Raw genomic sequence first — 72,089 nt, 5'->3', positions numbered from 1 at the left:
CTTCACTGACAGGGGGCACTGCTTATTGACCCCGGGCATTCGCCATTGACGGGGGGCACTCCTCATTGTCAGGGGGCACTCCTCAAGGTCAGGGGGCACTCCTAATTGACGGTGGGGCACTCCTCATTTACAGAGTTACTCCTCATTGACAGGGGACTCTCGTCATTGACAGGGGGCACTCCGCATTGACGGGGGCACTGGTCATTGACAGCGGGCACTCCTCGTTGACAGGGGACACCCCTCATTGACAGGGGGTAGTCCACATTGACGGGGGCACTCATAGTTGACAGCGCGCACTCCTCATTGTCAGGGGGCACTCCGCATTGACAGGGGGCGAAACCCATTGACAGGGGGCACTCCTCATTGACAGTGGGCACTCCTCATTGACAGGGGGGTCTCCTTATAGACAGGGGGCACTCCTCATTGACAGGGGGCACTCCTCATTGACGGCGTGGGGCACTCCTTATTGACGGGGTCACTCCTCATTGACCGGGGTCACACTTCAGAGACGGGGGGCGGGGATTCCTCATTGACAGGGGGCATTCCTCATTGACAGCGGGCACTTCTCGTTAACAGGGGGACTACTCATTGACCGTAGAAGGGGAAATCCTTATTGACGGGGTGCACTCCTCATTGACAGGGGGCACTTCTCATTGACAGGGGGCACTCCTCATTGAAGGGGGACACTCCTCATTGACCGGGGGCTCTCCTGATTGACAGTGGGCACTTCTCACTAAGAGGAGGCACTCCTCATTGAAGGGGGGGCACTCCTTATTAACGGGGGGCACTCCTCATTGACAGGGGGCACTCTTCAGAGACGGGGGGCACTTCACATTGATAGGGGGCCCTTCTCATTGACAGGTGGCTCTCCTCTTTGACGGGGTGGTTCACCCCTTATTGACGTGGGGGTCACTCCTCATTGACGGGAGGCACTCATCATTGACAGGGGGCACTCCTCATTGACAGCGGGCACTTCTCATTGACAGGGGGCATTCCTCATTGACAGCGGGCACTTCTCGTTAACAGGGGGACTACTCATTGACCGTAGAAGGGGAAATCCTTATTGACGGGGTGCACTCCTCATTGACAGGTGGGCACTCCTCATTGAAGGGGGACACTCCTCATTGACCGGGGGCTCTCCTGATTGACAGCGGGCACTTCTCACTGACAGGAGGCACTCCTCATTGACGGGGGGGGGGGGAACACTCCTTACTGACGGGGGGCACTCCTCATTGACAGGGGGCACTCTTCAGAGACGGGGGGGGGCACTCCTCATTGATAGGGGGCACTCTTCAGAGACGGGGGGCACTCCTGATTGACAGGGGGTACTCCTCATTGACAGCGGGCACTTCCCATTAACAGGGAGCACTGCTCATTGACGGGGGGGGGGGGGCGTTGTGCATCCTTCTTGACGGGGGGTACTCCTCCTTGACAGGGGCCATTCCTCATTGATAGGGGGCACTCCTCATTGACAGGGGGCACTTCTCATTGACAGGGGGCAATCCTCATTGACGGGGCAGGCATTCCAAATTTACAGGGGTCCCTCCTAATTGACAGGGTCAGTCCTAATTGAGAGTGGGCTCTTCTCATTGACAAGGGGCACTCCTCATTAACGGGGGCACTCCTTATTGACAAAGGGCACTCCTAGTTGACAGCGGGCACTCCTCATTGACGGGGGCACTCCTCATTGACAGGGGGTACACCTCATTGACAGGGGGCACTCCTCATTGACAGAGGGCACTCCTCATTGACAGAGGGCACTCCTCATTGACAGCGGGGAATCCTCGTTGACAGCGGGCCCTCCTCGTTGACAGGGGACAACCCTCATTGACAGGGGGCAGTCCACATTGACGGGGGCACTCATAGTTGACAGCGCGCTCTCCTCATTGTCAGGGGGCACTCCGCATTGACAGGGGGCGAAACCCATTGACAGGGGGCACTCCTCATTGACAGTGGGCACTCCTCATTGACAGGGGGCACTCTTCAGAGACGGGGGGGGCACTCCACATTGACAGGGGGCCCTTCTCATTGACAGGTGGCACTCCTCTTTGACGGGGTGGTTCACCCCTTATTGACGGGGTGGTCACTCCTCATTGACGGGGGGCACTCATCATTGACAAGGGGCAATCCTCATTGAAATGGGCACTCCTCATTGACCGGGGGCTCTCCTGATTGACAGCGGGCACTTCTCACTGACAGGAGGCACTCCTCATTGACGGGGGGGGGGGGGGCACTCCTTATTGACGGGGGGCACTCCTCATTGACAGGGGGCACTCTTCAGAGACGGGGGTGCACTTCACATTGACAGGGGGCCCTTCTCATTGACAGGTGGCACTCCTCTTTGACGGGGTGGTTCACCCCTTATTGACGGGGGGGTCTCTCCTCATTGACGGGAGGCACTCATCATTGACAGGGGGCACTCCTCACTGACAGCGGGCACTTCTCATTGACAGGGGGCACTCCTCATTGAAGGGGGACACTCCTCATTGACCGGGGGCACTCCTGAAGTACAGGGGGCACTCCCAATTGACACGGGACACAAGTCATTGACGGGGGGGGGGGGGGCGGGGGGCATCACTAATTGAAAGGGGTCACTCCTAAATGACCGGGGCCACTCCTCATTGACAGAGGGAGCTCCTATTTGACAGGGGAAGCCCCTAATTGAAACGGGGCACCCGAAATTTACAGGGGAGACTCTTAATTGACAGGGGCCACTCTTCACGGACAGCGGGCACTCCTCATTGACAGGGGGCAGTCCTCATTGACAGGGGGCACTCCACATTGACAGGGGCACTCCTAATTGCCATGGGGCACTCCTAATTGAAATGGGGTACTATTCATTTACAGGGGGCATTCCTCATTGACGGGGGGTACTCCTGATTGACGGGGAGCACTCCAAATTAAAAGGATTCACTCCTATTTCACAGTGCCCACTAATAATTGACAGGGGGGCTCCAAATTGTGAAGGGACACTCCTAATTGAAAGGGGGCACTCCTAACAGAGAGGGGAGACTCCTAATTGCCAGGGGGCACTCCACATTGACAGTGGGCATTCCTCATTCACAGGGGGCACTCCTCATTGACAGGGGGCACTCCTCATTGACAGGGGGCACTCCTAATTGCTATGGGGCACTCCTAAATGAAATGGGGTATTATTCATTTACAGGGGGCATTCCTCATTGACGGGCGGCACTCCTGATTGACAGGGAGCACTCCAAATTAAAAGGGTTCACTTCTATTTCACAGTGCCCACTAATAATTGACAGGGGGGCTACAAATTGTGAAGGGACACTCCTAATTGAAAGGGGGCACTCCTAACAGAGAGGGGAGACTCCTAATTGCCAGGGGGCACACCACATTGACAGTGGGCATTCCTCATTCACAGGGGGCACTCCTCATTGACAGGGGGAAGTCCTCATTGAAGGGGGACACTCCTCATTGACCGGGGGCTCTCCTGATTGACAGCGGGCACTTCTCACTGACGGGGGGCACTCCTCATTGACAGGGGGCACTCTTCAGAGACGGGGGGGGCACTCCTCATTGATAGGGGGCACTCTTCAGAGACGGGGGGCACTCCTGATTGACAGCGGGCACTCCTCATTGACAGCGGGCACTTCCCATTAACAGGGAGCACTACTCATTGACGGGGGGGGGCCGTTGTGCATCCTTCTTGACGGGGGGTACTCCTCATTGACAGGGGCCACTCCTCATTGATAGGGGGCACTCCTCATTGACAGGGGGCACTTCTCATTGACAGGGGGCAATCCTCATTGACGGGGCAGGCATTCCAAATTGACAGGGGTCCCTCCTAATTGACAGGGTCAGTCCTAATTGAGAGTGGGCTCTTCTCATTGACAAGGGGCACTCCTCATTAACGGGGGCACTCCGCATTGACAAACGGCACTCCTAGTTGACAGCGGGCACTCCTCATTGACAGGGGGCACTCCTCATTGACAGGGGGCACTCCTCATTGACAGAGGGCACTCCTCATTGACAGAGGGCACTCCTCATTGACAGCTGGGAATCCTCATTGACATCGGGCACTCCTCGTTGACAGGGGGCACCCCTCATTGACAGGGGGCAGTCCGCATTGACGGGGGCACTCATAGTTGACAGCGCGCGCTCCTCATTGTCAGGGGGCACTCCGCATTGACAGGGGGCGAAACCCATTGACAGGGGGCACTCCTCATTGATAGTGGGCACTCCTCATTGACAGGGGGCACTCCTTATAAACAGTGGGCACTCCTCATTGACAGGGGGCCCTCCTCATTGACGGCGTAGGGCACTCCTTATTGACGGGGTCACTCCTCATTGACCGGGGTCACACTTCAGAGACGGGGGGGGGGGGGATTCCTCATTGACAGGGGGCATTCCTCATTGACAGCGGGCACTTCTCGTTAACAGGGGGACGACTCATTGACCGTAGAAGGGGAAATCCTTATTGACGGGGAGCACTCCTCATAGACAGAGTGCACTCTTCAGAGACGGGGGGGGGGGGGAACTCCACATTGACAAGGGGCCCTTCTCATTGACGGGTGGCACTCCTCTTTGACGGGGTGGTTCACCCCTTATTGACGGGGGGTTACTCCTCATTGACGGGGGGCACTGATCATTGACAGGGGGCACTCCTCATTGACAGCGGGAACTTCTCACTGACAGGAGGCACTCCTCATTGACGGGGGGGCACTCCTTATTGACGGGGGGCACTCCTCATTGACAGGGGGCACTCTTCCGAGACGGGGGGGGGGGCACTCCTCATTGATAGGGGGCACTCTTCAGAGACGGGGGGCACTCCTGATTGACAGGGGGCACTCCTCATTGATAGGGGGCACTCCTCATTGACAGGGGGCACTTCTCATTGACAGGGGGCAATCCTCATTGACGGGGCAGGCATTCCAAATTTACAGGGGTCCCTCCTAATTGACAGGGTCAGTCCTAATTGAGAGGGGGCTCTTCTCATTGACACGGGGCACTCATCATTGACTGGGGACACTCATCATTGACAGGGTCACTCCTCATTGGCAGGGGGCACACTTCATTGACAGGAGGCACTCCTTATTGACAAGGGGCACTCCTCATTGACAGGGGGCACGCCTCATTGACAGCGGGCACATTTCATTGGCAGGGGGCACTCCTCATTGACGGTGGGGGAACTCCTTATTGACGGGGCACTCCTCATTGACAGGGGGCACTCTTCAGAGATGGGGGGGGAACTCCACATTGACAGGGCGCACTCCTCATTGAAAGCGGGCACTTCTCATTAACAGGGGGCGCTACTCATTGACGGGCGGGTGTGCATCCTTATTGACGGGGGGCACTCCTCATTGACAGGGCGTACTCTTCAAAGATTGGGGGGCCCTCCTGATTGACAGGGGTCACTCCGCATTGACAGGGGGCATTTCTCATTGACAGGGGGCACTCCTCATTGACGGGGGGGGGGTCACACCTTATTGACGGGGTGGGGCACTCCTCATTAACGGGGGGCACTGGTCATTGACAGGGGGCTCACCTCATTGACAGGAGGCACTCCTCATTGGAGTGGGCACTCTTCATTGACAGGGGGCACTGCTCATTGACCGGGAGCATTCGTCATTTACGGGGGGCACTCCTCATTGACAGAAGGCACTCATCATTTACAGAGGGCACTCATCATTGACAGGGGTCACTCCTCATTGACAGAGGCCACTCCTCATTGTCAGCGGGCACTCCTCATTGTCAGGGAGCACTTCTCATTGACAGCGGGCACTTCTCATTGACAGGGGGCACTCCTCATTGATAGCGGGCACTTCTCATTGACAGGGGGCACTCCTCATTGACGGTAGGGGGGCACTCTTTATTGACGGGGGGCACTCCTCATTGACAGGGGGCACTCTTCATAGACGGGGGGGAACGCCTCATTGACAGTGGGCACTTCTCATTGAAAGGAGGCACTTCTCATTGACGGGGAGGGGGGACACTCCTTATTGAAGTGGGTCACACCTCATTAATGGGGGGCACTGATCAATGACAGTGGCTCTCCTCATTGACAGGGGGCACGGTTCATTGGCGTGGGCACTCTTCACTGACAGGGGGCACTGCTTATTGACCCGGGGCATTCGTCATTGACGGGGGGCACTCCTCATTGTCAGGGGGCACTCCTCAAGGTCAGGGGGCACTCCTAATTGACGGTGGGGCACTCCTCATTTACAGAGTTACTCCTCATTGACAGGGGGCTCTCGTCATTGACAGGGGGCACTCCGCATTGACGGGGGCACTGGTCATTGACAGCGGGCACTCACCGTTGACAGGGGACACCCCCTCATTGACAGGGGGTAGTCCACATTGACGGGGGCACTCATAGTTGACAGCGCGCACTCCTCATTGTCAGGGGGCACTCCGCATTGACAGGGGGCGAAACCCATTGACAGGGGGCACTCCTCATTGACAGGGGGCACTCCTCATTGAAGGGGGACACTCCTCATTGACCGGGGGCTCTCCTGATTGACAGCGGGCACTTCTCACTGAGAGGAGGCACTCCTCATTGACGGGGGGGGGCACTCCTTATTGACGGGGGGCACTCCACATTGACAGGGGGCACTCTTCAGAGACGGGGGTGCACTTCACATTGACAGGGGGCCCTTCTCATTGACAGGTGGCACTCCTCTTTGACGGGGTGGTTCACCCCTTATTGACGGGTGGTCACTCCTCATTGACGGGGGGCACTCATCATTGACAGGGGGCAACCCTCATTGAAGGGGGCACTCCTCATTGACCGGGGGCTCTCCTTATTGACAGCGGGCACTTCTCACTGACAGGAGGCACTCCTCATTGACGGGGGGGGGGGGGGCACTCCTTATTGACGGGGGGCACTCCTCATTGACAGGGGGCACTCTTCAGAGACGGGGGTGCACTTCACATTGACAGGGGGCCCTTCTCATTGACAGGTGGCACTCCTCTTTGACGGGGTGGTTCACCCCTTATTGACGGGGGGGTCTCTCCTCATTGACGGGAGGCACTCATCATTGACAGGGGGCACTCCTCACTGACAGCGGGCACTTCTCATTGACAGGTGGGCACTCCTCATTGAAGGGGGACACTCCTCATTGACCGGGGGCTCTCCTGATTGACAGCGGGCACTTCTCACTGACAGGAGGCACTCCTCATTGACGGGGCGGGGGCACTCCTTATTGACGGGGGGCACTCCTCATTGACAGGGGGCACTCTTCAGAGACGGGGGGGGCACCCCTCATTGATAGGGGGCACTCTTCAGAGACGGGGGGCACTCCTGATTGACAGGGGGCACTCCTCATTGACAGCGGGCACTTCCCATTAACAGGGAGCACTACTCATTGAGGGGGGGGGGGGGCGTTGTGCATCCTTCTTGACGGGTGGTACTCCTCATTGACAGGGGCCACTCCTCATTGATAGGGGGCACTCCTCATTGACAGGGGGCACTTCTCATTGACAGGGGGCAATCCTCATTGACGGGGCATGCATTCCAAATTGACAGGGGTCCCTCCTAATTGACAGGGTCAGTCCTAATTGAGAGTGGGCTCTTCTCATTGACAAGGGGCACTCCTCATTAACGGGGGCACTCCTCATTGACAAAGGGCACTCCTAGTTGACAGCGGGCACTCCTCATTGACAGGGGGCACTCCTCATTGACAGGGGGTACTCCTCATTGACAGGGGGCACTCCTCATAGACAGAGGGCACTCCTCATTGACAGAGGGCACTCCTCATTGACAGCGGGGATTCCTCTTTGACGGCGGGCACTCCTCGTTGACAGGGGACACCCCTCATTGACAGGGGGCAGTCCACATTGACGGGGGCACTCATAGTTGACAGCGCGCGCTCCTCATTGTCAGGGGGCACTCCGCATTGACAGGGGGCGAAACCCATTGACAGGGGGCACTCCTCATTGACATTGGGCACTCCTCATTGACAGGGGGCACTCCTGATAGACAGTGGGCACTCCTCATTGACAGGGGGCACTCTTCAGAGACGGGGGGGCACTCCACATTGACAGGGGGCCCTTCTCATTGACAGGTGGCGCTCCTTTTTGACGGAGTGGTTCACCCCTTATTGACGGGGGGGTTACTCCTCATTGACGGGGGGCACTCATCATTGACAGGGGGCACTCCTCATTGAAGGGGGACACTCCTCATTGACCGGGGGCTCTCCTCATTGACAGCGGGCACTTCTCACTGACAGGAGGCACTCCTCATTGACGGGGTGGGGGGCACTCCTTATTGACACGGGGCACTCATCATTGACTGGGGACACTCATCATTGACAGGGTCACTCCTCATTGGCAGGGGGCACACTTCATTGACAGGGGGCACTCCTTATTGACAGGGGGCACTCCTCATTGACGGGGGGCACACCTCATTGACAGCGGGAGCATTTCATTGGCAGGGGGCACTCCTCATTGACGGTGGGGGAAATCCTTATTGACGGGGCACTCCTCATTGACAGGGGGCACTCTTCAGAGACGGGGGGGCACTCCTCATTGATAGGGGGCACTCTTCAGAGACGGGGGGCACTCCTGATTGACAGGGGGCACTCCTCATTGTAAGGGGGCACTCCTCATTGACAGGGGGCACTTCTCATTGACAGGGGGCAATCCTCATTGACGGGGCAGGCATTCCAAATTTACAGGGGTCCCTCCTAATTGACAGGGTCAGTCCTAATTGAGAGGGGGCTCTTCTCATTGACACGGGGCACTCATCATTGACTGGGGACACTCATCATTGACAGGGTCACTCCTCATTGGCAGGGGGCACACTTCATTGACAGGGGGCACTCCTTATTGACAGGGGGCACTCCTCATTGACGGGTGGCACGCCTCATTGACAGCGGGCACATTTTATTGGCAGGGGGCACTCCTCATTGACGGTGGGGGAACTCCTTATTGACGGGGCACTCCTCATTGACAGGGGGCACTCTTCAGAGATGGAGGGGGGAACTCATCATTGAGAGGGCGCACTCCTCATTGAAAGCGGGCACTTCTCATTAACAGGGGGCGCTACTCGTTGACGGGCGGGTGTGCATCCTTATTGACGGGGGGCACTCCTCATTGACAGGGAGTACTCTTCAGAGATTGGGGGGCCCTCCTGATTGACAGGGGTCACTCCGCATTGACAGGGGGCACTTCTCATTGACAGGGGGCACTCTTCATTGACGGGGGGGGGGGTCACACCTTATTGACGGGGTGGGGCACTCCTCATTAACGGGGGGCACTGGTCATTGACAGGGGGCTCACCTCATTGACAGGGGGCACTCCTCATTGGAGTGGGCACTCTTCATTGACAGGGGGCACTGCTCATTGACCGGGAGCATTCGTCATTGACGGGGGGCACTCCTCATTGACAGAAGGCACTCATTGTTTACAGAGGGCACTCATCATTGACAGGGGGCACTTCTCATTGACAGCGGGCACTTCTCACTGACAGGAGGCACTCCTCATTGACAGCGGGCACTTCTCATTGACAGGGGGCACTCCTCATTGACGGTAGGGGGGCACTCCTTATTGGCGGGGGGCACTCCTCATTGACAGGGGGCACTCTTCAGAGACGGGGGGGCACTCCTTATTGACAGGGGGCACTCCTCATTGACAGCGGGCACTTCTCATTAACAGGGGGCGCTACTCATTGACGGAGGGTGCATCCTTATTGACGGGAGGCACTCCTCATTGACAGGGGGCACTCTTCATAGTCGGGGGGGGGGGGGGGGAACGTCTCATTGACAGTGGGCACTTCTCATTGACAGGAGGCACATCTCATTGACGGGGAGGGGGGACACTCCTTATTGGAGGGGGGGCACACCTCATTAATGGGGGGCACTGTTCAATGACAGGCGCTCTCCTCATTGACAGGGGGCACGCCTCATTGGCAGGGGGCACTTCTCATTGACAGCGGGCACTTCTCATTGACAGGGGGCACTCCTCATTGATAGCGGGCACTTCTCATTGACAGGGGGCACTCCTCATTGACGGTAGGGGGGCACTCTTTATTGACGGGGGGCACTCCTCATTGACAGGGGGCACTCTTCATAGACGGGGGGGGGAACGCCTCATTGACAGTGGGCACTTCTCATTGAAAGGAGGCACTTCTCATTGACGGGGAGGGGGGACACTCCTTATTGAAGGGGGTCACACCTCATTAATGGGGGGCACTGATCAATGACAGTGGCTCTCCTCATTGACAGGGGGCACGGTTCATTGGCGTGGGCACTCTTCACTGACAGGGGGCACTGCTTATTGACCCGGGGCATTCGTCATTGACGGGGGGCACTCCTCATTGTCAGGGGGCACTCCTCAAGGTCAGGGGGCACTCCTAATTGACGGTGGGGCACTCCTCATTTACAGAGTTACTCCTCATTGACAGGGGGCTCTCGTCATTGACAGGGGGCACTCCGCATTGACGGGGGCACTGGTCATTGACAGCGGGCACTCATCGTTGACAGCGGACATCCCCTCATTGACAGGGGGTAGTCCACATTGACGGGGGCACTCATAGTTGACAGCGCCCACTCCTCATTGTCAGGGGGCACTCCGCATTGACAGGGGGCGAAACCCATTGACAGGGGGCACTCCTCATTGACAGGGGGCACTCCTCATTGAAGGGGGACACTCCTCATTGACCGGGGGCTCTCCTGATTGACAGCGGGCACTTCTCACTGAGAGGAGGCACTCCTCATTGACGGGGGGGGGGCACTCCTTATTGACGGGGGGCACTCCTCATTGACAGGGGGCACTCTTCAGAGACGGGGGTGCACTTCACATTGACAGGGGGCCCTTCTCATTGACAGGTGGCACTCCTCTTTGACGGGGTGGTTCACCCCTTATTGACGGGTGGTCACTCCTCATTGACGGGGGGCACTCATCATTGACAGGGGGCAACCCTCATTGAAGGGGGCACTCCTCATTGACCGTGGGCTCTCCTTATTGACAGCGGGCACTTCTCACTGACAGGAGGCACTCCTCATTGACGGGGGGGGGGCACTCCTTATTGACGGGGGGCACTCCTCATTGACAGGGGGCACTCTTCAGAGACGGGGGTGCACTTCACACTGACAGGGGGCCCTTCTCATTGACAGGTGGCACTCCTCTTTGACGGGGTGGTTCAACCCTTATTGACGGGGGGGTCTCTCCTCATTGACGGGAGGCACTCATCATTGACAGGGGGCACTCCTCACTGACAGCGGGCACTTCTCATTGACAGGTGGGCACTCCTCATTGAAGGGGGACACTCCTCATTGACCGGGGGCTCTCCTGATTGACAGCGGGCACTTCTCACTGACAGGAGGCACTCCTCATTGACGGGGGGGGGGGTGCACTCCTTATTGACGGGGGGCACTCCTCATTGACAGGGGGCACTCTTCAGAGACGGGGGGGGGCACCCCTCATTGATAGGGGGCACTCTTCAGAGACGGGGGCACTCCTGATTGACAGGGGGCACTCCTCATTGACAGCGGGCACTTCCCATTAACAGGGAGCACTACTCATTGAGGGGGGGGGCGTTGTGCATCCTTCTTGACGGGTGGTACTCCTCATTGACAGGGGCCACTCCTCATTGATAGGGGGCACTCCTCATTGACAGGGGGCACTTCTCATTGACAGGGGGCAATCCTCATTGACGGGGCATGCATTCCAAATTGACAGGGGTCCCTCCTAATTGACAGGGTCAGTCCTAATTGAGAGTGGGCTCTTCTCATTGACAAGGGGCACTCCTCATTAACGGGGGCACTCCTCATTGGCAAAGGGCACTCCTAGTTGACAGCGGGCACTCCTCATTGACAGGGGGCACTCCTCATTGACAGGGGGTACTCCTCATTGACAGGGGGCACTCCTCATAGACAGAGGGCACTCCTCATTGACAGAGGGCACTCCTCATTGACAGCGGGGATTCCTCTTTGACAGCGGGCACTCCTCGTTGACAGGGGACACCCCTCATTGACAGGGGGCAGTCCACATTGACGGGGGCACTCATAGTTGACAGCGCGCGCTCCTCATTGTCAGGGGGCACTCCGCATTGACAGGGGGCGAAACCCATTGACGGGGGGCACTCCTCATTGACATTGGGCACTCCTCATTGACAGGGGGCACTCCTGATAGACAGTGGGCACTCCTCATTGACAGGGGGCACTCTTCAGAGACGGGGGGGCACTCCACATTGACAGGGGGCCCTTCTCATTGACAGGTGGCGCTCCTTTTTGACGGAGTGGTTCACCCCTTATTGACGGGGGGGTTACTCCTCATTGACGGGGGGCACTCATCATTGACAGGGGGCACTCCTCATTGAAGGGGGACACTCCTCATTGACCGGGGGCTCTCCTCATTGACAGCGGGCACTTCTCACTGACAGGAGGCACTCCTCATTGACGGGGTGGGGGGCACTCCTTATTGACGGGGGGCACTCCTCATTGACAGGGGGCACTCTTCAGAGACGGGGGGGCACTCCTCATTGATAGGGGGCACTCTTCAGAGACGGGGGGCACTCCTGATTGACAGGGGGCACTCCTCATTGATAGGGGGCACTCCTCATTGACAGGGGGCACTTCCCATTGACAGGGGGCAATCCTCATTGACGGGGCAGGCATTCCAAATTTACAGGGGTCCCTCCTAATTGACAGGGTCAGTCCTAATTGAGAGGGGGCTCTTCTCATTGACACGGGGCACTCATCATTGAGTGGGGACACTCATCATTGACAGGGTCACTCCTCATTGGCAGGGGGCACACTTCATTGACAGGGGGCACTCCTTATTGACAGGGGGCACTCCTCATTGACGGGGGGCACGCCTCATTGACAGCGGGAACATTTCATTGGCAGGGGGCACTCCTCATTGACGGTGGGGGAACTCCTTATTGACGGGGCACTCCTCATTGACAGGGGGCACTCTTCAGAGACGGGGGGGCACTCCTCATTGATAGGGGGCACTCTTCAGAGACGGGGGGCACTCCTGATTGACAGGGGGCACTCCTCATTGTAAGGGGGCACTCCTCATTGACAGGGGGCACTTCTCATTGACAGGGGGCAATCCTCATTGACGGGGCAGGCATTCCAAATTTACAGGGGTCCCTCCTAATTGACAGGGTCAGTCCTAATTGAGAGGGGGCTCTTCTCATTGACACGGGGCACTCATCATTGACTGGGGACACTCATCATTGACAGGGTCACTCCTCATTGGCAGGGGGCACACTTCATTGACAGGGGGCACTCCTTATTGACAGGGGGCACTCCTCATTGACGGGGGGCACGCCTCATTGACAGCGGGCACATTTTATTGGCAGGGGGCACTCCTCATTGACGGTGGGGGAACTCCTTATTGACGGGGCACTCCTCATTGACAGGGGGCACTCTTCAGAGATGGAGGGGGGAACTCATCATTGAGAGGGCGCACTCCTCATTGAAAGCGGGCACTTCTCATTAACAGGGGGCGCTACTCGTTGACGGGCGGGTGTGCATCCTTATTGACGGGGGGCACTCCTCATTGACAGGGAGTACTCTTCAGAGATTGGGGGGCCCTCCTGATTGACAGGGGTCACTCCGCATTGACAGGGGGCACTTCTCATTGACAGGGGGCACTCTTCATTGACGGGGGGGGGGGGGTCACACCTTATTGACGGGGTGGGGCACTCCTCATTAACGGGGGGCACTGGTCATTGACAGGGGGCTCACCTCATTGACAGGGGGCACTCCTCATTGGAGTGGGCACTCTTCATTGACAGGGGGCACTGCTCATTGACCGGGAGCATTCGTCATTGACGGGGGGCACTCCTCATTGACAGAAGGCACTCATTGTTTACAGAGGGCACTCATCATTGACAGGGGGCACTTCTCATTGACAGCGGGCACTTCTCACTGACAGGAGGCACTCCTCATTGACAGCGGGCACTTCTCATTGACAGGGGGCACTCCTCATTGACGGTAGGGGGGCACTCCTTATTGACGGGGGGCACTCCTCATGGACAGCGGGCACTCTTCAGAGACGGGGGGGGGGGCACTCCTTATTGACAGGGGGCACTCCTCATTGACAGCGGGCACTTCTCATTAACAGGGGGCGCTACTCATTGACGGGGGGTGCATCCTTATTGACGGGAGGCACTCCTCATTGACAGGGGGCACTCTTCATAGACGGGGGGGGGGGGGAACGTCTCATTGACAGTGGGCACTTCTCATTGACAGGAGGCACATCTCATTGACGGGGAGGGGGGACACTCCTTATTGGAGGGGGGGCACACCTCATTAATGGGGGGCACTGTTCAATGACAGGCGCTCTCCTCATTGACAGGGGGCACGCCTCATTGGCAGGGGGCACTTCTCATTGACAGCGGGCACTTCTCATTGACAGGGGGCACTCCTCATTGATAGCGGGCACTTCTCATTGACAGGGGGCACTCCTCATTGACGGTAGGGGGGCACTCTTTATTGACGGGGGGCACTCCTCATTGACAGGGGGCACTCTTCATAGACGGGGGGGGAACGCCTCATTGACAGTGGGCACTTCTCATTGAAAGGAGGCACTTCTCATTGACGGGGAGGGGGGACACTCCTTATTGAAGGGGGTCACACCTCATTAATGGGGGGCACTGATCAATGACAGTGGCTCTCCTCATTGACAGGGGGCACGGTTCATTGGCGTGGGCACTCTTCACTGACAGGGGGCACTGCTTATTGACCCGGGGCATTCGTCATTGACGGGGGGCACTCCTCATTGTCAGGGGGCACTCCTCAAGGTCAGGGGGCACTCCTAATTGACGGTGGGGCACTCCTCATTTACAGAGTTACTCCTCATTGACAGGGGGCTCTCGTCATTGACAGGGGGCACTCCGCATTGACGGGGGCACTGGTCATTGACAGCGGGCACTCATCGTTGACAGCGGACACCCCCTCATTGACAGGGGGTAGTCCACATTGACGGGGGCACTCATAGTTGACAGCGCCCACTCCTCATTGTCAGGGGGCACTCCGCATTGACAGGGGGCGAAACCCATTGACAGGGGGCACTCCTCATTGACAGGGGGCACTCCTCATTGAAGGGGGACACTCCTCATTGACCGGGGGCTCTCCTGATTGACAGCGGGCACTTCTCACTGAGAGGAGGCACTCCTCATTGACGGGGGGGGGGCACTCCTTATTGACGGGGGGCACTCCTCATTGACAGGGGGCACTCTTCAGAGACGGGGGTGCACTTCACATTGACAGGGGGCCCTTCTCATTGACAGGTGGCACTCCTCTTTGACGGGGTGGTTCACCCCTTATTGACGGGTGGTCACTCCTCATTGACGGGGGGCACTCATCATTGACAGGGGGCAACCCTCATTGAAGGGGGCACTCCTCATTGACCGTGGGCTCTCCTTATTGACAGCGGGCACTTCTCACTGACAGGAGGCACTCCTCATTGACGGGGGGGGGGGCACTCCTTATTGACGGGGGGCACTCCTCATTGACAGGGGGCACTCTTCAGAGACGGGGGTGCACTTCACATTGACAGGGGGCCCTTCTCATTGACAGGTGGCACTCCTCTTTGACGGGGTGGTTCACCCCTTATTGACGGGGGGGTCTCTCCTCATTGACGGGAGGCACTCATCATTGACAGGGGGCACTCCTCACTGACAGCGGGCACTTCTCATTGACAGGTGGGCACTCCTCATTGAAGGGGGACACTCCTCATTGACCGGGGGCTCTCCTGATTGACAGCGGGCACTTCTCACTGACAGGAGGCACTCCTCATTGACGGGGGGGGGGTGCACTCCTTATTGACGGGGGGCACTCCTCATTGACAGGGGGCACTCTTCAGAGACGGGGGGGGGCACCCCTCATTGATAGGGGGCACTCTTCAGAGACGGGGGCACTCCTGATTGACAGGGGGCACTCCTCATTGACAGCGGGCACTTCCCATTAACAGGGAGCACTACTCATTGAGGGGGGGGGGCGTTGTGCATCCTTCTTGACGGGTGGTACTCCTCATTGACAGGGGCCACTCCTCATTGATAGGGGGCACTCCTCATTGACAGGGGGCACTTCTCATTGACAGGGGGCAATCCTCATTGACGGGGCATGCATTCCAAATTGACAGGGGTCCCTCCTAATTGACAGGGTCAGTCCTAATTGAGAGTGGGCTCTTCTCATTGACAAGGGGCACTCCTCATTAACGGGGGCACTCCTCATTGGCAAAGGGCACTCCTAGTTGACAGCGGGCACTCCTCATTGACAGGGGGCACTCCTCATTGACAGGGGGTACTCCTCATTGACAGGGGGCACTCCTCATAGACAGAGGGCACTCCTCATTGACAGAGGGCACTCCTCATTGACAGCGGGGATTCCTCTTTGACAGCGGGCACTCCTCGTTGACAGGGGACACCCCTCATTGACAGGGGGCAGTCCACATTGACGGGGGCACTCATAGTTGACAGCGCGCGCTCCTCATTGTCAGGGGGCACTCCGCATTGACAGGGGGCGAAACCCATTGACAGGGGGCACTCCTCATTGACATTGGGCACTCCTCATTGACAGGGGGCACTCCTGATAGACAGTGGGCACTCCTCATTGACAGGGGGCACTCTTCAGAGACGGGGGGGCACTCCACATTGACAGGGGGCCCTTCTCATTGACAGGTGGCGCTCCTTTTTGACGGAGTGGTTCACCCCTTATTGACGGGGGGGTTACTCCTCATTGACGGGGGGCACTCATCATTGACAGGGGGCACTCCTCATTGAAGGGGGACACTCCTCATTGACCGGGGGCTCTCCTCATTGACAGCGGGCACTTCTCACTGACAGGAGGCACTCCTCATTGACGGGGTGGGGGGCACTCCTTATTGACGGGGGGCACTCCTCATTGACAGGGGGCACTCTTCAGAGACGGGGGGGCACTCCTCATTGATAGGGGGCACTCTTCAGAGACGGGGGGCACTCCTGATTGACAGGGGGCACTCCTCATTGATAGGGGGCACTCCTCATTGACAGGGGGCACTTCCCATTGACAGGGGGCAATCCTCATTGACGGGGCAGGCATTCCAAATTTACAGGGGTCCCTCCTAATTGACAGGGTCAGTCCTAATTGAGAGGGGGCTCTTCTCATTGACACGGGGCACTCATCATTGAGTGGGGACACTCATCATTGACAGGGTCACTCCTCATTGGCAGGGGGCACACTTCATTGACAGGGGGCACTCCTTATTGACAGGGGGCACTCCTCATTGACAGCGGGCACTTCTCATTAACAGGGGGCGCTACTCATTGACGGGGGGTGCATCCTTATTGACGGGAGGCACTCCTCATTGACAGGGGGCACTCTTCATAGACGGGGGGGGGGGGGAACGTCTCATTGACAGTGGGCACTTCTCATTGACAGGAGGCACATCTCATTGACGGGGAGGGGGGACACTCCTTATTGGAGGGGGGGCACACCTCATTAATGGGGGGCACTGTTCAATGACAGGCGCTCTCCTCATTGACAGGGGGCACGCCTCATTGGCAGGGGGCACTTCTCATTGACAGCGGGCACTTCTCATTGACAGGGGGCACTCCTCATTGATAGCGGGCACTTCTCATTGACAGGGGGCACTCCTCATTGACGGTAGGGGGGCACTCTTTATTGACGGGGGGCACTCCTCATTGACAGGGGGCACTCTTCATAGACGGGGGGGGAACGCCTCATTGACAGTGGGCACTTCTCATTGAAAGGAGGCACTTCTCATTGACGGGGAGGGGGGACACTCCTTATTGAAGGGGGTCACACCTCATTAATGGGGGGCACTGATCAATGACAGTGGCTCTCCTCATTGACAGGGGGCACGGTTCATTGGCGTGGGCACTCTTCACTGACAGGGGGCACTGCTTATTGACCCGGGGCATTCGTCATTGACGGGGGGCACTCCTCATTGTCAGGGGGCACTCCTCAAGGTCAGGGGGCACTCCTAATTGACGGTGGGGCACTCCTCATTTACAGAGTTACTCCTCATTGACAGGGGGCTCTCGTCATTGACAGGGGGCACTCCGCATTGACGGGGGCACTGGTCATTGACAGCGGGCACTCATCGTTGACAGCGGACACCCCCTCATTGACAGGGGGTAGTCCACATTGACGGGGGCACTCATAGTTGACAGCGCCCACTCCTCATTGTCAGGGGGCACTCCGCATTGACAGGGGGCGAAACCCATTGACAGGGGGCACTCCTCATTGACAGGGGGCACTCCTCATTGAAGGGGGACACTCCTCATTGACCGGGGGCTCTCCTGATTGACAGCGGGCACTTCTCACTGAGAGGAGGCACTCCTCATTGACGGGGGGGGGGCACTCCTTATTGACGGGGGGCACTCCTCATTGACAGGGGGCACTCTTCAGAGACGGGGGTGCACTTCACATTGACAGGGGGCCCTTCTCATTGACAGGTGGCACTCCTCTTTGACGGGGTGGTTCACCCCTTATTGACGGGTGGTCACTCCTCATTGACGGGGGGCACTCATCATTGACAGGGGGCAACCCTCATTGAAGGGGGCACTCCTCATTGACCGTGGGCTCTCCTTATTGACAGCGGGCACTTCTCACTGACAGGAGGCACTCCTCATTGACGGGGGGGGGGGCACTCCTTATTGACGGGGGGCACTCCTCATTGACAGGGGGCACTCTTCAGAGACGGGGGTGCACTTCACATTGACAGGGGGCCCTTCTCATTGACAGGTGGCACTCCTCTTTGACGGGGTGGTTCACCCCTTATTGACGGGGGGGTCTCTCCTCATTGACGGGAGGCACTCATCATTGACAGGGGGCACTCCTCACTGACAGCGGGCACTTCTCATTGACAGGTGGGCACTCCTCATTGAAGGGGGACACTCCTCATTGACCGGGGGCTCTCCTGATTGACAGCGGGCACTTCTCACTGACAGGAGGCACTCCTCATTGACGGGGGGGGGGTGCACTCCTTATTGACGGGGGGCACTCCTCATTGACAGGGGGCACTCTTCAGAGACGGGGGGGGGCACCCCTCATTGATAGGGGGCACTCTTCAGAGACGGGGGCACTCCTGATTGACAGGGGGCACTCCTCATTGACAGCGGGCACTTCCCATTAACAGGGAGCACTACTCATTGAGGGGGGGGGGGCGTTGTGCATCCTTCTTGACGGGTGGTACTCCTCATTGACAGGGGCCACTCCTCATTGATAGGGGGCACTCCTCATTGACAGGGGGCACTTCTCATTGACAGGGGGCAATCCTCATTGACGGGGCATGCATTCCAAATTGACAGGGGTCCCTCCTAATTGACAGGGTCAGTCCTAATTGAGAGTGGGCTCTTCTCATTGACAAGGGGCACTCCTCATTAACGGGGGCACTCCTCATTGGCAAAGGGCACTCCTAGTTGACAGCGGGCACTCCTCATTGACAGGGGGCACTCCTCATTGACAGGGGGTACTCCTCATTGACAGGGGGCACTCCTCATAGACAGAGGGCACTCCTCATTGACAGAGGGCACTCCTCATTGACAGCGGGGATTCCTCTTTGACAGCGGGCACTCCTCGTTGACAGGGGACACCCCTCATTGACAGGGGGCAGTCCACATTGACGGGGGCACTCATAGTTGACAGCGCGCGCTCCTCATTGTCAGGGGGCACTCCGCATTGACAGGGGGCGAAACCCATTGACAGGGGGCACTCCTCATTGACATTGGGCACTCCTCATTGACAGGGGGCACTCCTGATAGACAGTGGGCACTCCTCATTGACAGGGGGCACTCTTCAGAGACGGGGGGGCACTCCACATTGACAGGGGGCCCTTCTCATTGACAGGTGGCGCTCCTTTTTGACGGAGTGGTTCACCCCTTATTGACGGGGGGGTTACTCCTCATTGACGGGGGGCACTCATCATTGACAGGGGGCACTCCTCATTGAAGGGGGACACTCCTCATTGACCGGGGGCTCTCCTCATTGACAGCGGGCACTTCTCACTGACAGGAGGCACTCCTCATTGACGGGGTGGGGGGCACTCCTTATTGACGGGGGGCACTCCTCATTGACAGGGGGCACTCTTCAGAGACGGGGGGGCACTCCTCATTGATAGGGGGCACTCTTCAGAGACGGGGGGCACTCCTGATTGACAGGGGGCACTCCTCATTGATAGGGGGCACTCCTCATTGACAGGGGGCACTTCCCATTGACAGGGGGCAATCCTCATTGACGGGGCAGGCATTCCAAATTTACAGGGGTCCCTCCTAATTGACAGGGTCAGTCCTAATTGAGAGGGGGCTCTTCTCATTGACACGGGGCACTCATCATTGAGTGGGGACACTCATCATTGACAGGGTCACTCCTCATTGGCAGGGGGCACACTTCATTGACAGGGGGCACTCCTTATTGACAGGGGGCACTCCTCATTGACGGGGGGCACGCCTCATTGACAGCGGGAACATTTCATTGGCAGGGGGCACTCCTCATTGACGGTGGGGGAACTCCTTATTGACGGGGCACTCCTCATTGACAGGGGGCACTCTTCAGAGACGGGGGGGCACTCCTCATTGATAGGGGGCACTCTTCAGAGACGGGGGGCACTCCTGATTGACAGGGGGCACTCCTCATTGTAAGGGGGCACTCCTCATTGACAGGGGGCACTTCTCATTGACAGGGGGCAATCCTCATTGACGGGGCAGGCATTCCAAATTTACAGGGGTCCCTCCTAATTGACAGGGTCAGTCCTAATTGAGAGGGGGCTCTTCTCATTGACACGGGGCACTCATCATTGACTGGGGACACTCATCATTGACAGGGTCACTCCTCATTGGCAGGGGGCACACTTCATTGACAGGGGGCACTCCTTATTGACAGGGGGCACTCCTCATTGACGGGGGGCACGCCTCATTGACAGCGGGCACATTTTATTGGCAGGGGGCACTCCTCATTGACGGTGGGGGAACTCCTTATTGACGGGGCACTCCTCATTGACAGGGGGCACTCTTCAGAGATGGAGGGGGGAACTCATCATTGAGAGGGCGCACTCCTCATTGAAAGCGGGCACTTCTCATTAACAGGGGGCGCTACTCGTTGACGGGCGGGTGTGCATCCTTATTGACGGGGGGCACTCCTCATTGACAGGGAGTACTCTTCAGAGATTGGGGGGCCCTCCTGATTGACAGGGGTCACTCCGCATTGACAGGGGGCACTTCTCATTGACAGGGGGCACTCTTCATTGACGGGGGGGGGGGGGGGGTCACACCTTATTGACGGGGTGGGGCACTCCTCATTAACGGGGGGCACTGGTCATTGACAGGGGGCTCACCTCATTGACAGGGGGCACTCCTCATTGGAGTGGGCACTCTTCATTGACAGGGGGCACTGCTCATTGACCGGGAGCATTCGTCATTGACGGGGGGCACTCCTCATTGACAGAAGGCACTCATTGTTTACAGAGGGCACTCATCATTGACAGGGGGCACTTCTCATTGACAGCGGGCACTTCTCACTGACAGGAGGCACTCCTCATTGACAGCGGGCACTTCTCATTGACAGGGGGCACTCCTCATTGACGGTAGGGGGGCACTCCTTATTGACGGGGGGGCACTCCTCATGGACAGGGGGCACTCTTCAGAGACGGGGGGGGGGCACTCCTTATTGACAGGGGGCACTCCTCATTGACAGCGGGCACTTCTCATTAACAGGGGGCGCTACTCATTGACGGGGGGTGCATCCTTATTGACGGGAGGCACTCCTCATTGACAGGGGGCACTCTTCATAGACGGGGGGGGGGAACGTCTCATTGACAGTGGGCACTTCTCATTGACAGGAGGCACATCTCATTGACGGGGAGGGGGGACACTCCTTATTGGAGGGGGGGCACACCTCATTAATGGGGGGCACTGTTCAATGACAGGCGCTCTCCTCATTGACAGGGGGCACGCCTCATTGGCATGGGCACTCTTCATTGACAGGGGGCACTGCTTATTGACCCGGGGCATTCGTCATTGACGGGGGGGGGCACTCCTCATTGTCAGGGGGCACTCCTAATTGACGGTGGGGCACTCCTCATTGACAGAGTTACTCCTCATTGACAGGGGGCTCTCGTCATTGACAGGGGGCACTCCTCATTGACGGGGGCACTCCTCATTGACGGGGGGCACTCCTCATTGTCAGGGGGCACTCCTCAAGGGCAGGGGGCACTCCTAATTGACGGTGGGGCACTCCTCATTTACAGAGTTACTCCTCATTGACAGGGGGCTCTCGTCATTGACAGGGGGCACTCCTCATTGACGGGGGCACTGGTCATTGACAGCGGGCACTCCTCGTTGACAGGGGACACCCCTCATTGACAGGGGGTAGTCCACATTGACGGGGGCACTCATCGTTGACAGCGCGCACTCCTCATTGTCAGGGGGCACTCCGCATTGACAGGGGGCGAAACCCATTGACAGGGGGCACACTTCATTGACAGGGGGCACTCCTTATTGACAGGGGGCACTCCTCATTGACGGGCGGCACGCCTCATTGACAGCGGGCACATTTCATTGGCAGGGGGCACTTCTCATTGACGGTGGGGGAACTCCTTATTGACGGGGCACTCCTCATTGACAGGGGGCACTCTTCAGAGATGGGGGGGGAACTCCTCATTGAGAGGGCGCACTCCTCATTGAAAGCGGGCACTTCTCATTAACAGGGGGCGCTACTCGTTGACGGCCGGGTGGGCATCCTTATTGATGGGGGGCACTCCTCATTGACAGGGAGTACTCTTCAGAGATTGGGGGGCCCTCCTGATTGACAGGGGTCACTCCGCATTGACAGGGGGCACTTCTCATTGACAGGGGGCACTCTTCATTGACGGGCGGGGGGGGTCACACCTTATTGACGGGGTGGGGCACTCCTCATTAACGGGGGGCACTGGTCATTGACAGGGGGCTCACCTCATTGACAGGGGGCACTGCTCATTGACCGGGAGCATTCGTCATTGACGGGGGGCACTCCTCATTGACAGACGGCACTCATTATTTACACAGGGCACTCATCATTGACAGGGGGCACTTCTCATTGACAGCGGGCACTTCTCACTGACAGGAGGCACTCCTCATTGACAGCGGGCACTTCTCATTGACAGGGGGCACTCCTCATTGACGGTAGGGGGGCACTCCTTATTGACGGGGGGCACTCCTCATTGACAGGGGGCACTCTTCAGAGACGGGGGGGGCACTCCTTATTGACAGGGGGCACTCCTCATTGACAGCGGGCACTTCTCATTAACAGGGGGCGCTACTCATTGACGGGGGGTGCATCCTTATTGACGGGAGGCACTCCTCATTGACAGTGGGCACTTCTCATTGACAGGAGGCACATCTCATTGACGGGGAGGGGGGACACTCCTTATTGGAGGGGGGGCACACCTCATTAATGGGGGGCACTGTTCAATGACAGGCGCTCTCCTCATTGACAGGGGGCACGCCTCATTGGCGTGGGCACTCTTCATTGACAGGGGGCACTGCTTATTGACCCGGGGCATTCGTCATTGACGGGGGGGCACTCCTCATTGTCAGGGGGCACTCCTAATTGACGGTGGGGCACTCCTCATTGACAGAGTTACTCCTCATTGACAGGGGGCTCTCGTCATTGACAGGGGGCACTGCTCATTGACGGGGGCACTCCTCATTGACGGGGGGCACTCCTCATTGTCAGGGGGCACTCCTCAAGGGCAGGGGGCACTCCTAATTGACGGTGGGGCACTCCTCATTTACAGAGTTACTCCTCATTGACAGGGGGCTCTCGTCATTGACAGGGGGCACTCCTCATTGACGGGGGCACTCCTCATTGACGGGGGGCACTCCTCATTGTCAGGGGGCACTCCTCAAGGGCAGGGGGCACTCCTAATTGACGGTGGGGCACTCCTCATTTACAGAGTTACTCCTCATTGACAGGGGGCTCTCGTCATTGACAGCGGGCACTCCTCGTTGACAGGGGACACCCCTCATTGACAGGGGATAGTCCACATTGACGGGGGCACTCATAGTTGACAGCGCGCACTCCTCATTGTCAGGGGGCACTCCGCATTGGCAGGGGGCAAAACCCATTGACAGGGGGCACTCCTCATTGACAGTGGGCACTCCTCATTGACAGGGGGCACTCCTTATAGACAGTGGGCACTCCTCATTGACAGGGGGCACTCCTCATTGACGGCGTGGGGCACTCCTTATTGACGGGGTCACTCCTCTTTGACCGGGGTCACACTTCAGAGACGGGGGGGGGGGGATTCCTCATTGACAGAGGGCATTCCTCATTGACAGCGGGCACTTCTCGTTAACAGGGGGACTACTCATTGACCGTAGAAGGGGAAATCCTTATTGACGGGGTGCACTCCTCATTGACAGGGGGGACTCTTCAGAGACGGGGGGGGCACTCCACATTGACAGGGGGCCCTTCTCATTGACAGGTGGCACTCCTCTTTGACGGGGTGGTTCACCCCTTATTGACGGGGGGGTCTCTCCTCATTGACGGGGGGCACTCATCATTGACAGGGGGCACTCCTCATTGACAGCGTGCACTTCTCATTGACAGGGGGCACTCCTCATTGAAGGGGGACACTCCTCATTGACCGGGGGCTCTCCTGATTGACAGCGGGCACTTCTCACTGCCAGGAGGCACTCCTCATTGAAGGGGGGGGGGCACTCCTTATTGTCGGGGGGCACTCCTCATTGACAGGGGGCGCTCTTCAGAGACGGGGGGGCACTCCTCATTGATAGGGGGCACTCTTCAGAGACGGGGGGCACACCTGATTGACAGGGGGCACTCCTCATTAACAGCGAGCACTTCCCATGAACAGGGAGCACTACTCATTGACGGGGCAGGCATTCCAAATTGACAGGGGTCCCTCCTAATTGACAGGGTCAGTCCTAATTGAGAGTGGGCTCTTCTCATTGACAAGGGGCACTCCTCATTAACGGGGGCACTCCTCATTGACAAAGGGCACTCCTAGTTGACAGCGGGCACTCCTCATTGACAGGGGGCACTCCTCATTGACAGGGGGTACTCCTCATTGACAGGGGGCACTCCTCATTGACAAAGGCCACTCCTCATTGACAGCGGGGAATCCTCATTGACAGCGGGCACTCCTCGTTAACAGGGGACACCCCTCATTGACAGGGGGCAGTCCACATTGACGGTGGCTCTCATAGTTGACAGCGCGCCCTCCTCATTGTCAGGGGGCACTCCGCATTGACAGGGGGCGAAACCCATTGCCAGGGGGCACTCCTCATTGACAGTGGGCACTCCTCATTGACAGGGGCCACTCCTCATTGAGAGCGGGCACTCCTCATTGACAGGGGGCACTCCTCATTGACAGGGGGCACGCCTCATTGACAGCGGGCACATTTCATTGGCAGGGTGCACTCCTCATTGACGGTGGGGGAACTCCTTATTGACGGGGCACTCCTCATTGACAGGGGGCACTCCTCATTGACAGCGGGCACTTCTCATTAACGGGGGCGCTACTCATTGACGGGCGGGTGTGCATCCTTTTTGACGGGGGGCACTCCTCATTGACAGGGAGTACTCTTCAGAGACTGGGGGCCCCTCCTGATTGACAGGGGTCACTCTGCATTGACAGGGGGCACTTCTCATTGACAGTGGGCACTCTTCATTGACGGGGGGGGGGGGGGGTCACACCTTATTGACGGGGTGGGGCACTCCTCATTAACGGGGGGCACTCGTCATTGACAGAGGGCACTCCTAGTTGACAGAGGGCACTCCTCATTGACAGCGGGGAATCCTCATTGACAGCGGGCACTCCTCGTTAACAGGGGACACCCCTCATTGACAGGGGGCAGTCCACATTGACGGGGGAACTCATAGTTGACAGCGCGCCCTGCTCATTGTGAGGGGGCACTCCGCATTGACAGGGGGCGAAACCCATTGCCAGGGGGCACTCCACATTGACAGTGGGCACTCCTCATTGACAGGGGGCACTCCTTATAGATAGGGGGCACTCCTCATTGACAGGGGCCACTCCTCATTGAGAGCGGGCACTCCTCATTGACAGGGGGTACTCCTCATTGACAGGGGGCACTCCTCATTGACAAAGGCCACTCCTCATTGACAGCGGGGAATCCTCATTGACAGCGGGCACTCCTCGTTAACAGGGGACACCCATCATTGACAGGGGGCAGTCCACATTGACGGGGGCTCTCATAGTTGACAGCGCGCACTCCTCATTGTCAGGGGGCACTCCGCATTGACAGGGGGAGAAACCCATTGACAGAGGGCACTCCTCATTGACAGTGGGCACTCCTCATTGACAGGGGGCACTCCTTATAGACAGTGGGCACTCCTCATTGACAGGGGGCACTCCTCATTGACGGCGTGGGGCACTCCTTATTGACGGGGTCACTCCTCTTTGACCGAGGTCACACTTCAGAGACGGGGGGGGGGATTCCTCATTGACAGAGGGCATTCCTCATTGACAGCGGGCACTTCTCGTTAACAGGGGGACTACTCATTGACCGTAGAAGGGGAAATCCTTATTGACGGGGTGCACTCCTCATTGACAGGGGGCACTCTTCAGAGACGGGGGGGGGCACTCCACATTGACAGGGGGCCCTTCTCATTGACAGGTGGCACTCCTCTTTGACGGGATGGTTCACCCCTTTTTGACGGGGGGTTCTCTCCTCATTGACGGGGGGCACTCATCATTGACAGGGGGCACTCCTCATTGACAGCGTGCACTTCTCATTGACAGGGGGCACTCCTCATTGAAGGGGGACACTCCTCATTGACCGGGGGCTCTCCTGATTGACAGCGGGCACTTCTCACTGACAGGAGGCACTCCTCATTGAAGGGGGGGGGGCACTCCTTATTGTCGGGGGGCACTCCTCATTGACAGGGGGCGCTCTTCAGAGACGGGGGGGCACTCCTCATTGATAGGGGGCACTCTTCAGAGACGGGGGGCACACCTGATTGACAGGGGGCACTCCTCATTAACAGCGAGCACTTCCCATGAACAGTGAGCACTACTCATTGACGGGGGGGTGGGGCGTTGTGCATCCTTCTTGACGGGGGGTACTCCTCATTGACAGGGGCCACTCCTCATTGATAGGGGGCACTCCTCATTGACAGGGGGCACTTCTCATTGACAGGGGGCAATCCTCATTGACGGGGCAGGCATTCCAAATTGACAGGGGTCCCTCCTAATTGACAGGGTCAGTCCTAATTGAGAGTGGGCTCTTCTCATTGACAAGGGGCACTCCTCACTAACGGGGGCTCTCCTCATTGACAAAGGGCACTCCTAGTTGACAGCGGGCACTCCTCATTGACAGGGGGCACTCCTCATTGACAGGGGGTACTCCTCATTGACAGCGGGCACTCCTCAATGACAAAGGCCACTCCTCATTGACAGAGGGCACTCCTCATTGACAGCGGGGAATCCTCATTGACAGCGGGCACTCCTCGTTAACAGGGGACACCCCTCATTGACAGGGGGCAGTCCACATTGACGGGGGAACTCATAGTTGACAGCGCGCCCTGCTCATTGTGAGGGGGCACTCCGCATTGACAGGGGGCGAAACCCATTGCCAGGGGGCACTCCACATTGACAGTGGGCACTCCTCATTGACAGGGGGCACTCCTTATAGATAGGGGGCACTCCTCATTGACAGGGGCCACTCCTCATTGAGAGCGGGCACTCCTCATTGACAGGGGGTACTCCTCATTGACAGGGGGCACTCCTCATTGACAAAGGCCACTCCTCATTGACAGCGGGGAATCCTCATTGACAGCGGGCACTCCTCGTTAACAGGGGACACCCATCATTGACAGGGGGCAGTCCACATTGACGGGGGCTCTCATAGTTGACAGCGCGCCCTCCTCATTGTCAGGGGGCACTCCGCATTGACAGGGGGCGAAACCCATTGCCAGGGGGAACTCCTCATTGACAGTGGGCACTCCTCATTGACAGGGGCCACTCCTCATTGAGAGCGGGCACTCCTCATTGACAGGGGGCACTCCTCATTGACAGGGGGCACGCCTCATTGACAGCGGGCACATTTCATTGGCAGGGTGCACTCCTCATTGACGGTGGGGGAACTCCTTATTGACGGGGCACTCCTCATTGACAGCGGCACTCCTCATTGACAGCGGGCACTTCTCATTAACGGGGGCGCTACTCATTGACGGGCGGGTGTGCATCCTTTTTGACGGGGGGCACTCCTCATTGACAGGGAGTACTCTTCAGAGACTGGGGGCCCCTCCTGATTGACAGGGGTCACTCTGCATTGACAGGGGGCACTTCTCATTGACAGTGGGCACTCTTCATTGACGGGGGGGGGGTCACACCTTATTGACGGGGTGGGGCACTCCTCATTAACGGGGGGCACTCGTCATTGACAGGGGGCTCACCTCATTGACAGACGGCACTCCTCATTGGAGTGGGCACTCTTCATTGACAGGGGGCACTGCTCATTGACCGGGAGCATTCGTCATTGACGGGGGGAACTCCTCATTGACAGAAGGCACTCATCATTTACAGAGGGCACTCATCATTGACAGGGGTCACTCCTCATTGACAGAGACCACTCCTCATTGTCAGTGGGCACTCCTCATTGTCAGGGGGCACACCGCATTTACAGGAGGCCCTCCTCATTGACAGGGGGCACTCCTCATTGACAGCGGGCACTTCTCATTGACAGGGGGCACTCTTCATTGACAGCGGGCACTTCTCATTGATAGGGGGCACTCCTCATTGACGGTAGGGGGGCACTCCTTATTGACGGGGGGCACTCCTCATTGACAGGGGGGACTCTTCAGAGACGGGGGGGGCACTCCTTATTGACAGAGCGCACTCCTCATTGACAGCGGGCACTTCTCATTAACAGGGGGCGCTACTCATTGACGGGCGGGTGTGCATCCTTATTGACGGGTGCACTCCTCATTGAAAGGGAGTACAATTCAGAGACTGGGGGGCCCTCCTGATTGACAGGGGGCACTCCTCATTGACAGGGGGCACTTCTCATTGACAGGGGGCTCTCTTCATTGACGGGGGGGGGGGGGTCACACCTTGTTGACGGGGTGGGGCACTCCTCATTAACGGGGGGCACTCGTCATTGACTGGGGGCTCACCTCATTGACAGGGGGCACTCCTCATTGGCGTGGGCACTCTTCATTGACAGGGGGCACTGCTCATTGACCGGGAGCATTCGTCATTGACGGGGGGCACTCCTCATCGACAGGGGTCACTCCTCATTGACAGAGGCCACTCCTCATTGTCAGCGGGCACTCCTCATTGTCAGGGGGCACTCCGCATTTACAGGGGGCACTCCTCATTGACACCGGGCACTTCTCATTGACAGGGGGCACTCCTCCTTGACGGAAGGGGGGCACTCCTTATTGACGGGGGGCACTCCTTATTGACAGCGGGGACTTCTCATTAACAGGGGGCGCTACTCATTGAAGGGGGGTGCATCCTTATTGACGGGAGGCAGTCCTCATTGACAGGGGGCACTCATCATAGACGGGGGGGAACGCCTCATTGATTGTGGGCACTTCTCAATGACAGGAGGCACATCTCATTGACGGGGAGGGGGGACACTCCTTATTGAAGGGGGGGCACACCTCATTAATGGGGGGCACTCATCATTGACAGGGGATCTCCTCATTGACAGGGGGCACGCCTCATTGGCGTGGGAACTCTTCATTGACAGGGGGCACTGCTTATTGACCCGGGGCATTCGTCATTGACGGGGGGCACTCCTCATTGTCAGGGGGCACTCCTCATTGTCAGGGGGCACTCCTAATTGACGGTGGGGCACTCCTCATTGACAGAGTTACTCCTCATTGACAGGGGGCTCTCGTCATTGACAGGGGGCACTCCTCATTGACGGCGGCACTCCTCATTGACGGGGGGCACTCCTCATTGACGGGGGGTACTCCTCATTGACAGGGGGCACAAGTAATTGACGGTGGGGCACTCCTCATTTACAGAGTTACTCCTCATTGACATGGGGCTCTCGTCATTGACAGGGGGCACTCCTCATTGACAGTGGGCACTTCTCATTGTCAGGAGGCACTCCTCATTGACGGGGAGGGGGGACACTCCTTATTGAAGGGGGGGCGCTCCTCATTAATGGGGGGCACTCATCATTGACAGGGGCTCTCCCCATTGACAGGGGGCACGCCTCATTGGCGTGGGCACTCTTCATTGAGAGGGGGCACTGCTTATTGACCCGGGGCATTCGTCATTGACGGGGGGCCCTCCTCATTGTCAGGGGGCACTCCTCACTGTCAGGGGGCACTCCTAATTGACGGTGGGGCAATCCTCATTGACAGAGTTACTCCTCATTGACATGGGGCTCTCTTCATTGACAGGGGGAACTCCTCATTGACGAGGGCACTCTTCATTGACGGGGGGCACTCCTCATTGTCAGGGGGCACTTCGCAAGGTCAGGGGGCACTCCTCAGTGACGGTGGGGCACTCCTCATTCACAGAGTTACTCCTCATTGACAGGGGGCTCTCGTCATTGACAGGGGGCACTCATCATTTACGGGGGCACTGGTCATTGACAGGGGGCTCTCCTCATTGACAGGGGGCACTCCTCACTGACAGGGGGCACTCCTCATTGACAGCGGGGACTTCTCATTGAAAGGGGGCACTCCTCATTGACAGGAGGCACTCCTCATTGACAGGGGGTACTCCTCATTGACAGGGGGTACTCCTCATTGGCGTGGGGACTCCTCATTGACAGAAGGCTCTCATCATTGACAGAGGGCACTCATCAGTGACAGGGGTCACTCCTCATTAACAGAGATCACTCCTCATGGACAGGCCAAACTCTTTGAAAAGGGGCACTCGTCATTGACGGGGGCACTCCTCATTGACAGAGGGCACTCCTCATTGACAGAGGGCACTCCTCATTGACAGCGGGGAATCCTCATTGACAGCGGGCACTCCTCGTTGACAGGGGACACCCCTCATTGACAGGGGGCAGTCCACATTGACGGGGGCACTCATAGTTGACAGCGCGCACTCCTCATTGTCAGGGGGCACTCCGCATTGACAGGGGGAGAAACCCATTGACAGAGGGCACTCCTCATTGACAGTGGGCACTCCTCATTGACAGGGGGCACTCCTTATAGACAGTGGGCACTCCTCATTGACAGGGGGCACTCCTCTTTGACGGCGTGGGGCACTCCTTATTGACGGGGTCACTCCTCTTTGACCGAGGTCACACTTCAGTGACGGGGGGGGGATTCCTCATTGACAGAGGGCATTCCTCATTGACAGCGGGCACTTCTCGTTAACAGGGGGACTACTCATTGACCGTAGAAGGGGAAATCCTTATTGACGGGGTGCACTCCTCATTGACAGGGGGCACTCTTCAGAGACGGGGGGGGCACTCCACATTGACAGGGGGCCCTTCTCATTGACAGGTGGCACTCCTCTTTGACGGGGTGGTTCACCCCTTTTTGACGGGGGTTCTCTCCTCATTGACGGGGGGCACTCATCATTGACAGGGGGCACTCCTCATTGACAGCGTGCACTTCTCATTGACAGGGGGCACTCCTCATTGAAGGGGGACACTCCTCATTGACCGGGGGCTCTCCTGATTGACAGCGGGCACTTCTCACTGACAGGAGGCACTCCTCATTGAAGGGGGGGGGGGCACTCCTTATTGTCGGGGGGCACTCCTCATTGACAGGGGGCGCTCTTCAGAGACGGGGGGGCACTCCTCATTGATAGGGGGCACTCTTCAGAGACGGGGGGCACACCTGATTGACAGGGGGCACTCCTCATTAACAGCGAGCACTTCCCATGAACAGTGAGCACTACTCATTGACGGGGGGGTGGGGCGTTGTGCATCCTTCTTGACGGGGGGTACTCCTCATTGACAGGGGCCACTCCTCATTGATAGGGGGCACTCCTCATTGACAGGGGGCACTTCTCATTGACAGGGGGCAATCCTCATTGACGGGGCAGGCATTCCAAATTGACAGGGGTCCCTCCTAATTGACAGGGTCAGTCCTAATTGAGAGTGGGCTCTTCTCATTGACAAGGGGCACTCCTCATTAACGGGGGCTCTCCTCATTGACAAAGGGCACTCCTAGTTGACAGCGGGCACTCCTCATTGACAGGGGGCACTCCTCATTGACAGGGGGTACTCCTCATTGACAGCGGGCACTCCTCAATGACAAAGGCCACTCCTCATTGACAGAGGGCACTCCTCATTGACAGCGGGGAATCCTCATTGACAGCGGGCACTCCTCGTTAACAGGGGACACCCCTCATTGACAGGGGGCAGTCCACATTGACGGGGGAACTCATAGTTGACAGCGCGCCCTGCTCATTGTCAGGGGGCACTCCGCATTGACAGGGGGCGAAACCCATTGCCAGGGGGCACTCCACATTGACAGTGGGCACTCCTCATTGACAGGGGGCACTCCTTATAGATAGGGGGCACTCCTCATTGACAGGGGCCACTCCTCATTGAGAGCGGGCACTCCTCATTGACAGGGGGTACTCCTCATTGACAGGGGGCACTCCTCATTGACAAAGGCCACTCCTCATTGACAGCGGGGAATCCTCATTGACAGCGGGCACTCCTCGTTAACAGGGGACACCCATCATTGACAGGGGGCAGTCCACATTGACGGGGGCTCTCATAGTTGACAGCGCGCCCTCCTCATTGTCAGGGGGCACTCCGCATTGACAGGGGGCGAAACCCATTGCCAGGGGGCACTCCTCATTGACAGTGGGCACTCCTCATTGACAGGGGCCACTCCTCATTGAGAGCGGGCACTCCTCATTGACAGGGGGCACTCCTCATTGACAGGGGGCACGCCTCATTGACAGCGGGCACATTTCATTGGCAGGGTGCACTCCTCATTGACGGTGGGGGAACTCCTTATTGACGGGGCACTCCTCATTGACAGGGGGCACTCCTCATTGACAGCGGGCACTTCTCATTAACGGGGGCGCTACTCATTGACGGGCGGGTGTGCATCCTTTTTGACGGGGGGCACTCCTCATTGACAGGGAGTACTCTTCAGAGACTGGGGGCCCCTCCTGATTGACAGGGGTCACTCTGCATTGACAGGGGGCACTTCTCATTGACAGTGGGCACTCTTCATTGACGGGGGGGGGGTCACACCTTATTGACGGGGTGGGGCACTCCTCATTAACGGGGGGGCACTCGTCATTGACAGGGGGCTCACCTCATTGACAGGGGGCACTCCTCATTGGAGTGGGCACTCTTCATTGACAGGGGGCACTGCTCATTGACCGGGAGCATTCGTCATTGACGGGGGGAACTCCTCATTGACAGAAGGCACTCATCATTTACAGAGGGCACTCATCATTGACAGGGGTCACTCCTCATTGACAGAGACCACTCCTCATTGTCAGTGGGCACTCCTCATTGTCAGGGGGCACTCCGCATTTACAGGAGGCCCTCCTCATTGACAGGGGGCACTCCTCATTGACAGCGGGCACTTCTCATTGACAGGGGGCACTCTTCATTGACAGCGGGCACTTCTCATTGATAGGGGGCACTCCTCATTGACGGTAGGGGGGCACTCCTTATTGACGGGGGGCACTCCTCATTGACAGGGGGGACTCTTCAGAGACGGGGGGGGCACTCCTTATTGACAGAGCGCACTCCTCATTGACAGCGGGCACTTCTCATTAACAGGGGGCGCTACTCATTGACGGGCGGGTGTGCATCCTTATTGACGGGTGCACTCCTCATTGAAAGGGAGTACAATTCAGAGACTGGGGGGCCCTCCTGATTGACAGGGGGCACTCCTCATTGACAGGGGGCACTTCTCATTGACAGGGGGCTCTCTTCATTGACGGGGGGGGGGGCACACCTTGTTGACGGGGTGGGGCACTCCTCATTAACGGGGGGCACTCGTCATTGACTGGGGGCTCACCTCATTGACAGGGGGCACTCCTCATTGGCGTGGGCACTCTTCATTGACAGGGGGCACTGCTCATTGACCGGGAGCATTCGTCATTGACGGGGGGCACTCCTCATCGACAGGGGTCACTCCTCATTGACAGAGGCCACTCCTCATTGTCAGCGGGCACTCCTCATTGTCAGGGGGCACTCCGCATTTACAGGGGGCACTCCTCATTGACACCGGGCACTTCTCATTGACAGGGGGCACTCCTCCTTGACGGAAGGGGGGCACTCCTTATTGACGGGGGGCACTCCTTATTGACAGCGGGGACTTCTCATTAACAGGGGGCGCTACTCATTGAAGGGGGGTGCATCCTTATTGACGGGAGGCAGTCCTCATTGACAGGGGGCACTCATCATAGACGGGGGGGAACGCCTCATTGATTGTGGGCACTTCTCAATGACAGGAGGCACATCTCATTGACGGGGAGGGGGGACACTCCTTATTGAAGGGGGGGCACACCTCATTAATGGGGGGCACTCATCATTGACAGGGGATCTCCTCATTGACAGGGGGCACGCCTCATTGGCGTGGGAACTCTTCATTGACAGGGGGCACTGCTTATTGACCCGGGGCATTCGTCATTGACGGGGGGCACTCCTCATTGTCAGGGGGCACTCCTCATTGTCAGGGGGCACTCCTAATTGACGGTGGGGCACTCCTCATTGACAGAGTTACTCCTCATTGACAGGGGGCTCTCGTCATTGACAGGGGGCACTCCTCATTGACGGCGGCACTCCTCATTGACGGGGGGCACTCCTCATTGACGGGGGGCACTCCTCATTGACAGGGGGCACAAGTAATTGACGGTGGGGCACTCCTCATTTACAGAGTTACTCCTCATTGACATGGGGCTCTCGTCATTGACAGGGGGCACTCCTCATTGACAGTGGGCACTTCTCATTGTCAGGAGGCACTCCTCATTGACGGGGAGGGGGGACACTCCTTATTGAAGGGGGGGCGCTCCTCATTAATGGGGGGCACTCATCATTGACAGGGGCTCTCCTCATTGACAGGGGGCACGCCTCATTGGCGTGGGCACTCTTCATTGAGAGGGGGCACTGCTTATTGACCCGGGGCATTCGTCATTGACGGGGGGCCCTCCTCATTGTCAGGGGGCACTCCTCACTGTCAGGGGGCACTCCTAATTGACGGTGGGGCATTCCTCATTGACAGAGTTACTCCTCATTGACATGGGGCTCTCTTCATTGACAGGGGGCACTCCTCATTGACGAGGGCACTCATCATTGACGGGGGGCACTCCTCATTGTCAGGGGGCACTTCGCAAGGTCAGGGGGCACTCCTCAGTGACGGTGGGGCACTCCTCATTCACAGAGTTACTCCTCATTGACAGGGGGCTCTCGTCATTGACAGGGGGCACTCATCATTTACGGGGGCACTGGTCATTGACAGGGGGCTCTCCTCATTGACAGGGGGCACTCCTCACTGACAGGGGGCACTCCTCATTGACAGCGGGGACTTCTCATTGAAAGGGGGCACTCCTCATTGACAGGAGGCACTCCTCATTGACAGGGGGTACTCCTCATTGACAGGGGGTACTCCTCATTGGCGTGGGGACTCCTCATTGACAGAAGGCTCTCATCATTGACAGAGGGCACTCATCAGTGACAGGGGTCACTCCTCATTAACAGAGATCACTCCTCATGGACAGGCCAAACTCTTTGAAAAGGGGCACTCGTCATTGACGGGGGCACTCCTCATTGACAGAGGGCACTCCTCATTGACAGAGGGCACTCCTCATTGACAGCGGGGAATCCTCATTGACAGCGGGCACTCCTCGTTGACAGGGGACACCCCTCATTGACAGGGGGCAGTCCACATTGACGGGGGCACTCATAGTTGACAGCGCGCACTCCTCATTGTCAGGGGGCACTCCGCATTGACAGGGGGAGAAACCCATTGACAGAGGGCACTCCTCATTGACAGTGGGCACTCCTCATTGACAGGGGGCACTCCTTATAGACAGTGGGCACTCCTCATTGACAGGGGGCACTCCTCTTTGACGGCGTGGGGCACTCCTTATTGACGGGGTCACTCCTCTTTGACCGAGGTCACACTTCAGAGACGGGGGGGGGATTCCTCATTGACAGAGGGCATTCCTCATTGACAGCGGGCACTTCTCGTTAACAGGGGGACTACTCATTGACCGTAGAAGGGGAAATCCTTATTGACGGGGTGCACTCCTCATTGACAGGGGGCACTCTTCAGAGACGGGGGGGGGGCACTCCACATTGACAGGGGGCCCTTCTCATTGACAGGTGGCACTCCTCTTTGACGGGGTGGTTCACCCCTTTTTGACGGGGGTTCTCTCCTCATTGACGGGGGGCACTCATCATTGACAGGGGGCACTCCTCATTGACAGCGTGCACTTCTCATTGACAGGGGGCACTCCTCATTGAAGGGGGACACTCCTCATTGACCGGGGGCTCTCCTGATTGACAGCGGGCACTTCTCACTGACAGGAGGCACTCCTCATTGAAGGGGGGGGGGGGGCACTCCTTATTGTCGGGGGGCACTCCTCATTGACAGGGGGCGCTCTTCAGAGACGGGGGGGCACTCCTCATTGATAGGGGGCACTCTTCAGAGACGGGGGGCACACCTGATTGACAGGGGGCACTCCTCATTAACAGCGAGCACTTCCCATGAACAGTGAGCACTACTCATTGACGGGGGGGTGGGGCGTTGTGCATCCTTCTTGACGGGGGGTACTCCTCATTGACAGGGGCCACTCCTCATTGATAGGGGGCACTCCTCATTGACAGGGGGCACTTCTCATTGACAGGGGGCAATCCTCATTGACGGGGCAGGCATTCCAAATTGACAGGGGTCCCTCCTAATTGACAGGGTCAGTCCTAATTGAGAGTGGGCTCTTCTCATTGACAAGGGGCACTCCTCATTAACGGGGGCTCTCCTCATTGACAAAGGGCACTCCTAGTTGACAGCGGGCACTCCTCATTGACAGGGGGCACTCCTCATTGACAGGGGGTACTCCTCATTGACAGCGGGCACTCCTCAATGACAAAGGCCACTCCTCATTGACAGAGGGCACTCCTCATTGACAGCGGGGAATCCTCATTGACAGCGGGCACTCCTCGTTAACAGGGGACACCCCTCATTGACAGGGGGCAGTCCACATTGACGGGGGAACTCATAGTTGACAGCGCGCCCTGCTCATTGTCAGGGGGCACTCCGCATTGACAGGGGGCGAAACCCATTGCCAGGGGGCACTCCACATTGACAGTGGGCACTCCTCATTGACAGGGGGCACTCCTTATAGATAGGGGGCACTCCTCATTGACAGGGGCCACTCCTCATTGAGAGCGGGCACTCCTCATTGACAGGGGGTACTCCTCATTGACAGGGGGCACTCCTCATTGACAAAGGCCACTCCTCATTGACAGCGGGGAATCCTCATTGACAGCGGGCACTCCTCGTTAACAGGGGACACCCATCATTGACAGGGGGCAGTCCACATTGACGGGGGCTCTCATAGTTGACAGCGCGCCCTCCTCATTGTCAGGGGGCACTCCGCATTGACAGGGGGCGAAACCCATTGCCAGGGGGCACTCCTCATTGACAGTGGGCACTCCTCATTGACAGGGGCCACTCCTCATTGAGAGCGGGCACTCCTCATTGACAGGGGGCACTCCTCATTGACAGGGGGCACGCCTCATTGACAGCGGGCACATTTCATTGGCAGGGTGCACTCCTCATTGACGGTGGGGGAACTCCTTATTGACGGGGCACTCCTCATTGACAGGGGGCACTCCTCATTGACAGCGGGCACTTCTCATTAACGGGGGCGCGACTCATTGACGGGCGGGTGTGCATCCTTTTTGACGGGGGGCACTCCTCATTGACAGGGAGTACTCTTCAGAGACTGGAGGCCCCTCCTGATTGACAGGGGTCACTCTGCATTGACAGGGGGCACTTCTCATTGACAGTGGGCACTCTTCATTGACGGGGGGGGGGTCACACCTTATTGACGGGGTGGGGCACTCCTCATTAACGGGGGGCACTCGTCATTGACAGGGGGCTCACCTCATTGACAGGGGGCACTCCTCATTGGAGTGGGCACTCTTCATTGACAGGGGGCACTGCTCATTGACCGGGAGCATACGTCATTGACGGGGGGAACTCCTCATTGACAGAAGGCACTCATCATTTACAGAGGGCACTCATCATTGACAGGGGTCACTCCTCATTGACAGAGACCACTCCTCATTGTCAGTGGGCACTCCTCATTGTCAGGGGGCACTCCGCATTTACAGGAGGCCCTCCTCATTGACAGGGGGCACTCCTCATTGACAGCGGGCACTTCTCATTGACAGGGGGCACTCTTCATTGACAGCGGGCACTTCTCATTGATAGGGGGCACTCCTCATTGACGGTAGGGGGGCACTCCTTATTGACGGGGGGCACTCCTCATTGACAGGGGGGACTCTTCAGAGACGGGGGGGGCACTCCTTATTGACAGAGCGCACTCCTCATTGACAGCGGGCACTTCTCATTAACAGGGGGCGCTACTCATTGACGGGCGGGTGTGCATCCTTATTGACGGGTGCACTCCTCATTGAAAGGGAGTACAATTCAGAGACTGGGGGGCCCTCCTGATTGACAGGGGGCACTCCTCATTGACAGGGGGCACTTCTCATTGACAGGGGGCTCTCTTCATTGACGGGGGGGGGGGGCACACCTTGTTGACGGGGTGGGGCACTCCTCATTAACGGGGGGCACTCGTCATTGACTGGGGGCTCACCTCATTGACAGGGGGCACTCCTCATTGGCGTGGGCACTCTTCATTGACAGGGGGCACTGCTCATTGACCGGGAGCATTCGTCATTGACGGGGGGCACTCCTCATCGACAGGGGTCACTCCTCATTGACAGAGGCCACTCCTCATTGTCAGCGGGCACTCCTCATTGTCAGGGGGCACTCCGCATTTACAGGGGGCACTCCTCATTGACACCGGGCACTTCTCATTGACAGGGGGCACTCCTCCTTGACGGAAGGGGGGCACTCCTTATTGACGGGGGGCACTCCTTATTGACAGCGGGGACTTCTCATTAACAGGGGGCGCTACTCATTGAAGGGGGGTGCATCCTTATTGACGGGAGGCAGTCCTCATTGACAGGGGGCACTCATCATAGACGGGGGGGAACGCCTCATTGATTGTGGGCACTTCTCAATGACAGGAGGCACATCTCATTGACGGGGAGGGGGGACACTCCTTATTGAAGGGGGGGCACACCTCATTAATGGGGGGCACTCATCATTGACAGGGGATCTCCTCATTGACAGGGGGCACGCCTCATTGGCGTGGGAACTCTTCATTGACAGGGGGCACTGCTTATTGACCCGGGGCATTCGTCATTGACGGGGGGCACTCCTCATTGTCAGGGGGCACTCCTCATTGTCAGGGGGCACTCCTAATTGACGGTGGGGCACTCCTCATTGACAGAGTTACTCCTCATTGACAGGGGGCTCTCGTCATTGACAGGGGGCACTCCTCATTGACGGCGGCACTCCTCATTGACGGGGGGCACTCCTCATTGACGGGGGGCACTCCTCATTGACAGGGGGCACAAGTAATTGACGGTGGGGCACTCCTCATTTACAGAGTTACTCCTCATTGACATGGGGCTCTCGTCATTGACAGGGGGCACTCCTCATTGACAGTGGGCACTTCTCATTGTCAGGAGGCACTCCTCATTGACGGGGAGGGGGGACACTCCTTATTGAAGGGGGGCGCTCCTCATTAATGGGGGGCACTCATCATTGACAGGGGCTCTCCTCATTGACAGGGGGCACGCCTCATTGGCGTGGGCACTCTTCATTGAGAGGGGGCACTGCTTATTGACCCGGGGCATTCGTCATTGACGGGGGGCCCTCCTCATTGTCAGGGGGCACTCCTCACTGTCAGGGGGCACTCCTAATTGACGGTGGGGCAATCCTCATTGACAGAGTTACTCCTCATTGACATGGGGCTCTCTTCATTGACAGGGGGCACTCCTCATTGACGAGGGCACTCTTCATTGACGGGGGGCACTCCTCATTGTCAGGGGGCACTTCGCAAGGTCAGGGGGCACTCCTCATTGACGGTGGGGCACTCCTCATTCACAGAGTTACTCCTCATTGACAGGGGGCTCTCGTCATTGACAGGGGGCACTCATCATTTCCGGGGGCACTGGTCATTGACAGGGGGCTCTCCTCATTGACAGGGGGCACTCCTCACTGACAGGGGGCACTCCTCATTGACAGCGGGGACTTCTCATTGAAAGGGGGCACTCCTCATTGACAGGAGGCACTCCTCATTGACAGGGGGTACTCCTCATTGACAGGGGGTACTCCTCATTGGCGTGGGGACTCCTCATTGACAGAAGGCTCTCATCATTGACAGAGGGCACTCATCAGTGACAGGGGTCACTCCTCATTAACAGAGATCACTCCTCATTGACAGCGGGGAATCCTCATTGACAGCGGGCACTCCTCGTTGACAGGGGACACCCCTCATTGACAGGGGGCAGTCCACATTGACGGGGGCACTCATAGTTGACAGCGCGCACTCCTCATTGTCAGGGGGCACTCCGCATTGACAGGGGGAGAAACCCATTGACAGAGGGCACTCCTCATTGACAGTGGGCACTCCTCATTGACAGGGGGCACTCCTTATAGACAGTGGGCACTCCTCATTGACAGGGGGCACTCCTCATTGACGGCGTGGGGCACTCCTTATTGACGGGGTCACTCCTCTTTGACCGAGGTCACACTTCAGAGACGGGGGGGGGGATTCCTCATTGACAGAGGGCATTCCTCATTGACAGCGGGCACTTCTCGTTAACAGGGGGACTACTCATTGACCGTAGAAGGGGAAATCCTTATTGACGGGGTGCACTCCTCATTGACAGGGGGCACTCTTCAGAGACGGGGGGGGCACTCCACATTGACAGGGGGCCCTTCTCATTGACAGGTGGCACTCCTCTTTGACGGGGTGGTTCACCCCTTTTTGACGGGGGGTTCTCTCCTCATTGACGGGGGGCACTCATCATTGACAGGGGGCACTCCTCATTGACAGCGTGCACTTCTCATTGACAGGGGGCACTCCTCATTGAAGGGGGACACTCCTCATTGACCGGGGGCTCTCCTGATTGACAGCGGGCACTTCTCACTGACAGGAGGCACTCCTCATTGAAGGGGGGGGGGCACTCCTTATTGTCGGGGGGCACTCCTCATTGACAGGGGGCGCTCTTCAGAGACGGGGGGGCACTCCTCATTGATAGGGGGCACTCTTCAGAGACGGGGGGCACACCTGATTGACAGGGGGCACTCCTCATTAACAGCGAGCACTTCCCATGAACAGTGAGCACTACTCATTGACGAGGGGGGGGGGGGCGTTGTGCATCCTTCTTGACGGGGGGTACTCCTCATTGACAGGGGCCACTCCTCATTGATAGGGGGCACTCCTCATTGACAGGGGGCACTTCTCATTGACAGGGGGCAATCCTCATTGACGGGGCAGGCATTCCAAATTGACAGGGGTCCCTCCTAATTGACAGGGTCAGTCCTAATTGAGAGTGGGCTCTTCTCATTGACAAGGGGCACTCCTCATTAACGGGGGCTCTCCTCATTGACAAAGGGCACTCCTAGTTGACAGCGGGCACTCCTCATTGACAGGGGGCACTCCTCATTGACAGGGGGTACTCCTCATTGACAGCGGGCACTCCTCAATGACAAAGGCCACTCCTCATTGACAGAGGGCACTCCTCATTGACAGCGGGGAATCCTCATTGACAGCGGGCACTCCTCGTTAACAGGGGACACCCCTCATTGACAGGGGGCAGTCCACATTGACGGGGGAACTCATAGTTGACAGCGCGCCCTGCTCATTGTCAGGGGGCACTCCGCATTGACAGGGGGCGAAACCCATTGCCAGGGGGCACTCCACATTGACAGTGGGCACTCCTCATTGACAGGGGGCACTCCTTATAGATAGGGGGCACTCCTCATTGACAGGGGCCACTCCTCATTGAGAGCGGGCACTCCTCATTGACAGGGGGCACTCCTCATTGACAGGGGGCACGCCTCATTGACAGCGGGCACATTTCATTGGTAGGGGGCACTCCTCATTGACGGTGGGGGAACTCCTTATTGACGGGGCACTCCTCATTGACAGGGGGCACTCCTCATTGACGGCGGGCACTTCTCATTAACGGGGGCGCTACTCATTGACGGGCGGGTGTGCATCCTTTTTGACGGGGGGGCACTCCTCATTGACAGGGAGTACTCTTCAGAGACTGTGGGCCCCTCCTGATTGACAGGGGTCACTCTGCATTGACAGGGGGCACTTCTCATTGACAGTGGGCACTCTTCATTGACGGGGGGGGGGGGGTCACACCTTATTGACGGGGTGGGGCACTCCTCATTAACGGGGGGCACTCGTCATTGACAGGGGGCTCACCTCATTGACAGGGGGCACTCCTCATTGGAGTGGGCACTCTTCATTGACAGGGGGCACTGCTCATTGACCGGGAGCATTCGTCATTGACGGGGGGAACTCCTCATTGACAGGAGGCACTCATCATTTACAGAGGGCACTCATCATTGACAGGGGTCACTCCTCATTGACAGAGGCCACTCCTCATTGTCAGTGGGCACTCCTCATTGTCAGGGGGTGCTCCGCATTTACAGGAGGCCCTCCTCATTGACAGGGGGCACTCCTCATTGACAGCGGGCACTTCTCATTGACAGGGGGCACTCTTCATTGACAGCGGGCACTTCTCATTGATAGGGGGCACTCCTCATTGACGGTAGGGGGGCACTCCTTATTGACGGGGGGCACTCCTCATTGACAGGGGGGACTCTTCAGAGACGGGGGGGGGCACTCCTTATTAACAGAGCGCACTCCTCATTGACAGCGGGCACTTCTCATTAACAGGGGGCGCTACTCATTGACGGGCGGGTGTGCATCCTTATTGACGGGTGCACTCCTCATTGAAAGGGAGTACAATTCAGAAACTGGGGGGCCCTCCTGATTGACAGGGGGCACTCCTCATTGACAGGGGGCCCTTCTCATTGACAGGGGGCTCTCTTCATTGACGGGGGTGGTCACACCTTGTTGACGGGGTGGGGCACTCCTCATTAACGGGGGGCACTCGTCATTGACTGGGGGCTCACCTCATTGACAGGGGGCACTCCTCATTGGCGTGGGCACTCTTCATTGACAGGGGGCACTGCTCATTGACCGGGAGCATTCGTCATTGACGGGGGGCACTCCTCATTGACAGGGGTCACTCCTCATTGACAGAGGCCACTCCTCATTGTCAGCGGGCACTCCTCATTGTCAGGGGGCACTCCGCATTTACAGGGGGCACTCCTCATTGACACCGGGCACTTCTCATTGACAGGGGGCACTCCTCATTGACGGAAGGGGGGCACTCCTTATTGACGGGGGGCACTCCTTATTGAAAGCGGGGACTTCTCATTAACAGAGGGCGCTACTCATTGAAGGGGGGGTGCATCCTTATTGACGGGAGGCAGTCCTCATTGACAGGGGGCACTCATCATAGACGGGGGGGAACGCCTCATTGATTGTGGGCACTTCTCAATGACAGGAGGCACATCTCATTGACGGGGAGGGGGGACACTCCTTATTGAAGGGGGGGCACACCTCATTAATGGGGGGCACTCATCATTGACAGGGGATCTCCTCATTGACAGGGGGCACGCCTCATTGGCGTGGGAACTCTTCATTGACAGGGGCCACTGCTTATTGACCCGGGGCATTCGTCATTGACGGGGGGCACTCCTCATTGTCAGGGGGCACTCCTCATTGTCAGGGGGCACTCCTAATTGACGGTGGGTCACTACTCATTGACAGAGTTACTCCTCATTGACAGGGGGCTCTCGTCATTGACAGGGGGTACTCCTCATTGACGGGGGCACTCCTCATTGACGGGGGGCACTCCTCATTTTCAGGGGGCACTCCTCAAGGTCAGGGGGCACAAGTAATTGACGGTGGGGCACTCCTCATTTACAGAGTTACTCCTCATTGACATGGGGCTCTCGTCATTGACAGGGGGCACTCCTCATTGACAGTGGGCACTTCTCATTGTCAGGAGGCACTCCTCATTGACGGGGAGGGGGGGCACTCCTTATTGAAGGGGTGGCGCTCCTCATTAATGGGGGGCACTCATCATTGACAGGGGCTCTCCTCATTGACAGGGGGCACGCCTCATTGGCGTGGGCACTCTTCATTGACAGGGGGCACTGCTTATTGACCCGGGGCATTCGTCATTGACGGGGGGCCCTCCTCATTGTCAGGGGGCACTCCTCACTGTCAGGGGGCACTCCTAATTGACGGTGGGGCAATCCTCTTTGACTAGTTACTCCTCATTGACAGGGGGCTCTCCTCATTGACAGGGGGCTCTCGTCATTGACAGGGGGCACTCCTCATTGACGAGGGCACTCTTCATTGACGGGGGGCACTCCTCATTGTCAGGGGGCACTTCGCAAGGTCAGGGGGCACTCCTAATTGACGGTGGGGCACTCCTCATTCACAGAGTTACTCCTCATTGACAGGGGGCTCTCGTCATTGACAGGGGGCACTCATCATTTACGGGGGCACTGGTCATTGACAGGGGGCTCTCCTCATTGACAGGGGGCACTCCTCACTGACAGGGGGCACTCCTCATTGACAGCGGGGACTTCTCATTGAAAGGGGGCACTCCTCATTGACAGGAGGCACTCCTCATTGACAGGGGGTACTCCTCATTGACAAGGGTACTGTTCATTGACAAGGGGGTCTCCTCATTGACAGGGGCCACTCCTCATTGACAGGGGGTACTCCTCATTGGCGTGGGGACTCCTCATTGACAGAAGGCTCTCATCATTGACAGAGGGCACTCATCAGTGACAGGGGTCGCTCCTCATTGACAGAGATCACTCCTCATGAACAGGCCAAACTCTTTGAAAAGGGGCACTCGTCATTGACGGGGGCACTCCTCATTGACGGGAGGCACTCCTCATTGTCAGGGGGCACTCCTCATTGTCAGGGGGCACTCCTAATTGACAGTGGGGCACTCCTCATTTACAGAGGTACTCCTCATTGACAGGGGGCTCTCGTCATTGACAGGGGGCACTCCTCATTGAAAGGGGGCACTCCTCCTTGACACGGGGCACTTCTCATTGACAGGGGGTACTCCTCATTGACAAGGGCACTTCTCACTGACAGGGGGCACTCCTCATTGACGGGGGGGGGGGGGGTGTGCATTCCTTATTGACCGGGGGCACTTCTCAATGACAGGGGGCACTCTTCATTGTCAGGGGGTACTTCTCAGTGACAGGGGGCCCTCCTCATTTACGGCGGGGGGGGGGGGGGTGCACTCCTTATTGACCGGGGGCACTTCTCATTGACAGGGGGCACTGGTCATTGACAGGGGGCACTCCTCATTGACAGGGGGCACTCCTCATTGACAGCGCACTCCTCATTGCAGCGGGGACTCCTCATTGAAAGGGGGCACTCCTCATTGACAGGCGGCTCTCCTCATTGACAAGGGCACTGCTCATTGACAGGGGGCTCTCCTCATTGACAGGGGGCACTCCTCATTGACAAGGGGTACTCCTCATTGGCGTGGGGACTCCACATTGACAGAAGGCTCTCATCATTGACAGAGGGCACTCATCAGTGACAGGGGTCACTCCTCATTGACAGGGGGCACTCCTCATTATCAGTTGGTACTCCGCATTGTCAGGGGGCCCTCCGCATTTACAGGGGGGCCTCCTCATTGACAGGGGGCACTCCTCATTGAAAGGTGACACTCCTCATTGACAGGAAGCACTCCTCATTAACAGGGGGCACTCCTCATTGACAGGGGGCACTCCATATTGTCAGGGGTTACTCCTCAGTGACAGGGGGTACTCCTCATTTCCAGGGGTACTGCTCATTGACAAGCGGCGCTCCTCATTGACAGCGGGCACTTCTCATTGACAGGGGGCACTCCTCATTTACGGGGGGGGGGGGTGGGCGGGTGCACTCCTTATTGACCGGGGGCACTTCTCATTGACAGGGGGTACTCCTCATTGAAAGGGGGCACTCCTCATTGACATCAGGCACTCCTCATTGACAGGGGACCCTCCTCATTGACAGGAAGCACTCCTCATTAGCAGGGGGAACTCCTTCTTGACACCAGTCACTCCTCATGGACAGGGCCATCTCATTGAAAAGGGGCACTTCTCATTGACATCGGGTACTCTTCATAGAAGGGTGGCACTACTCATTGACAGGGGGCACTACTCATTGACGGGTGGGGGCACTCCTCATTGACAGGGGGCACACTTTATAGACGGGGGGGGAGCTCCTCATTGACAGGGGACACACGTCATTGACAGGGGACACTCATCATTGACAGGGGGCACTCCTCATTTACAGGGTCACGCCTCATTTCCAGGGTTACTCCTCATTGACGTGGGGCACTTCTCATTGACGGGGCACTACCCATTGACAGAGGGCACACATTGTTGTTAGCGGGCACTCCTCATTGACATGGGGCCCTCCGCATTGACTGGGGGCAAAACCCATTGACAGGGTGCACTCCTTGTTGACAGGGGGCAGTCCAAATTGACAGGGGACACTCATAGTTGATAGCGGGCTCTCCTCATTGACGGGGGGTCTCCGCATTGACAGGGGGCAATACAAATTGACACGGGGTACTCCTCGTTGACAGGGGGCACTCCAAATTGACAGGGGGCACTCCTCATTTACAGTAGGTACTCCACATTGACAGGGGCACTGCTTATTGACAGCGGGCACTTCTCATTGACAGAGGGCACTCCTCATTGACGGGTGGGGGTGCACTCCTTATTGACCGGGGGCACTTCTTATTGACAGGGGCACTCCTCATTGACAGGGGGTACTCCTCATTGAAAGGGGGCACTCCTCATTGACAGGGGGTCTCCACATTGACAGGGGGCACTCCTCATTGACAGAGGGTACTCCGCATTGGCGTGGGCATTCCTCATTGACGGGGGTCCACTTTATAGACGGGGTAAGCTCGTCATTGACACGGGACAGTCCTCATTGACAGGGGTCATTCGTCACTGACGAGGGGCACTGCTCAATGATGGCGGGGACTCGAAATTTACAGCGGTCACTCCTCATTGACAGTGGGGCACTCCTCATTTATAGGGTTTCTCCTCATTGACAGGGGGCTCTCCTCATTGACAGGTGACACTCCTCATTGACAGGGGACTCTGCTCAGGGACAGAAGGCACTCCGAGTTGACAGCGTGCACTCCTCATTGACAGGGGGCACTCCTCATTGACAGGGGGCACTCCTCATTGACAGGGGGCACTCCTCATTGACAGGGGGCACTCCTCATTGACAGAGGGCACACCTCATTGACAGCGGGAACTCCTCATTGACAGCGGCCCCTCCTCGTTGACAGGGGACACAACTCATTGACGGGGGCAGTCCACATTGACGGGGGCAGTCATAGGTGATAGCGGGCACTCCTCATTGACAGGGGGCACTCAGCATTGACCGGGGGCAAAACGCATTGACAGGGGGCACTCCTCATTGACAGAAGGCACTCGTCATTGACAGGGGCAATCCTCATTGACAGGAGGCACTCCTCATTGACGGTGGGCACTCCTCATTGAAAGAAGTGACTCATCATTTACAGAGGGCACTCATCATTGACAGGGGTCACTCCTCATTGACAGAGGCCACTCCTCATTGTCAGCGGGCACTCCTCATTGTCAGGGGGCACTCCGCATTTACAGGGGGCCCTCCTAATTGACAGGGGGCACTCCTCTTTGACAGCGGGCACTTCTCATTGACAGGGGGCACTCCTCATTGACGCTGGGGGGCACTCCCTATTGACGGGAGACACTCCTCATTGACAGGGGGCACTCTTCAGAGACGGGGGAGCACTCCTTTTTGACAGGGGGCACTCCTCATTGACAGCGGGCACTTCTCATTAACAGGGGGCGCTACTCATTAACGGGGGGGTGCATCCTTATTGACGAGAGGCACTCCTCATTGACAGGGGGCACTCTTCATAGACGGGGGGGGACGCCTCATTGACAGTGGTCACTTCTCATTGACAGGAGGCACTACTCATTGACGGCGAGGGGGGACACTCCTTATTGAATGGGGGCACACCTCATTAATGGGGGGCACTCATCATTGACAGGGGCTCTCCTCATTGACAGGGGGCACGCCTTATTGGCGTGGGAACTCATCATTGACAGGGGGCACTGCTTATTGACCCGGGGCATTCGTCATTGACGGGGGGCACTCCTCATTGTCAGCGGGCACTCCTCATTGTCAGGGGGCACTCCTAATTGACGCTGGGGCACTCCTCATTGACAGAGTTACTCCTCATTGACAGGGGGCTCTCGTCATTGACAGGGGGCACTCCTCATTGACGGGGCCACTCCTCATTGACGGGGGGCACTCCTCATTGACGGGGGGCACTCCTCATTGACAGGGGGCACTCCTCATTGACAGGGGGCACTCCTCATTGACAGCGGGAACTCCTCATTGACAGGGGGTACTCCTCATTGACAAGGGCACTGCTCATTGACAGGGGGCACTCCTCATTGACAGCGGCACTTCTCATTGACAGGGGGCACTCTTCATAGACGGGGGGGGGTGACGCCTCATTGACAGTGGGCACTTCTCATTTCAGGAGGCCCTCCTCATTGACGGGGAATGGGGACACTCCTTATTGAAGGGGGGGCACTCCTCAATAATGGGGGGCACTCATCATTGACAGGGGCTCTCCTCATTGACAGGGGGCACGCCTCATTGGCGTGGGCACTCTTCATTGACAGGGGGCACTGCTTATTGACCCGGGGCATTCGTCATTGACGGGGGGCCCTCCTCATTGTCAGGGGGCACTCCTCATTGTCAGGGGGCACTCCTAATTGACGGTTGGGCAATCCTCATTGACAGAGTTACTCCTCATTGACAAGGGGTACTCGTCATTGACATGGGGCACTCCTCATTGACGAGGGCACTCCTCATTGACGGGGGGCACTCCTCATTGTCAGGGGGCACTCCTCAAGGTCAGAGGGCACTCCTAATTGACGGTGGGGCACTCCTCATTGACAGAGTTACTCCTCATTGACAGGGGGCTCTCGTCATTGACAGGGGGCACTCCTCATTGACGAGTGCACTCCTTATTGACAGGGGGCTCTCGTCAATGACAGGGTGCACTCCTCATTGACAGAGGGCTCTCCTCATTGACAGCGGGTACTCCTCATTGACAAGGGCACTGCTCATTGACAGGGGGGTCTCCTCATTGACAGGGGGCACTCCTCATTGACAAGGGGTACTCCTCATTGGCGTGGGGACTCCTCATTGACAGAAGGCTCTCATCATTGACAGAGGGCACTCATCAGTGACAGGAGTCACTCCTCATTGTCAGTGATCACTCGTCATTATCAGTTGGCACTCCGCATTTACAGGGGGCCCTCCTCATTGACAGGGGGCAGTCCTCATTGAAAGGGGACACTCCTCATTGACAGGAAGCACTCCTCATTAACAGGGGGCACTCCTCATTGACAGCAGGTACTCCTCATGGACAGGGCAAACTCATTGAAAAGGGACACTCCTCATTGACGGGGGGCACTCCTCATTGTCAGGGGGCACTCCTCATTGACAGGGGGCACTACTAATTGACGGTGGGGCACTCCTCATTTACAGAGTTACTCCTCATTGACAGGGGCTCTTGTCATTGACAGGGGGCACTCCTCGTTGACAGGGGGCACTCCTCATTGACAGGGGGCACTCCTCATTGACAGCGGGCACTCCTCATTGAAAGGGGGCACTCCTCTTTGACAGGGGGCACTCCTCATTGACGGGGGTACTCCTCATTGACAAGGGCACTTCTCATTGACAGGGGGCACTCCTCATTGGCGGGGGGGGTGTGCATTCCTTATCGACCGGGGGCACTTCTCATTGACAGGGGGCACTCCTCATTGTCAGGGGGTACTCCTCAGTGACAGGGGGTACTCCTCATTTACAGGGGAACTGCTCATTGACAAGCGGCACTCCACATTGATAGAGTTACTCTTCATTGACAGGGGGCTCTCGTCATTGACAGGGGGCAATCCTCATTGACGAGGGCACTCCTCATTGACGGGGGGCTCTCCTCATTGTCAGGGGGCACACCACATTGACAGGGGGTACTCCTCATTGACGGTGGGGAACTCCTCATTGACAGAGTTACTCCTCATTGACAGGGGGCTCTCGTCATTGACAGGGGGCACTCCTCATTGACGGGGGCACTCCTCATTGACGGGGGGCACTCCTCATTGACAAGGGGCACTCCTCATTGACAGGGGGCACTCCTCATTGACAGCGGGGACTCCTCATTGAAAGGGGGCACTCCTCATTGACAGGGGGCACTCCTCATTGACAGCGGCACTTCTCATTGACAGGGGGCACTCTTCATAGACGGGGGGGGGAACGCCTCATTGACAGTGGGCACTTCTCATTTCAGGAGGCTCCGCTCATTGACGGGGAGGGGGGAACACTCCTTTTTGAAGGGGGGGCACTCCTCTTTAATGGGGGGCACTCATCATTGACAGGGGCTCTCCTCATTAACAGGGGGCACGCCTCATTGGCGTGGGCACTCTTCATTGACAGGGGGCACTGCTCATTGACCCGGGCCATTCGAAATTGAAGGGGGGCCCTCCTCATTGTCAGGGGGCACTCCTCATTGTCAGGGGGCACGCCTAATTGACGTTTGGGCAATCCTCATTGACAGAGTTACTCCTCATTGACAGGGGGTTCTCGTCATTGACATGGGGCACTCCTCATTGACGAGGGCACTCCTCATTGACGGGGGGTACTCCTCATTGTCAGGGGGCACTCCTCAAGGTCAGGGGGCACTCCTAATTGACGGTGGGGCACTCCTCATTGACAGAGTTACTCCTCATTGACAGGGGGCTCTCGTCATTGACAGGGGGCACTCCTCATTGACGAGTGCACTCCTCATTGACAGGGGGCTCTTGTCATTGACAGGGGGCACTCCTCATTGACGGGGGCACTGGTCATTGACAGGGGGCACTCCTCATTGACAGGGGGCACTCCTCATTGACAGGGGCACTCCTCATTGCAGTGGGGTCTCCTCATTGAAAGCGGGCACTCCTCATTGACAGGGGGCTCTCCTCATTGACAGCGGGTACTCCTCATTGACAAGGGCACTGCTCATTGACAGGGGGGTCTCCTCATTGACAGGGGGCACTCCTCATTGACAAGGGTTACTTCTCATTGGCGAGGGGACTCCTCATTGACAGAAAGCTCTCATCATTGACAGAGGGCACTCATCAGTGACAGGGGTCACTCCTCATTGACAGACATCACTCCTCATTATCAGTTGGCACTCCGCATTGTCAGGGGGCCCTCCGCATTTACAGGGGGCCCTCCTCATTGACAGGGGGCACTCCTCATTGAAAGGGGACACGCCTCATCGACAGGAAGCGCTCCTCATTAACAGGGGGCACTCCTCATTGACAGCATGTACTCCTCATGGACAGGGCAAACTCATTGAAAAGGGGCACTCCTCATTGACGGGGGGTACGCCTCATTGTCCGGGGGCACTACTCATTGACAGGGGCACTACAAATTGACGGTGGGGCACTCCTCATTTACAGAGTTACTCCTCATTGACAGGGGGCTCTCGTCATTGACAGGGGGCACTCCTCTTTGACAGGGGGCACTCCTCGTTGACAGGGGGCACTCCGCATTGACAGGGGGCACTCCTCATTGACAGCGGGCACTCCCCATTGAAAGGGGGCACTCCTCATTGACAGGGGGCACTCGTCATTGACAGCGGGCACTCCTCATTGACAAGGGCACTTCTCATTGACAGGGGGCACTCCTCATTGACGGGGGGGTGTGCATTCCTTATCGACCGGGGTCACTTCTCATTGACAGGGGGCACTCCTCAGTGACAGGGGGTACTCCTCATTTACAGGGGTACTGCACATTGACAAGCGGCTCTCCTCATTGACAGAGTTACTCCTCATTGACAGGGGGCTCTCGTCATTGACAGTGGGCAGTCCTCATTGACGAGGGCACTCCTCATTGACGGGGGTCACTCCTCATTGTCAGGGGGCACTCCTCAAGGTCAGGGGGCACTCCTAATTGACGGTGGGGCACTCCTCATTGACAGAGTTACTCCTCATTGACAGGGGGCTCTAGTCATTGACAGGGGGCACTCCTCATTGACGAGTGCACTCCTCATTGACAGGGGGCTCTCGTCATTGACAGGGGGCACTCCTCATTGACGGGGGCACTGGTCATTGACTGGGGGCACTCCTCACTGAAAGGGGGCACTCCTCATTGACCGGGGGCTCTCCTGATTGACAGCGGCTACTCCTCATTGACAAGGGCACTGCTCATTGACAGGGGGGTCTCCTCATTGACAGGGGGCACTCCTCATTGACAAGGGGTACTCCTCATTGGCGTGGGGACTCCTCATTGACAGAAGGCTCTCATCATTGACAGAGATCACTCCTCATTATCAGTTGGCACTCCGCATTGTCAGGGGGCCCTCCGCATTTACAGGGGGCCCTCCTCATTGACAGGGGGCACTCCTCATTGAAAGGGGACACACCGCATTGACAGGAAGCACTCCTCATTAACAGGGGACACTCCTCATTGACAGCAGGTACTCCTCATGGACAGGGCAAATTCATTGAAAATGGGCACTCCTCATTGACGGGGGGCATTCCTCATTGTCAGGGGGCACTCCTCATTGACAGGGGGCACTACTAATTGACGGTGGGGCACTCCTCAATTACAGAGTTACTCCTCATTGACAGGGGGCTCTCGTCATTGACAGGGGGCACTCCTCATTGACGGGGGCACTCCTCATTGACAGGGGGCACTCCTCGGTGACAGGGGGCACTCCTTGTTGACAGGGGGCACTCCTCATTGAAAGCGGGCACTCCTCATTGAAAGGGGGCACTCCTCATTGACAGGGGGCACTCCTCATTGACAGGGGGTACTCCTTATTGACAAGGGACACTCCTCGTTGACAGGGGGCACTCCTCATTGACAGGGGGCACTCCTCATTGACAGCGGGCACTCCTCATTGAAAGGGGGCACTCCTCATTGACAGGGGGCTCTCCTCAGTGAAAGAAGGTACTCCGAGTTGCCAGCGTGCACTCCTCATGGACAGGGGGCACTCCTCATTGACAGGGGGCACTCCTCATTGACAGGGGGCACTCCTCATTGACAGGGAACACTCCTCATTGACAGAGGGCACACCTCATTGACAGCGGGAACTCCTCATTGACAGCGGCCACTCCTCGGTGACAGGGGACACACCTCATTGACAGGGGGCAGTCCACATTGACGGGGGCAGTCATAGTTGATAGCGGGCACTCCTCATTGACAGGGGGGACTCCGCATTGACCGGGGGCAAAACCCATTGACAGGGGGCACTCCTCATTGACAGAAGGCACTCCTCATTGACAGAGGCACGCCTCATTGTCAGGGGGCACTCCTCATTGACAGGGGGGGGGGGCTCCTCATTGACAGGGGTCACACTTCAGAGACGGTGGGGCTCTCCTCATTGACGGGGGGCGCTCCTCATTGACAGAAGGGACTCATAATTTACAGAGGGCACTCATCATTGACAGGGGTCACTCCTCATTGACAGAGGCCACTCCTCATTGTCAGCGGGCACTCCTCATTGTCAGGGGGCACTCCGCATTTACAGGGGGCCCTCCTCATTGACAGGGGGCACTCCTCATTGACAGCGGGCACTTCTCATTGACGCTGGGGGGCACTCCCTATTGACGGTGGACACTCCTCATTGACAGGGGGCACTCTTCAGAGACGGGGGGGGGCACTCCTTATTGACAGGGGGCACTCCTCATTGAGAGCGGGCACTTCTCACTAACAGGGGGCGCTACTCATTGACGGGGGGGGGGTGCATGCTTATTGACGGGAGGCACTCCTCATTGACCGGCGGCACTCTTCATAGACGGGTGGGGAACGCCTCATTGACAGTGGTCACTTCTCATTGACAGGAGGCACTACTCATTGACGGGGAGGAGGGACAGTCCTTATTGAAGGGGGGCACACCTCATTAATGAGGGGCACTCATCATTGACAGGGGCTCTCCTCATTGACAGGGGGCACGCCTCATTGGCGTGGGCACTCTTCATTGACAGGGGGCACTGCTTATTGACCCGGGGCATTCGTCATTGACGGGGGGCACTCCTCATTGTCAGGGGGCACTCCTCATTGTCAGGGGGCACTCCTAATTGACGGTGGGGCACTCCTCATTGACAGAGTTACTCTGCATTGACACGGGGCTCTCGTCATTGACAGGGGGCACTCCTCATTGACGGGGGCACTCCTCATTGACGGGGGGCACTCCTCATTGACAGGGGGTACTCCTCATTGACAAGGGCACTGCTCATTGACAGGGGGCACTCCGCATTGACAGCGGCACTTCTCATTGACAGGGGGCACTCTTCATAGACGGGGGGAACGCCTCATTGACAGTGGGCACTTCTCATTTCAGGAGGCCCTCCTCATTGACGGTGAGGGGGGACACTCCTTATTGAAGGGGGGGCACTCCTCATTAATGCGGGGCACTCATCATTGACAGGGGCTCTCCTCATTGACAGGGGGCACGTCTCATTGGCGTGGGCACTCCTCATTGTCAGGATGCACTCCTCATTGTCAGGGGGCACTCCTAATTGACGGTGGGGCAATCCTCATTGACAGAGTTACTCCTCATTGACAGGGGGTTCTCGTCATTGACATGGGGCACTCCTCATTGACGAGGGCACTCCTCATTGACGGGGGGCACTCCTCATTGTCAGGGGGCACTACTCAAGGTCAGCGGGCACTCCTAATTGACGGTGGGGCACTCCTCATTGATAGAGTTACTCTTTATTGACAGGGGGCTCTCGTCATTGACAGGGGGCACTCCTCATTGACAAGTGATCTCCTCATTGACAGGGGGCTCTCGTCATTGACAGGGGGCACTCCTCATTGACGGGGGCACTGGTCATTGACAGGGGGCACTCCTCATTGACAGGGGGCACTCCTCATTGCAGTGGGGACTCCTCATTGAAAGGGGGCACTCCTCATTGACAGGGGGCTCTCCTCATTGACAGCGGGTACTCCTAATTGACAAGGGCACTGCGCATTGACAGGGGGGGGTCTCCTCATTGACAGGGGGCACTCCTCATTGGCGTGGGGACACCTCATTGACAGAAGGCTCTCATCATTGACAGAGGGCACTAATCAGTGACAGGGGTCACTCCTCATTGACAGAGATCACTCCTCGTTATCAGTTGGCACTCCGCATTGTCAGGGGGCCCTCCGCATTTACAGGGGGCCATCCTCATTGACATGGGGCACTCCTCGTTGAAAGGGGACACTCCTCATTGACAGGAAGCACTCCTCATTAACAGGGGGCACTCCTCATTGACAGCAGGTACTCCTCATGGACAGGGCAAACTCATTGATTAGGGGCACTCCTCATTGACGGGGGGCACTCCTCATTGTCAGGGGGCACTCCTCATTGACAGGGGGCACTACTGATTGACGGTGGGGCACTCCTCATTTACAGAGTTACTCCTCCTTGACAGGGGGCTCTCGTCATTGACAGGGGGCACTCCTCGTTGACAGGGGGCACTCCTCATTGACGGGGGGCATTCCTCATTGTCAGGGGGCACTCCTCATTGACAGGGGGCACTACTAATTGACGGTGGGGCACTCCTCAATTACAGAGTTACTCCTCATTGACAGGGGGCTCTCGTCATTGACAGGGGGCACTCCTCATTGACGGGGGCACTCCTCATTGACAGGGGGCACTCCTCGGTGACAGGGGGCACTCCTCGTTGACAGGGGGCACTCCTCATTGAAAGCGGGCACTCCTCATTGAAAGGGGGCACTCCTCATTGACAGGGGGCACTCCTCATTGACAGGGGGTACTCCTTATTGACAAGGGACACTCCTCGTTGACAGGGGGCACTCCTCATTGACAGGGGGCACTCCTCATTGACAGCGGGCACTCCTCATTGAAAGGGGGCACTCCTCATTGACAGGGGGCTCTCCTCAGTGAAAGAAGGCACTCCGAGTTGCCAGCGTGCACTCCTCATGGACAGGGGGCACTCCTCATTGACAGGGGGCACTCCTCATTGACAGGGGGCACTCCTCATTGACAGGGAACACTCCTCATTGACAGAGGGCACACCTCATTGACAGCGGGAACTCCTCATTGACAGCGGCCACTCCTCGTTGACAGGGGACACACCTCATTGACAGGGGGCAGTCCACATTGACGGGGGCAGTCATAGTTGATAGCGGGCACTCCTCATTGACAGGGGGGACTCCGCATTGACCGGGGGCAAAACCCATTGACAGGGGGCACTCCTCATTGACAGAAGGCACTCCTCATTGACAGAGGCACGCCTCATTGTCAGGGGGCACTCCTCATTGACAGGGGGGGGGGCTCCTCATTGACAGGGGTCACACTTCAGAGACGGTGGGGCTCTCCTCATTGACGGGGGGCGCTCCTCATTGACAGAAGGGACTCATAATTTACAGAGGGCACTCATCATTGACAGGGGTCACTCCTCATTGACAGAGGCCACTCCTCATTGTCAGCGGGCACTCCTCATTGTCAGGGGGCACTCCGCATTTACAGGGGGCCCTCCTCATTGACAGGGGGCACTCCTCATTGACAGCGGGCACTTCTCATTGACGCTGGGGGGCACTCCCTATTGACGGTGGACACTCCTCATTGACAGGGGGCACTCTTCAGAGACGGGGGGGGCACTCCTTATTGACAGGGGGCACTCCTCATTGAGAGCGGGCACTTCTCACTAACAGGGGGCGCTACTCATTGACGGGGGGGGGTGCATGCTTATTGACGGGAGGCACTCCTCATTGACCGGCGGCACTCTTCATAGACGGGTGGGGAACGCCTCATTGACAGTGGTCACTTCTCATTGACAGGAGACACTACTCATTGACGGGGAGGAGGGACAGTCCTTATTGAAGGGGGGCACACCTCATTAATGAGGGGCACTCATCATTGACAGGGGCTCTCCTCATTGACAGGGGGCACGCCTCATTGGCGTGGGCACTCTTCATTGACAGGGGGCACTGCTTATTGACCCGGGGCATTCGTCATTGACGGGGGGCACTCCTCATTGTCAGGGGGCACTCCTCATTGTCAGGGGGCACTCCTAATTGACGGTGGGGCACTCCTCATTGACAGAGTTACTCTGCATTGACACGGGGCTCTCGTCATTGACAGGGGGCACTCCTCATTGACGGGGGCACTCCTCATTGACGGGGGGCACTCCTCATTGACAGGGGGTACTCCTCATTGACAAGGGCACTGCTCATTAACAGGGGGCACTCCGCATTGACAGCGGCACTTCTCATTGACAGGGGGCACTCTTCATAGACGGGGGGAACGCCTCATTGACAGTGGGCACTTCTCATTTCAGGAGGCCCTCCTCATTGACGGTGAGGGGGGACACTCCTTATTGAAGGGGGGGGCACTCCTCATTAATGCGGGGCACTCATCATTGACAGGGGCTCTCCTCATTGACAGGGGGCACGTCTCATTGGCGTGGGCACTCCTCATTGTCAGGATGCACTCCTCATTGTCAGGGGGCACTCCTAATTGACGGTGGGGCAATCCTCATTGACAGAGTTACTCCTCATTGACAGGGGGATCTCGTCATTGACATGGGGCACTCCTCATTGACGAGGGCACTCCTCATTGACGGGGGGCACTCCTCATTGTCAGGGGGCACTACTCAAGGTCAGCGGGCACTCCTAATTGACGGTGGGGCACTCCTCATTGATAGAGTTACTCTTTATTGACAGGGGGCTCTCGTCATTGACAGGGGGCACTCCTCATTGACAAGTGATCTCCTCATTGACAGGGGGCTCTCGTCATTGACAGGGGGCACTCCTCATTGACGGGGGCACTGGTCATTGACAGGGGGCACTCCTCATTGACAGGGGGCACTCCTCATTGCAGTGGGGACTCCTCATTGAAAGGGGGCACTCCTCATTGACAGGGGGCTCTCCTCATTGACAGCGGGTACTCCTAATTGACAAGGGCACTGCGCATTGACAGGGGGGGGTCTCCTCATTGACAGGGGGCACTCCTCATTGGCGTGGGGACACCTCATTGACAGAAGGCTCTCATCATTGACAGAGGGCACTAATCAGTGACAGGGGTCACTCCTCATTGACAGAGATCACTCCTCGTTATCAGTTGGCACTCCGCATTGTCAGGGGGCCCTCCGCATTTACAGGGGGCCATCCTCATTGACATGGGGCACTCCTCGTTGAAAGGGGACACTCCTCATTGACAGGAAGCACTCCTCATTAACAGGGGGCACTCCTCATTGACAGCAGGTACTCCTCATGGACAGGGCAAACTCATTGATTAGGGGCACTCCTCATTGACGGGGGGCACTCCTCATTGTCAGGGGGCACTCCTCATTGACAGGGGGCACTACTGATTGACGGTGGGGCACTCCTCATTTACAGAGTTACTCCTCATTGACAGGGGGCTCTCGTCATTGACAGGGGGCACTCCTCGTTGACAGGGGGCACTCCTCATTGACGGGGGGCATTCCTCATTGTCAGGGGGCACTCCTCATTGACAGGGGGCACTACTAATTGACGGTGGGGCACTCCTCAATTACAGAGTTACTCCTCATTGACAGGGGGCTCTCGTCATTGACAGGGGGCACTCCTCATTGACGGGGGCACTCCTCATTGACAGGGGGCACTCCTCGGTGACAGGGGGCACTCCTCGTTGACAGGGGGCACTCCTCATTGAAAGCGGGCACTCCTCATTGAAAGGGGGCACTCCTCATTGACAGGGGGCACTCCTCATTGACAGGGGGTACTCCTTATTGACAAGGGACACTCCTCGTTGACAGGGGGCACTCCTCATTGACAGGGGGCACTCCTCATTGACAGCGGGCACTCCTCATTGAAAGGGGCCACTCCTCATTGACAGGGGGCTCTCCTCAGTGAAAGAAGGCACTCCGAGTTGCCAGCGTGCACTCCTCATGGACAGGGGGCACTCCTCATTGACAGGGGGCACTCCTCATTGACAGGGGGCACTCCTCATTGACAGGGAACACTCCTCATTGACAGAGGGCACACCTCATTGACAGCGGGAACTCCTCATTGACAGCGGCCACTCCTCGTTGACAGGGGACACACCTCATTGACAGGGGGCAGTCCACATTGACGGGGGCAGTCATAGTTGATAGCGGGCACTCCTCATTGACAGGGGGGACTCCGCATTGACCGGGGGCAAAACCCATTGACAGGGGGCACTCCTCATTGACAGAAGGCACTCCTCATTGACAGAGGCACGCCTCATTGTCAGGGGGCACTCCTCATTGACAGGGGGGGGGGGCTCCTCATTGACAGGGGTCACACTTCAGAGACGGTGGGGCTCTCCTCATTGACGGGGGGCGCTCCTCATTGACAGAAGGGACTCATAATTTACAGAGGGCACTCATCATTGACAGGGGTCACTCCTCATTGACAGAGGCCACTCCTCATTGTCAGCGGGCACTCCTCATTGTCAGGGGGCACTCCGCATTTACAGGGGGCCCTCCTCATTGACAGGGGGCACTCCTCATTGACAGCGGGCACTTCTCATTGACGCTGGGGGGCACTCCCTATTGACGGTGGACACTCCTCATTGACAGGGGGCACTCTTCAGAGACGGGGGGGGGCACTCCTTATTGACAGGGGGCACTCCTCATTGAGAGCGGGCACTTCTCACTAACAGGGGGCGCTACTCATTGACGGGGGGGGGGTGCATGTTTATTGACGGGAGGCACTCCTCATTGACCGGCGGCACTCTTCATAGACGGGTGGGGAACGCCTCATTGACAGTGGTCACTTCTCATTGACAGGAGGCACTACTCATTGACGGGGAGGAGGGACAGTCCTTATTGAAGGGGGGCACACCTCATTAATGAGGGGCACTCATCATTGACAGGGGCTCTCCTCATTGACAGGGGGCACGCCTCATTGGCGTGGGCACTCTTCATTGACAGGGGGCACTGCTTATTGACCCGGGGCATTCGTCATTGACGGGGGGCACTCCTCATTGTCAGGGGGCACTCCTCATTGTCAGGGGGCACTCCTAATTGACGGTGGGGCACTCCTCATTGACAGAGTTACTCTGCATTGACACGGGGCTCTCGTCATTGACAGGGGGCACTCCTCATTGACGGGGGCACTCCTCATTGACGGGGGGCACTCCTCATTGACAGCGGGGACTCCTCATTGAAAGGGGGCACTCCTCATTGACAGGGGGCACTCCTCATTGACAGGGGGTACTCCTCATTGACAAGGGCACTGCTCATTGACAGGGGGCACTCCGCATTGACAGCGGCACTTCTCATTGACAGGGGGCACTCTTCATAGACGGGGGGAACGCCTCATTGACAGTGGGCACTTCTCATTTCAGGAGGCCCTCCTCATTGACGGTGAGGGGGGACACTCCTTATTGAAGGGGGGGGCACTCCTCATTAATGCGGGGCACTCATCATTGACAGGGGCTCTCCTCATTGACAGGGGGCACGTCTCATTGGCGTGGGCACTCCTCATTGTCAGGATGCACTCCTCATTGTCAGGGGGCACTCCTAATTGACGGTGGGGCAATCCTCATTGACAGAGTTACTCCTCATTGACAGGGGGTTCTCGTCATTGACATGGGGCACTCCTCATTGACGAGGGCACTCCTCATTGACGGGGGGCACTCCTCATTGTCAGGGGGCACTACTCAAGGTCAGCGGGCACTCCTAATTGACGGTGGGGCACTCCTCATTGATAGAGTTACTCTTTATTGACAGGGGGCTCTCGTCATTGACAGGGGGCACTCCTCATTGACAAGTGATCTCCTCATTGACAGGGGGCTCTCGTCATTGACAGGGGGCACTCCTCATTGACGGGGGCACTGGTCATTGACAGGGGGCACTCCTCATTGACAGGGGGCACTCCTCATTGCAGTGGGGACTCCTCATTGAAAGGGGGCACTCCTCATTGACAGGGGGCTCTCCTCATTCACAGCGGGTACTCCTAATTGACAAGGGCACTGCGCATTGACAGGGGGGGGGGTCTCCTCATTGACAGGGGGCACTCCTCATTGGCGTGGGGACACCTCATTGACAGAAGGCTCTCATCATTGACAGAGGGCACTAATCAGTGACAGGGGTCACTCCTCATTGACAGAGATCACTCCTCGTTATCAGTTGGCACTCCGCATTGTCAGGGGGCCCTCCGCATTTACAGGGGGCCATCCTCATTGACATGGGGCACTCCTCGTTGAAAGGGGACACTCCTCATTGACAGGAAGCACTCCTCATTAACAGGGGGCACTCCTCATTGACAGCAGGTACTCCTCATGGACAGGGCAAACTCATTGATTAGGGGCACTCCTCATTGACGGGGGGCACTCCTCATTGTCAGGGGGCACTCCTCATTGACAGGGGGCACTACTGATTGACGGTGGGGCACTCCTCATTTACAGAGTTACTCCTCATTGACAGGGGGCTCTCGTCATTGACAGGGGGCACTCCTCGTTGACAGGGGGCACTCCCCATTGACAGGGGGCACTCCTCATTGACAGCGGGCACTCCTCATTGAAAGGGGGCACTCCTCATTGACAGGGGGCACTCCTCATTGACAGGGGGTACTCCTCATTGACAAGGGCACTTCTCATTGACAGGGGGCACTCCTCATTGTCAGGGGTACTGCTCATTGACAAGCGGCACTCCTCATTGACAGCGGTCACTTCTCATTGACAGGGAACACTCCTCATTTATGGGGGGGGGGTGTGCATTCCTTATCGACCGGGGCACTTCACATTGACAGGGGGCACTCCTCATTGTCAGGGGTACTCCTCATTGACAAGCGGCACTCCTCATTGACAGCGGTCACTTCTCATTGACAGGGGGCACTCCGAATTTACGGGGGGGGGGGGTGGGGTGCTGGTGCACTCCTTATTGACCCGGGGCACTTCTCATTGACAGGGGGCACTCCTCATTGACAGGGGGTACTCCTCATTGACAGGGGGGGTTTCCTCATTGATAGGGTGGTCTTCTCATTGAAAGGGGACACTCCTCATTGACAGGAAGCACTCCTCATTAACAGGGGGAACTCCGTCTTGACACCAGTCAGTCCTCATGGACAGGGCCATCTCATTGAAAAGGGGCACTTCTCATTGACAGGGGGTACTCTTCATAGAAGGGTGGCACTACTCATTGACAGGGTGCACTACACATTGACGGGTGAGGGCACTCCTCATTGACGGGGGGCACTCCTCATTGACAGGGAGCACACTTTATAGACGGGGGGGAGCTCCTCATTGACAGGGGACACACGTTATTGACAGGGGACACTCATCATTGACAGGGGACACTCATCATTGACAGGGGGGACTTCTCATTGACGGGGCAGTACTCATTGACAGAAGGCACTCATTGCTGTTAGCGAGCATTCCTCATTGACATTGGGCCCTCCGCATTGACTGGGGGCAAAACCCATTGACACGGGGAACTCCTCATTGACAGGGGGCACTCCACATTGACAGGGGACACTCCTCATTGACAGGGGGTACTCCACATTGATAGGAGCACTGCTTATTTATAGGGGGCAGTCCTCATTGACAGGGGGCACTCATATTTGATAGCGGGCTCTCCTCATTGACAGGGGGTCTCCGCATTGACAGGGGGCACTGCTCATTAACCGGGGGCATTCGTCATGGACGGGGGGCACTCTTCATTGACAGAAGGCTCTCATCATTGACAGAGGGCACTCATCATTGACAGGGGTCACTCCTCATTGACAGAGGTCACACCTCATTATCAGGTGGCACTCCTCATTGTCAGGGGCCCTCCGCATTGACAGGGGGCACTCCTCATTGACAGCAGGCACTCCATTTGGACAGGGCAAACTCATTGACAAGGTGCACTTCTCATTGACAGGGGCTACTCTTCATTGAAGGGGGGGCACTTCTCATTGACAGGGGGCACTCCTATTTGACGGGTGGGGGCACTCCTCATTGACGGGTGGCACTCCTCATTGACAGGGGGTGCATTTGTTAGACGGGGGGGCGCTCCTCATTGACGGGGTCATTCGTCATTGACGGGGGGCAATGCTCATTGACAGAGGGTACTCCTCAATGACAGCGGGCACTCCTCATTGACAACGGGCACTCCTCGTTGACAGGGGACCCACCTCATTGACAGGGGGCAGTCCACGTTGACGGGGGCACTTATAGTTGATAGCGGACACTCCTCATTGACAGGGAGCACTCCGCATTGACACGGGACAAAAGCCATTGACAGGGGGAACTCGTCATTGACAGGGGGCACTCCTCATTGACAGGGGGTACTCCTCATTGACAGGGGGCACTCCTCATTGACAAGGGGCCCTCCTCATTGACGGGGGGTCACTCCTTATTACCGGGGGGCACTCCTAGTTAAGAGGGGTCACACATCAGCGACGGGGGGGGGGGGGGGCATTCCTCATTGACAGGGGCACTCCTCATTGACAGCGGGCACTCCTAGTTAAGAGGGGGCACTACTCATTGACTAGGCGGGGCAATCCTTATTGACGGGGGGCACTCCTCATTGATAGGGGGCACTCTTCAGAGACGGGTGGGGGCACTCCTCATTGACAGGGGGCACTCCTCATTGACGGGGAGGTTCACTCCTTATTGCCGGGGGGCACTCCTCATTGAGGGGGGCACTCCTCACTGACAGGGGACACTCCTCATTGACAGGGGGCACGCCTCATTGGCGTGGGCACTCTTCATTGACAGGGGGCACTGCTTATTGACCCGGGGCATTCGTCATTGACGGAGGGCCCTCCTCATTGTCAGGGGGCACTCCTCATTGACAGGGGGCACTACACATTGACAGGGGGCACTCCTCATTGACAGGGGCACTCCTCATTGACGGGGAGCCCTCCTCATTGTCAGGGGGCACTCCTCATTGACAGGGGGCACTCCACATTGACAGGGGGCACTTCTCATTGACAGGGGGCACTCCTCATTGACAGGGGGCACTCCTCATTGGCAGGGGGGTCTCCTCATTGACAGGGGGCACTCCTCATTGACAGGGGGCACTCCTCATTGACAGGGGGCACTCCTCATTGAGAGGTGGGTCTCCTCATTGACAGGGGGCACTCCTCATTCACAGGGGGCACTCCTCATTGACACGGGGCACTCCTCATTGACAGGGGGCTCTCCTCATTGACAGGGGGCACTCCTCATTCACAGGGGGCTCTCCTCAGTGACGGAAGGCACTCCGAGTTGACAGCGTGCACGCCTCATTGACAGGGGGCACTCCTCATTGACAGGGGGACTCCTCATTGACAGGGGGCAGTCCATATTGACCGGGGGCAGTCATAGTTGATAGCGGGCACTCCTCATTGACAGGGGGCACTACTGATTGACGGTGGGGCACTCCTCATTTACAGAGTTACTCCTCCTTGACAGGGGGCTCTCGTCATTGACAGGGGGCACTCCTCGTTGACAGGGGGCACTCCTCATTGACGGGGGGCATTCCTCATTGTCAGGGGGCACTCCTCATTGACAGGGGGCACTACTAATTGACGGTGGGGCACTCCTCAATTACAGAGTTACTCCTCATTGACAGGGGGCTCTCGTCATTGACAGGGGGCACTCCTCATTGACGGGGGCACTCCTCATTGACAGGGGGCACTCCTCGGTGACAGGGGGCACTCCTCGTTGACAGGGGGCACTCCTCATTGAAAGCGGGCACTCCTCATTGAAAGGGGGCACTCCTCATTGACAGGGGGCACTCCTCATTGACAGGGGGTACTCCTTATTGACAAGGGACACTCCTCGTTGACAGGGGGCACTCCTCATTGACAGGGGGCACTCCTCATTGACAGCGGGCACTCCTCATTGAAAGGGGCCACTCCTCATTGACAGGGGGCTCTCCTCAGTGAAAGAAGGCACTCCGAGTTGCCAGCGTGCACTCCTCATGGACAGGGGGCACTCCTCATTGACAGGGGGCACTCCTCATTGACAGGGGGCACTCCTCATTGACAGGGAACACTCCTCATTGACAGAGGGCACACCTCATTGACAGCGGGAACTCCTCATTGACAGCGGCCACTCCTCGTTGACAGGGGACACACCTCATTGACAGGGGGCAGTCCACATTGACGGGGGCAGTCATAGTTGATAGCGGGCACTCCTCATTGACAGGGGGGACTCCGCATTGACCGGGGGCAAAACCCATTGACAGGGGGCACTCCTCATTGACAGAAGGCACTCCTCATTGACAGAGGCACGCCTCATTGTCAGGGGGCACTCCTCATTGACAGGGGGGGGGGGCTCCTCATTGACAGGGGTCACACTTCAGAGACGGTGGGGCTCTCCTCATTGACGGGGGGCGCTCCTCATTGACAGAAGGGACTCATAATTTACAGAGGGCACTCATCATTGACAGGGGTCACTCCTCATTGACAGAGGCCACTCCTCATTGTCAGCGGGCACTCCTCATTGTCAGGGGGCACTCCGCATTTACAGGGGGCCCTCCTCATTGACAGGGGGCACTCCTCATTGACAGCGGGCACTTCTCATTGACGCTGGGGGGCACTCCCTATTGACGGTGGACACTCCTCATTGACAGGGGGCACTCTTCAGAGACGGGGGGGGGCACTCCTTATTGACAGGGGGCACTCCTCATTGAGAGCGGGCACTTCTCACTAACAGGGGGCGCTACTCATTGACGGGGGGGGGGTGCATGTTTATTGACGGGAGGCACTCCTCATTGACCGGCGGCACTCTTCATAGACGGGTGGGGAACGCCTCATTGACAGTGGTCACTTCTCATTGACAGGAGGCACTACTCATTGACGGGGAGGAGGGACAGTCCTTATTGAAGGGGGGCACACCTCATTAATGAGGGGCACTCATCATTGACAGGGGCTCTCCTCATTGACAGGGGGCACGCCTCATTGGCGTGGGCACTCTTCATTGACAGGGGGCACTGCTTATTGACCCGGGGCATTCGTCATTGACGGGGGGCACTCCTCATTGTCAGGGGGCACTCCTCATTGTCAGGGGGCACTCCTAATTGACGGTGGGGCACTCCTCATTGACAGAGTTACTCTGCATTGACACGGGGCTCTCGTCATTGACAGGGGGCACTCCTCATTGACGGGGGCACTCCTCATTGACGGGGGGCACTCCTCATTGACAGCGGGGACTCCTCATTGAAAGGGGGCACTCCTCATTGACAGGGGGCACTCCTCATTGACAGGGGGTACTCCTCATTGACAAGGGCACTGCTCATTGACAGGGGGCACTCCGCATTGACAGCGGCACTTCTCATTGACAGGGGGCACTCTTCATAGACGGGGGGAACGCCTCATTGACAGTGGGCACTTCTCATTTCAGGAGGCCCTCCTCATTGACGGTGAGGGGGGACACTCCTTATTGAAGGGGGGGGCACTCCTCATTAATGCGGGGCACTCATCATTGACAGGGGCTCTCCTCATTGACAGGGGGCACGTCTCATTGGCGTGGGCACTCCTCATTGTCAGGATGCACTCCTCATTGTCAGGGGGCACTCCTAATTGACGGTGGGGCAATCCTCATTGACAGAGTTACTCCTCATTGACAGGGGGTTCTCGTCATTGACATGGGGCACTCCTCATTGACGAGGGCACTCCTCATTGACGGGGGGCACTCCTCATTGTCAGGGGGCACTACTCAAGGTCAGCGGGCACTCCTAATTGACGGTGGGGCACTCCTCATTGATAGAGTTACTCTTTATTGACAGGGGGCTCTCGTCATTGACAGGGGGCACTCCTCATTGACAAGTGATCTCCTCATTGACAGGGGGCTCTCGTCATTGACAGGGGGCACTCCTCATTGACGGGGGCACTGGTCATTGACAGGGGGCACTCCTCATTGACAGGGGGCACTCCTCATTGCAGTGGGGACTCCTCATTGAAAGGGGGCACTCCTCATTGACAGGGGGCTCTCCTCATTCACAGCGGGTACTCCTAATTGACAAGGGCACTGCGCATTGACAGGGGGGGGGGTCTCCTCATTGACAGGGGGCACTCCTCATTGGCGTGGGGACACCTCATTGACAGAAGGCTCTCATCATTGACAGAGGGCACTAATCAGTGACAGGGGTCACTCCTCATTGACAGAGATCACTCCTCGTTATCAGTTGGCACTCCGCATTGTCAGGGGGCCCTCCGCATTTACAGGGGGCCATCCTCATTGACATGGGGCACTCCTCGTTGAAAGGGGACACTCCTCATTGACAGGAAGCACTCCTCATTAACAGGGGGCACTCCTCATTGACAGCAGGTACTCCTCATGGACAGGGCAAACTCATTGATTAGGGGCACTCCTCATTGACGGGGGGCACTCCTCATTGTCAGGGGGCACTCCTCATTGACAGGGGGCACTACTGATTGACGGTGGGGCACTCCTCATTTACAGAGTTACTCCTCATTGACAGGGGGCTCTCGTCATTGACAGGGGGCACTCCTCGTTGACAGGGGGCACTCCCCATTGACAGGGGGCACTCCTCATTGACAGCGGGCACTCCTCATTGAAAGGGGGCACTCCTCATTGACAGGGGGCACTCCTCATTGACAGGGGGTACTCCTCATTGACAAGGGCACTTCTCATTGACAGGGGGCACTCCTCATTGTCAGGGGTACTGCTCATTGACAAGCGGCACTCCTCATTGACAGCGGTCACTTCTCATTGACAGGGAACACTCCTCATTTATGGGGGGGGGGTGTGCATTCCTTATCGACCGGGGCACTTCACATTGACAGGGGGCACTCCTCATTGTCAGGGGTACTCCTCATTGACAAGCGGCACTCCTCATTGACAGCGGTCACTTCTCATTGACAGGGGGCACTCCGAATTTACGGGGGGGGGGGGTGGGGTGCTGGTGCACTCCTTATTGACCCGGGGCACTTCTCATTGACAGGGGGCACTCCTCATTGACAGGGGGTACTCCTCATTGACAGGGGGGGTTTCCTCATTGATAGGGTGGTCTTCTCATTGAAAGGGGACACTCCTCATTGACAGGAAGCACTCCTCATTAACAGGGGGAACTCCGTCTTGACACCAGTCAGTCCTCATGGACAGGGCCATCTCATTGAAAAGGGGCACTTCTCATTGACAGGGGGTACTCTTCATAGAAGGGTGGCACTACTCATTGACAGGGTGCACTACACATTGACGGGTGAGGGCACTCCTCATTGACGGGGGGCACTCCTCATTGACAGGGAGCACACTTTATAGACGGGGGGGAGCTCCTCATTGACAGGGGACACACGTTATTGACAGGGGACACTCATCATTGACAGGGGACACTCATCATTGACAGGGGGGACTTCTCATTGACGGGGCAGTACTCATTGACAGAAGGCACTCATTGCTGTTAGCGAGCATTCCTCATTGACATTGGGCCCTCCGCATTGACTGGGGGCAAAACCCATTGACACGGGGAACTCCTCATTGACAGGGGGCACTCCACATTGACAGGGGACACTCCTCATTGACAGGGGGTACTCCACATTGATAGGAGCACTGCTTATTTATAGGGGGCAGTCCTCATTGACAGGGGGCACTCATATTTGATAGCGGGCTCTCCTCATTGACAGGGGGTCTCCGCATTGACAGGGGGCACTGCTCATTAACCGGGGGCATTCGTCATGGACGGGGGGCACTCTTCATTGACAGAAGGCTCTCATCATTGACAGAGGGCACTCATCATTGACAGGGGTCACTCCTCATTGACAGAGGTCACACCTCATTATCAGGTGGCACTCCTCATTGTCAGGGGCCCTCCGCATTGACAGGGGGCACTCCTCATTGACAGCAGGCACTCCATTTGGACAGGGCAAACTCATTGACAAGGTGCACTTCTCATTGACAGGGGCTACTCTTCATTGAAGGGGGGGCACTTCTCATTGACAGGGGGCACTCCTATTTGACGGGTGGGGGCACTCCTCATTGACGGGTGGCACTCCTCATTGACAGGGGGTGCATTTGTTAGACGGGGGGGCGCTCCTCATTGACGGGGTCATTCGTCATTGACGGGGGGCAATGCTCATTGACAGAGGGTACTCCTCAATGACAGCGGGCACTCCTCATTGACAACGGGCACTCCTCGTTGACAGGGGACCCACCTCATTGACAGGGGGCAGTCCACGTTGACGGGGGCACTTATAGTTGATAGCGGACACTCCTCATTGACAGGGAGCACTCCGCATTGACACGGGACAAAAGCCATTGACAGGGGGAACTCGTCATTGACAGGGGGCACTCCTCATTGACAGGGGGTACTCCTCATTGACAGGGGGCACTCCTCATTGACAAGGGGCCCTCCTCATTGACGGGGGGTCACTCCTTATTACCGGGGGGCACTCCTAGTTAAGAGGGGTCACACATCAGCGACGGGGGGGGGGGGGGCATTCCTCATTGACAGGGGCACTCCTCATTGACAGCGGGCACTCCTAGTTAAGAGGGGGCACTACTCATTGACTAGGCGGGGCAATCCTTATTGACGGGGGGCACTCCTCATTGATAGGGGGCACTCTTCAGAGACGGGTGGGGGCACTCCTCATTGACAGGGGGCACTCCTCATTGACGGGGAGGTTCACTCCTTATTGCCGGGGGGCACTCCTCATTGAGGGGGGCACTCCTCACTGACAGGGGACACTCCTCATTGACAGGGGGCACGCCTCATTGGCGTGGGCACTCTTCATTGACAGGGGGCACTGCTTATTGACCCGGGGCATTCGTCATTGACGGAGGGCCCTCCTCATTGTCAGGGGGCACTCCTCATTGACAGGGGGCACTACACATTGACAGGGGGCACTCCTCATTGACAGGGGCACTCCTCATTGACGGGGAGCCCTCCTCATTGTCAGGGGGCACTCCTCATTGACAGGGGGCACTCCACATTGACAGGGGGCACTTCTCATTGACAGGGGGCACTCCTCATTGACAGGGGGCACTCCTCATTGGCAGGGGGGTCTCCTCATTGACAGGGGGCACTCCTCATTGACAGGGGGCACTCCTCATTGACAGGGGGCACTCCTCATTGAGAGGTGGGTCTCCTCATTGACAGGGGGCACTCCTCATTCACAGGGGGCACTCCTCATTGACACGGGGCACTCCTCATTGACAGGGGGCTCTCCTCATTGACAGGGGGCACTCCTCATTCACAGGGGGCTCTCCTCAGTGACGGAAGGCACTCCGAGTTGACAGCGTGCACGCCTCATTGACAGGGGGCACTCCTCATTGACAGGGGGACTCCTCATTGACAGGGGGCAGTCCATATTGACCGGGGGCAGTCATAGTTGATAGCGGGCACTCCTCATTGACAGGGGGCACTCCGCATTGACCGGGGGCAAAACCCATTGACAGGGGGCACCCCTCATTGACAGAAGGCACTCCCCATTGACAGGGGCACGCCTCATTGACAGGGGGCACTCCTCATTGACAGGGGGCGCTCCTCATTGACAGGGGTCACACTTCAGAGACGGTGGGGCACTCCTCATTGACAGGGGGCATTCCTCATTGACAGCGGGCACTCCTCGTTAACAGGGGGCACTCCTCATTGACAGGGGGCACTCCTCTTTGAGGGGGGCGTTCACTCCTCATTGACGGGGTGGACACACCTCATTGACGGGGGGCACTCATCATTGACAGGGGGCACTCTTCATTGACAGGGGGCACTCTTCATTGACAGGGGGCACTTCTCATTGACATAAGGCATTCCTCATTGACGGGGGGGTCACTCCTCATTGAAGGGGGGGAGCACTCCTCATTAACGGGGGGCACTCATCACTGACATGATACTCTCCTCATTGACAGTGGGCACTGCTCATTGTCAGAGGGCACTCCTCATTGACCGGGGACACTCCTCATTGACAGGGGGCACTCCTCATTGACAGCGGGCACTCCTCATTGACAAGGGGCACTCCTCATTGACAGGGGGCACTCCTCATTGACAGCGGGCACTTCTCATTGACGGGGGGTGGTGCACTCCTTATTGACTGGGGGCTCTCCTCTTTGACAGGGGGTATACCTAATTGGCGTGGGCACTCTTCATTGACAGGGGGCACTGCTCATTGACCGGGGGCATTCGTCATGGACGGGGGGCTCTCATCATTGACAGAGAGCACTCATCATTGACAGGGGTCACTCCTCATTGACAGAGGTCACACCTCATTATCAGGGGGCACTCCTCATTGTCAGGGGCCCTCCGCATTTACAGGGGGCCCTCCTCATTGACAGCGGGCGCTCCTCATTGACAGGGGGCACTCCTCATTGACAGCAGGCACTCCATTTGGACAGGGCAAACTAATTGACAAGGTGCACTTCTCATTGACAGGGGCTACTCTTCATTGAAGGGGGGGCACTTCTCATTGACGGGGGCACTCCTATTTGACGGGTGGGGGCACTCCTCATTGACGGGTGGCACTCCTCATTGACAGGGGGTACATTTGTTAGACGGGGGGGCGCTCCTCATTGACAGGAGTCATTCGTCATTGACGGGGGGCAATGCTCAATGATGGGGGGGACACGTAATTTACAACGGTCACTTCTCATTGACGGTGGGGCACTCCTCATTACAGTGTTACTCGTCATTGACAGGGGGCTCTCCTCATTGACAGGGGGCACTCCTCATTGACAGGGGGCTCTCCTCAGTGACAGAGGGCACTCCTAGTTGAAAGCGGGCACTCCTCATTGACAGGGGGTACGCCTCATTGACAAGGGGCACTCCTCATTGACAGGGGGCACTCCTTTATGACAGGGGGCACTCCTCATTGACAGAGGGTACTCCTCATTGACAGCGGGCACTCCTAATTGACAACGGGCACTCCTCGTTGACAGGGGACCCACCTCATTGACAGGGGGCAGTCCACGTTGACGGGGGCACTTATAGTTGATATCGGACACTCCTCATTGACAGGGAGCACTCCGCATTGACACGGGACAAAAGCCATTGACAGGGGGAACTCGTCATTGACAGGGGGCACTCCTCATTGACAGGGGGTACTCCTCATTGACAGGGGGCACTCCTCATTGACAA

This window comes from Mustelus asterias, unplaced genomic scaffold (assembly GCF_964213995.1).
Source record: "Mustelus asterias unplaced genomic scaffold, sMusAst1.hap1.1 HAP1_SCAFFOLD_56, whole genome shotgun sequence".
NCBI classification, from domain to species: Eukaryota; Metazoa; Chordata; class Chondrichthyes; order Carcharhiniformes; family Triakidae; genus Mustelus; species Mustelus asterias.
This window is presented reverse-complemented; position numbering follows the sequence as displayed.